General features: G+C 33.0%; 1 pseudogene; it reads left to right on the forward strand.

Annotated features, from left to right (window-relative positions):
• The first annotated feature begins 40,978 nt into the window (after positions 1 to 40,978).
• LOC149577586 (vacuolar-processing enzyme-like) lies at positions 40,979 to 42,351 on the forward strand (annotated as a pseudogene).
• The last annotated feature ends 29,738 nt before the right edge of the window (positions 42,352 to 72,089 follow it).

Consider the following 72,089-nt stretch of genomic DNA (forward strand, 5'->3'; position numbering starts at 1 on the left):
TGTGAAATTTAATGATTCCTTTATGATGAGATTATGCCAAGAATTGCAAGGCTTCCTCGAGCAAATATTTTCACCTAAAGCTATTTTAGATATAGGCCAGTTAGGATTCCCTTTCATCCAATTCATGACCTTCTCCTACCTGAGGATTGGTGCATTTGATGGGTTTCCCAAAAGGCTCCCTAGATATCTCGGGGACAAGGTTGTTCTTTTTGAATTATATCAAGAAATATTAGAAGTTAAAACCTTGTGTTCCAATATAAAGAAGATAGCCAAGATTCCCTTCCCAATAGTGGTTGGACCTTACTCCTGTACTTCTAGATCTGATGCCCAGAATCTAGTTAAAAGTTTTGAGAGAAAAATAAAACTAGTTGATTATGAAGTGATTAGGCCTCAGTATGACCCAGTAAACTTCGTGAGAGATCATTTGAAGCTGGGATACCTTCATAAACATGTTTTAGACATTGAAGACTATTGCGCCAGATGCTATGATGAATACCAAACAAGGGAGCAATGATGGCTCCTACATGCATCCCTCATCATACAAGCAAATCAATAAGACTCCCATTGTGTCAAATATTCCTAAAGGTCCTATCATCAACACAATGTAGGTCCTAATGTATGGGATCATCAAAAGGATGGATAAGTGGGTGGAATGGACTACAGAAAGGAAGAAAATACTAGGAATCATAGGCTCTACCAATGGAGTATCTTCTAGAACTACTCAGTCAACTACAACTATGTCTATGACTACTACTACCTCAACATCAGTGTGTCCAACACAATCTATCAGTGGAGGGGGCGATCAAACTCTTGAAATGAATGTCCAAATTACTCCAACCTATGGAGGAGGATCTCTGCCAAATATAGGAAAGGTTGGGGATAAGGAGAAGAACAAAGAGAAGGAGCATGAAAAGTCAATGGCAAACCTTCCTCCCCTATTCAAGTCATCAAAATTGATGGTGACAATAGTCCCCTGGATGGTGAAGAGAAAGATGTATCTCAACAAGGTGATACCCTAGACCTCTTTGTTACTAAGGTGACCACTTTCCCCACTACCACTCAGAGCAAGGAAATAACCCTAGTGGCAAGGAAGCTCTTCAATCCCATGACCCTTCAGTCAGAAATCAATGTCATTTCAATCGAGTCATGGTTGGAAGAGACCATTGATCAGAAGGAGTGAAGATGTAAGGAAGCTACCCCATCCAAAGACCTCATCATGTAGGCAACTTTGTCTCAACCACAATAAAAGAAGATGAAGAAGTAGAAGACTATAGCAACATTGGTAACTAATTCCTCTACTAGTCATATGCTGATGGAGCTAGCAAAACCTTAGAAGGAGGTAAAGTTTCTTTAGCTCTCTACCTATGATTTCTAGATTATAATAGTTGAAATCAATATTCCCTTGCATGATTCCATGTTTAACATATGGAAATCAATCAATGAGAAGATCAAAGATATACTAGTAGATTTAAGGGAAGAGAAAGAGGTACTCAAGGCCTAGAACAAGGAATTGATGGATTATATCATAGCTTCACTTAGAAGCACCTCCACAAGTATATTCAATCCAAGTGTAGAGGAGAACATGAATATGCTATTGAAGCTACAATAGGAGAGGTAGTTCAATTAGATTATCCATAGATGGGTTGATTAAATGAAGGACCAAAGTACCACTCTCATTCAAAACCTATTGTTAGATACTAACAGGGAGGCAGTGTCCATTCATCAGAATACAATGCACAAAGCATCAAAGAACTTGACAAAGTAATTGTCCTTGTTGTAGGAGGTAATTGATAGGAAGACCACAATTTCCATGACCCATGGGATTATCAAAATAGGTCAAGAACCATTTCTTTATTAGAAGAAATCATTAGAGTTAATAGTGGAAAACTTAGTAAGATCTAAAAATGAGTCTAAGGATGTGCATGATTTAGTGCAAAAAGTCATGGAAAATATATTTGAATATCTAAAGTGTTGCATACAAAATTATATGTCACCAATATTGGTCAATTGGTGGACATTGAGTGAATGAAATAAAAATTTGTAGCATTTATAGAATAAGCCATCAACACATCCAACTTCCAGGTGTTAGTGAAAGATTCCATCCTAAGGCATGCATTAGAAAAACTTCAATCAAAGATCGATAGAGTTGAAGAGATGATAGAAATGTATGATTACTGGATGATTCAAGCTAATACCATCATGATCCCAGATGTCAACAAACAAAATAATGTAACTAATGCAATGAAAGCATACAGAGGTAAGGTTGTGAATCCAACGAAAGTTTGATGTACTCTATGACAAGTGTCACCTTTTTTTCTTTCTCAAATTCTTCTATTGTAGCCATTTCTAACATTTTCCTTGTCAGCTTAGACTTTGTAATGGATGATGACCTAGTCAAATGCTATTTTTAGCATCCATCTATTCAGAGATTCTCTACAATGTAATCATTGAATGTAACTAGCCATCTCTAAGAGGCCTATATATGTAACCTTTTGAGAAATTAATAAGATAGACAAATTAATTTATGGGAAAACCCCTGTAGCTGGGACTACTATGTGAGACTCTGAGTTTACATTTTATTTTTTCTATTCATTTAATCTCTACATGGTACTTGGGATGAAATATGTTGTAAATGAAAACTAAAAGATTGCAAATAAACTTGGTTATGTTTCTTTCATTTCAGTAGATTATAAGCTTTACTTTCTTCACTTCAGCATTACTTTATTCCCCTTTTTGTACATATTAGTTCATATCCATTCCATTGTTGTATGAGAAGTTCAAGATTTGATTAATGAAGAAACTAAATAGGAAACAATTTGGGTATTGTTAAATCTCAGTCACTATAGCAATCTGGGCATTTCTGAATTCATCATTTTTTTCCCCCTCTCATGCTATGGTAGATAGCCTTGCATTATTTCAATCTTGCATCGAAGGGTAAAATAGATTTCATGCTAGGTGTTAGATTTGAAAATCACATAGGTTGTTTGAAGTATTAGGCAATTTGGTTATACCTCTTCTGCTCTCTAGTTAAGAGTATACCCCAAATCTAAAACAAATTCATTGAAAATTTGTGCATTGTAAGGGAGTTGTACCTTTCAATTCAGAGGTCTCTAATAGATCACTATATTGACCCATTATGTCATAAATGATTTTTTTCTCCACCACTATTGGGCACATTAAGAGTCAAGGTACAAACCAAGAAATTAAGGAAGAAAAATTGTTAACCAACATAGTGTCCTACACACCACATATAGTTGTGCAAGTCATCTTTTCTAACTATACAATGTCAAGACAACTAAGAGAAATGCAAAATGTAAATGTTGGTAGGCAATGTATAGGAAAACCACTCCAATTTACTGATGGAATTGAATTATTTGGTAGAAGAGCGGGGTATTGCTACTATGTATCTCAATGATGTGTCTAATATTGGGTGGTTTTTTCATTCTTGAATGAAAACATTCAAGAAATTTTTATTTTTTTTATACATTTATATCAATTGCATCTTTCTTGAAGTCAACCTAGATAACCAAGTTTCATCAAAGATAATAGATGTATCAAAATAGGTATAATTATGCAAATAGAGAATAATAATTTTGAATCCTTTTGAATTTGATAATTATCTCTTGCTTTTAAATTTCCTTGAATATTAATAAAAGGGAAACTATTTAATAAAGGGGTAGACATAAAGTGGAAGTGAGATATGAAGAAAACCACTAAGAACATGATGAAGACTATAGAGAAAGTGTAGAAGATTGCAGGAAAATCAAAATCAACCTATCATAGTGGACAATAGGGAGAAGTGGTATGGAAAGAGAAAATGTTGCAAGCTAGATTTGAAGGGTTGTGTGAGGAAATGGGAGGGCTAAACGTGAACTCATAAAAGGTGAAGGGACTATAAAATGAAGAGGCATAGGGTATTATGGTAAGTTCTATAATAGTGTTCATTCCTATGGAGTCTAAGATAGATAAAATAATAGAACTAAAAAAGAAGATCATCATTTTTTGGTAGATAGGTTCTAAGATGTTAGACTTTGTGTGAAGTTAAGGTATTGAGAGGTATTTCTTCTTAAATTTGTGGTTGTATATTTAAGAGAATACAAGTATTGATTTATTTATTTCAATTTTAGATTCAATCCCTTTGATTGGGATATTTTTGATGAAGTAGAAAAAGTTCTATCTTGATTTAATCTTATGATTTTTTGATCATATAAGTAGATTGAAAGGAAGGTTTCACAATACAAAAATTCAAAGTCTATTTTTTAGGATGGTTAGATATATACTACTATAGTAGGTTCTTGATGATAAATTTAATAAAAAAATCCCTCAAATTAGAATCTACCTAGTAGAGAAAAGATAAGATTTAATGAAGAACAATAATATAGGTGCAAGAGAAATAGGTTTTCTTTTAATAAAAGGAAAATTTATCTTAATGTAAGAACCTACCTTCAATGAATGGAAGATAAAAATGAAGGAAAAATGTGGACAACATAGATCCCATAAGGTTGGTTGAGGAACATGGATAGAATTCTCGTTCACTACTATAAAAACTAACACACCAAACTAGTAAATTTAAAATTCCATTAAAGAATCCATACTTAGACCTTTAAAGATACAAGCCTCTAAAATAAAGAGAAAATACATCAACCTCTTAGAAGTGAGAAATAGGTCTCCAAAAAATCATACATTATGTTATTAATAGGATATATGAACTAAATATTTCTTATACCTTATCTAGTTGTCCCACCCATTTTCTTGGCCTTTTTTGTGCTACTTATTCAACTAGTTCTGTAATTCATCTTCCAAACTACTAAACAAATGTTTGAGTATAAATCATTACTTCATTTAATTCTCAAAGTAATTTGGTCTAGAAGCATAATCTAAAAATCCCCAAACATAGTCGACTTGTAAATAGAAATTTGTGATCTCTACAAAAGTGTACTAATATTTAAGAGTATTATTGAGAAATAGCTAATGTAATTTTAATAAAAGAAAAAAAAATACAACTCATGCATTTGTTAAGATATACTCAATCCACCATGGAAACTTAGTGCCAAATGCTAGTTGTGAATTTTAAACCATTAGAACTCAACCTTTTAGTAACCACAATGAAGATGTAGTGTGTATCATTATTAAAACATAAATCAAGGTTAGGGATGAGAATCCCTAACATTCAAGAGGTAAATTACAAAACAAATAGAAAAATCTAAAACACTCCTTGCACACATCTATGCATATGAATAAGATAGATAGATTCACAATGACATCTTATTTAAAAGAACCATCTAGCATAGTGAAAGGACATGCTTAATTCATCTTAAGCATAAAATATTTAAACCTTGTATGATATGATGCAAAGGTTGAAGCAATATATCTATGAAATGAATTATTTATGTTTAATCCAACAAAATATGATATATTTTACCATGTAATGAATGATCCTATCTAGTGGACTCGAGTCATTTAAATTAGTGATAGAATTACTTTTCCATGGTCTTCCATGGAAGAGATGGTTGAACCAATAGTAATGATGTTCCACTCCAAGTATTTCATACAACCATGAATAAGAAAATTTATTCTTAAAAGAATCAAAAGTGAACTAGTACATTATAGAATGAATATCACCAACCAATATCTTTGTCTTTATATTATGAGTGGAAAAGAATATAGATATTTTTATAATTTCTTATATAGGGTGATCTAACATTGAATCTAATATTTTTTTAAATAATTTATAGTAATATGAGACTCCTCCATATCATTTAGTATCAATGAGTGGTTAGGTAATACATGATCATGTTGTTGAGGCCAACAATAACCTATCTTGATTTTGGGAGTTCTAGGTTCATTTTGATTTGGCATCCCTTTCTTGCTTGATGCCAAAATTTGTAGTATTACTCAATTTAAATGAGCAAGATTAGATATATTTCAAATTATTTATCCTAGGATCAAATTATCTTCTCTGTTAGCTCTAACTAGTTGGGTAATTACTAGTGTCAACCTCATTTCATCCATAGAGTCCCTTGAATGTTCTCAAGTACACTAAATGGAAGCATCCCTAAAGGCCACTAAGAAACATTGGGCATCAATATTTGATTAGGAATATATTAGAGATAGTGTGAGGTACTAATGAATGGTTAGGTGCTACAAGATTGCATTATTGATGCCTACAATAACCTATCTTAGGTTTGAGAGATTTAGCTTCATTTTCATTGAGAATCCCTTTCTTGCTTGATGAGAAAAGGTTATGATGTTCCTCATTCAAATGAGAAAGTTTGGATATCATTCAAAACATTCACCCTAGGATCAAATAATATTCCCAATTAGCTCCATTTGGTTGGGTAGACACTAATACCAACCTTTTTTTTGACACAAAGTCGCTCAAACATTCTTGAGCACACTAGAAAAAAGTATTCCTAATGGCCAATAAAGGTCTATTTGTATATTTTTTTAATAATTTGACACAAATACAAAAAAATATTACAAATTTTTACTTTGCATGTCTTATTACATCAAATAAGTCACAAATGATTTTGATTACATTATCCCTTCCAAAAAGACTTTGATAAAAAAGTTACATTTTTTATATTAAATAATGAACATTCATATGTTTGATTAATTACAAAAAAAGTAAGATGAAGTACAACTTTGAATGCACACAATGAAAAAGTTGGATGCAAATTCAAGTTTAATCTATATCAACATGGACAATATCATGCCATATCAATAATATAGTTACAAAAATATTCCATCTCATAGGTCAATGTTGATATGTATCTGCATGAGCTATGAGATATTCCTAAACAATGATCATTATCAAATGTTGCTAAGTGAACTTTGGAGACATGCATGTCTAGTGTGCTAGAGAATGTTCAAGGGACTTTGTGTCCAAAACAAGTTTGGTATCAACATTTACCTAGCCAGTAAAAGCTAATGGATGAGATGATTCAATCATAGGATGAATCATTTGAAATATATCCAACCTTGTTCATTTGAACTGAGAAACATTGTAACTTTTGGCATTAAGTGAGAAAGGGATACCAAATAAAAATGAATTTTAATCTCCCAAAACTAATAGTGGTTAATGTAGGCCTAAACAACAATCCTACAACATTGAATTTTCATCGATACATCAGATGAGCTTTGACATATGTCCTCTCAAAGATCATTTCCCAATGTTTCTTAGTGACCCTTAGGTCCAATGTGCTCAAGAACATTCACGAGACTCCATGGCTGAAAAAAGGTTGATATAATTTTTTTTTAGGAAACTAGGGATAACAAAGAAGACAATTTGATTCCAAGATAAATGATTTAGAAGATATCCATCCTTGCTCATTTGAATTGAGAAACATTACAACTTTTGGCATTAGGAGAGAAACGAATGCCAGATCAAAATGAAGCTAAATCTCCCAAAAATAAGTAGATTATTGTAGGCCTTTATAATTAGATATTGTAGCACCTAATAATTTATCAACACCTTACATGACCTCTGAGATATACCCAATGTTTCTTAGTGACCCTTTGGGAAACTTCCATCCAGTGTGCTTGAGAATGTTTAAGGTACTCTTTGGCCAAAAGGAGGTTGGTATCAATGCTTGCCTAGCCAACTAGAGACAATAGAGAATAAAATTCAATCCCAAGATGAAAAATTTTAAATATATCCAACTTTTTTCATTTGAATTGAGCAACAGTGTAACTTTTGGCATTAAGATAGAAAGATATGCCAAATCAAAGAAAAGATAGATCTCCCAAAACTAAGATAGGCTAATATTGTAGGCCTCAACAATATGATGTTGTAAAACTAATCATTCTTTGATATATGACATGAGCTCTAAGATATTCCTACTCAAATATCTTTGCCCAATGTTTCTTAGTGACCCTTACAGACACTTCTGTTCAATTTGCTCAAGATTGTTCAAGGGACTTTGTGGATAAAATGAGGTTGGAACAAGTGTTTAACCATCTAATTGGTACTGATGGAGAACCCAATTTGATCCTAGGATGAGCAATTAAAAATATATCCAACTTTGAATTGAGAAACATTGTAACTTTTGGCAATAAGAAAGAAAGAGATTTCAATTTAAAACAAATTCAAATTTATCAAGATTGATATAGGTTATTGTAGGCGTAAAAAATGTAATCATGTTTCGCCTTTTCCATTCATTGATACTTTACATGAGCTATGAGATATTTTGATTTGTAACCCTTAGTAAATAGTGACCAACAAAGTCATTTCATGTTCTTGTCATTGTAGACATGAACAACCACTATCACCATGTTCAATTGGGAAGGTTTACCCTAGGCATGTTCCCTCTTTTCCTATGGCCACCATTAAATGCTCACTAACATACACTATCGACAATGTCCCTTATGTTCTCTAAGGGAAAAAGATTTCCAAACTTTAGAATACTATTTGTTTTAATTTGGGGGCCCCATACATGATCTATTTGAACCTATGGGGTAATTTTATCCCCTCTACAATATCATATCTCAAATTTTGAATAATAGAAGTCATTTTTATAGGGAATTTTTTTTTTCTATTGATACAAAACTTGTTAGATGAATTTAGTAAACAATGGCCAGATAAGCCATTTCACTTTCTTCTCATTAGAGGAAGCCTTAGAATGCTCATTGACATTCCCTATGTTGGAATCTGATTGAAAAGACCACTATTGAAGAACAAAGATTGTTTGCAAAGAGGGAGATTTTTGATAAAGAATGTTTTCAATCATTGTTTTTTCACTGATGTCAAACCTTCTATTTGTTGGAATGACAATTTCTTATAAGATCCAAGTACTATCACTTAGTTGATTGATGAAGAGGATTTAATCAACAAGATGTAACAAAAGAACCTAAGAGAAAGGTTGAGTTATGGTTTTGAAATGAAGTATAAGGATCAATTAAGAAATTTGTAAAATGATGTATTGATAATACACTTGAAGATACAGAGGTTGGTCACACTTAGAAACTCTAGAAGGATAAGCTATAACAAAGCTTGATTAAGTTCATTAGTGTATATTGAGCAAGCTAGTTCATGCTGAGCAAGTTTTTAGTAAGTGCTAAGAAAATGAAAAATCTAGTGTGTGTTGAGTGATACAAAAGGAGCCGAGTGTGTTTAGGTGCCGACAAAAATAATAGGTGTTGAGCATTAGAAAAACTTAGTTGATGCTGAGTGAATCCATAGTAGGTGTCAAGCATCAATAAAATGTAGTTGGTGCCGAGTAACATAATGTGTGCCAAGCACCATAATTTCAATAATGCTGAGCTGATGCATTATTTGAAAAGTTAAAGATTTTCTAGATCTAAGCTGACAAATTTTTTACCTTGAATTTTGTGAACTAGATGGAGGATAAGGATGATAAGTTGGTGGCACAAAAGTTTAGGTAAACCATTTTTGGGTGAATTTAGGAGGATTCTTCATGATGTTTCTAGAAGGAACAAGATATGGGTTAGATTCATTGAATCCTACCTAATCCATTTGAACTAAAATTAAAGGAGGGAAGAGTCAAGTGAGAAAAGCATTCTAGACTTCTATTTAAGGAATAACAGGACAAGAAGCTAGAGTTGTTGGGTTGCCAAATTGAAAAAGTGGTTGAAGGGTGTTAAGAAGAAGGCATTGAGAGGAAGGAAAGAATAGAGTATAGAGACTCTACTTTGATAAGTAGCCATATAGGAGATTTCACTGGTATATCAAGCATGAAGACTCAAGGATACAAAGCTTGAAAGAAGGACAAGTTGTCAGAGCTGTAGAGACTGAAAGCCAGGCAGCTAAAATCTATAAGTTAAGTTGTGAGTTGTATCAAGTCAAAAGGCCTTGTTGTTACTCTCTAATGATTATGTCAGTTAGGGTAAAATCCTATGGACTCAAGTTGGTTTAACAACCATTTGTAAATCTTTAATCATGGCATTCCAAGTGAATGTTCTAAAGTCAACTAACTAGGCCCACTTTTAACAAAGTGGTTAAATCCTTTAACTAGGTCACATTTAGCAACATGTTGTAGCCTTTAATAGGTAGGCCTTTCACAAGGCATCACTTTAGAAGAGTGAGAATTGAGTAGCATGTTACTGGTGGTTTTTTCCAAATTGGGTTTCTACGTAAATCACTATGTTATGTGTTGATTCTTCATATGTTATTCTTGCATGTTGATTTTTAGTAACTTGCTAAGTAGGAAAGTTTAAGCTTGGATGCTTGAACAGTTTAATGTGCTCACTTTACTTGGTAAAAAAGTTTTATTAGGAAATTTGGACCTTGAATAACTGATTCACCCCCCTTTCAGTTATTCTAAAGCATTTCTAACACCTTATTGATAAATTGGGGTAGCTATACATGATTTGTTTGAATCTTATCACAAAGATTTAAAAAAATTGCACTATTGGTGCAAGAGTAGCTAGGAAGTTGATTGAAGACACAAAGGATCAGGGAATAACGAAAGATTTTGAAGGAATCTCAGAAAATTAGTTGGCATATTTTGTGGTATATAGTGGTAAATTATAATAATGTAATGGGAAAATGTCCTAATTGTAAGGACCCTAGGACCAAAATATTTTAATAAGGGTCAATAAAAGCATAAGAGGCCAAAATTATGATGTAATATCCAAATTGTACTTAATGGACCCTACGAGACCTAAGATTTACAAGTTGATAGGTTAGAGTCTTTAGAGATTAATAAAATAAAGAGTTTCTAATTCAAAACTTTTAATTCCAACAATCAAGAGTATTTAGGTAGGAAACTTGGTTTAGAAGTATAAATAAATTTGTGAAGATTTCCAAATGATTTGAATCTATTGGATTATAATTAACATGTATAATATGAATCTGATATAAAATATGTAGAAGAAAAGTAAATGTAGGTGATCACCAAGTAATTTGGAAGAGAGACTCATACAATGGGTTGCATGGTTATTGAAGTAGAAGATGTACTTGAATGATAAAAAAATTTATATTTGAACTTTTCAAGATATGTCTATTACTCCTATAAACATTCATGTTAATAGTTAGTGACAAAAGATAGTGAATGAGAAGAGAATGAGTTGGTCAATGAACACTTTCACTAAGTAACTATTATTTCTCAAGAAATAAAGGAGGAGATGTGTGAATTTATATTTATACTTGACCTCAATACTTAGCAAATAATTCTATATTCATTGAGTGTACAGATTACTGAGGAATTTAGGTATAACTAAGTAGAGACATTACCTAGAGACAACATTTCTACCAAGCAGAGATATTATATTTGTTGAGTGGAATAGAGGTCACTTGAATATTTGAATTAGCACAAAATACTATGTGGAATTATCATACCAAGAGGGAAACAAGATTCCCATAAATTGAGGAATATATTTCAAAAAAATTATTGTTAAGAGTGCATTGACAATTGTATGATTTCAAGGTGGAAAAAGCCAATTAAAATGTAGAAAGGAAAAGTATGAAACACATACTATTCTAGATTTTTGATTAGTGATACATTATAGAGAGTTCTGAAAACCTTAATTAGGTCATAGATCAAAGAGAGAAAAGAAAACTATAAAAGGACCTATAATGAAATATTTGAAGGTTTTGTTGAAGTAAGAAAGAGGGGTATTGTTGCACTATTGTTGAAGAGTTCTTTTATGGTAGAAGAGTAAAGTTTGAAGCATATCAAATATCAAAGATTTAAGAAGTGATAAGAGGAATTGAGGATCAGTCATTGCAAGGTGATAAATAGTTGTGTAGAAGAGAGATCTAATTGGAAAAGTAAGTTACACTATTCATATCAGTTTACTACTATTTTTAATCATTATAGCAGACTAAATCCTTTCACAAGATAGACTTAAGAGTCCTAATGTAAAATCTCTTAATTGAGTACACACTTAGCATATTATTGTAAAATATTTGAAGAAGGTAGATCCTAGTAGATCCGATTGTATACTCTTAACAAAGTAAGTCACCAGAAGTGACAAAAACATTGTAGCCCTAACAAGGAACCCTCTTACTACAGTAGTGATGGATTTTTGGATACCATATCCACTATATATTTCCCTCTAACAAAGGGTTTTTGTGTGACCAAATACTTGTGTTATGTGCTATGAGTTTATGTTTATGGTTAATGAAATTTAGAATAGATAAAGTTATTTTCATCTACAAGAATCATGATTAGTGATATCTAATTACCAAGTTGTGAAAAGTATAAGGACATTGCTGAATTTATTTAATGTCAAAGTTTTAGAGGATAATAATTCACCTACCCCACTCTTGGTATCCTAACTTTCCTATAATTCCAATAAATGGTATCAAAGGATAGTACTCTTATTAAAGGTTTTACCGTCTAAGAGAAAATATCCAAAATATAGAGAGGTACAAGATTGGAAAAACCATTAAGAATATAAAACTAGAGTTATGGATGGAAATGAATCAAACCAATGAGATGAAAGACAAAATGAAGCTATCACTAAATAGAAAGAAGGAAAATTCCCAACAAATGAATGAAACAACATATCAAGAAGAAGTGATTTGTTGGCGAAAAATCAATCTTACCAAGAAAAAGAAATTAGTAAAAAGAGTACAAGATTTGAAATCTACTAGGATGCATGAAGTGCTAGAAAAAAAGAGACAAGATGAGGATGAGAAAAGAATCATTAAAGAAGACAAGAGAAAAATCACTACAAGAATGGATATCAACGATGAAGAAATCTCAAGGTTGACTTGGAACCATTGTGATATTGTAAATTAGCTACTCAGTGTAAATAATGAGACTAGTAGAAAGATGGAAGATATTATGGAACTAAGAAAAAAGAATGAAGAGATAAAATATGAATTGGCATCAGAGAAGAAAACCAATAAAATACTAAAGAGATTAGCGAAAAGCATAATACTATTGGATGAAAAACGTAGAGGATAGAGACAAACAAGAGATAGATCTAGACTAGGCTATAATGAGAATTCTAGTCCTAAGAAAGGATAATCACATAAGAAAGATGAGAAAAGAAATGTCTTTACAAATCCCAAGCCCAATAAGCCTACATGCTATCACTATGGAAATTCTGGATACACCAAAAATATTTGCAGGATAAAAACTAGTAAGTCCAATGTTACTCCTAAATTTGATGGTTATTGTTACAATTGTAATAAGTATGGATATCAAGCATATGAATATCATGAAGGGTGCTCCCATTAATACCACGAACACATAAGAAAAACACAAAAATAACAATAATTTGTGAGAATACAATATGGGCTTTTTATTATCACCACAAATGTGGAATTACAATTTTTTAAATACAACATGAAAACCCACATGAGTGCCTTCCTTATAGTAATTTTCAACTTAGAACTACAAACTATCACCTAGAGTTGTCCTAAACAATGTACTATCATTCCTTATATAGCTATTTTTACACTACGTGAGAAGTTTCTAGAAATCATTCCCTAACCCTTGAAACTGTTTAACCCTAAAATTACATATAGAGTCGGCCCAATACACCTTTGACTCTTATTTTGGAAATTTTGGTTGGCCTAACTTTGGATGACAATAAATTTTGAACTGTTGCTCTGATTAGCTATTATAACCCTTTTAAAAATACTCACCTTCTAATCTATAGGGCTTGGCTTGCACAAGATATAGTCAACCCAAATTTGAAGCCTATCTAGGGCCTCTAAGGCTATCAAAACTAAGCCTAAAGGTTTTTAATACCAAAATTACACAACAAAAATATGAAATAACTTCATGAATACTCATGGTAGGGAAATGAGCCTCAACCAACAAGCTGATATATCCAAGATTAACCTCCAACTCTAAAATTAGGACATTCTGAGCTTGTATGACCAACTTACTAAGTAGAAAGCCTCCAAAAAAAACAACTCTACACTAAGCCAACCCTTATTCAAGAAACAAAAAGAAAATATTTTTGGATGATGCAAGATTTCTCTTAGACCTAGGATTCTCATCAATTAGATTGTAGATCCAAGTTTAATCAGTCCTATAAGAAGTATTCAATTTTTACTATCATACTTGCAACAAATTTGGACATAAGTCTCAAGACTATAGATCATGGAAGAAGTTTAACTAGTCATCAAGAAATAAAGGTAATATAATCAATTGGGACTATAATAAATTATATGGAAAATATGGTCACATTGTAGCTAATTATATGAGATTACATTTTGGAGGAAGATCTATAAATTGGAGAAATCCAGCAATGAAATGTTATCATTGTCACAAGGGTGGTCACTTGAGAAAGAACTATAGGTACTGAGTATCAACACCTAAAGAGGAAGATCAAAAAGGAAAAGGGAAAGTCAATGTGGATGAAGTTCATGAATAGATGAACAAGAAGTGGGTAAGGAAGACAAAAGAGAATGAGACATCAAATGCAAAAAATAGTGGCACCTCATCCAATGGTTAGATGAAACCTCTACTTCCAAATAAACCTTATATGAAGGTATGAGACTATACTACGATTGATATATTTTACATATGTTCCTAATCACAATGGAAGGAAGTCCATATCTACATAATGAATAATGTACAAGGATAAATCACAAGGTTTGTAAGTTAGCATAGTTGATAAGTCACACCCATATGGTCAATAGCTAAGGGCATAGTGTTAACTAAGTAAGTAAAGTTTTTGATAGAGTTGGTGTGTTAATTGTGCTTCAATGAGACTACACAGATAATTGAGTAGGTGATGGAAATGAATCAGTATGATTGAGTTCTCTATGGTAACTAAGTACAAGGTACAAAAAATTTAATATGACCTAATGAGCATTAAAAGAAAGTTTTTTATATTAAATAGGGAAAATATTTTTCATTTGGTTACCCTAAATTCTCAAGAGTAAAAGAATGAATTTGAGCAATTTGTTTGAGTGGTTGAATTCAAAAGATTTTCAGTGAAAATTTGTTTGAGATTCTTAGTGCAAAGGTGAGTTTGGAGTGAACCAAGAGAAGTGTGAACATTTTATTATCAAAACCTTAACCTGCAATAATGACATCAAGTTCTATAGCAATAAAGAGAAATACCAAGGTGAACACTCTAAGATTGCTTCAAAATGAAGATTGCAAAGAGAAATAATACAAGATGCATCCTGCAGTGGCTATGCAATTATACACAATGGGTACATTATTATCTATTCCACCTAGGGTTTTGTTGATAACTGACATCCTTTCATTTTATCATTGTAAAATTGGTGAGGTTGAGGATCATGATTTACAAGAGGAATATGATAAATCATACATTAATGGGAAATTGAAATAAGAATACAAACATCTAGAGATGAAATTTATCACCCATGCCCTTTAATTCTTGGAAGTTTTTAAGGTAGACTAGATTCATATTGTGTTGTGAAGAGTCCACAACATACAAATGTGGCTAGAGGAACTAGATAAAATTACAAAGGACATAATTCATATGGTCATAGGTTACCCTATTAATGAGAAAGTAAAATCCATTTGTATGTATTTGAAGAATGAGATTGAAAACAACACTAAAGCTTAATGGGATGGATGTGGTTTAAAGAATTCCCCAATAGAATACTTGGAAACACAATTTGGAGTTTATGTCATTGCATACAAAATCTTCCAATCGAGAAAGCATAATAGTGTGTGAAGTATAGAAGTTGATTTGGTTTATAAATTTATGAAGAAAGGTCATAAATATGACTTAACCAAGTCACAAGTGAGACAACTTTCCTAAACCTGAGGAAAATCAGGGTTGCAAGGACAAATACATGTAAATTTGACTCATTATTGGCATGCATTTTCATTTACATACAAAAATTCTTCCCCTCAATTGGTCAAGTAAATTGGAAAACAAATACACCTATTATTTGTCAGATCAACAAGTTTATTCAAAGATTTGGTAACAATATTGAAAGTGTTATGACTACATACTTTGACAATTTTAAGGAGAGAATGAATCAAAGATACATAATTTCACCCCAATTAGTTGAGAAGTATCATGATGATATTTATTTTCTAGTTAATATGAACACCACATGTGTGCAAGTAGTAAATCCAAGGGTTGTATGTCTTGGATTCATGGAGTATGAGATAAATATTGATTAGGCTACTAAGGCAATAAAAACATTACTTAATAAACTTGTGAACAAGATATCCAAACCATTTGGCACATATGAACAAGCCAAAGAAAGGATTACAAATAGATATTTTCACACCCAAAGTGCATAAGAAAACCAAAAATATGATTGACACATTGGATAGTGCACTTGTTGCAAGAAAAGAGAAACAACCTTTGATGATTGCTAAAGGAAAGGGTGAAGATATTGTTGGAGAAGAAACTAACGGTTAAAAAATTGTAGTTGTACAACCATAGAAGAAGAAAGGAAAGAAAAAACCATTAGCTTCCCCAAAAAGTCTTAAGAATACTATGTCAAGAAAATAAGAAGCTCAAAAGATTAATCCACTTTTAAAGAAAGGAACTGCAAAAATAATTATTTCCACATTTGAGTGGATTTCTTCACAACATCTTCAATGTTATTCTAATGAATGTTTAATGCCCTATATTTTGGTGCAAACCTTCCACCACATTTCTTGTTTTCTTTGACAATCTTTCCTTTAGTTAGCTCTGGCATTACCTAGGCTAATGTGGATTCTCTAATTTGTTTTTCTGGGTTTAAGTAATAATGCCACTTATTTTCAGCAACATCATATAATTCCTTTGGCATAGTATTATCTAATTCAAGTGGAGTGTTCTTGAATTTAGACATCATTGCATATATTGACTCTTTTACTTGGTTCTTCTCCTCTCTTCAAGTTTTTCAAAGTCAATACTTCTGAAACCAATCAAATTTGCAATATTTCTAACATTGTGACAAATATTTTTAAGATCATATTTTGGTGGATGACTTACCACTCTAAATTGACTTGTATCCTTTGATTCTATTCTCTCATCATTATTTTTTGGTTGTGCAATGTATTTCCTACTTTGTTTCTTTTGCACTAGGCCTTTTTATTCTATAGCCTTTGTGTTCTCTTTGGATTTATCCTTGGCATTTTGCGTGGTGGCTTGTGTGCTTTCCCTAGTTGCTGGTGTTGTTGGCTTTTTTGGGCTTGTCTTAGCAATATTCTTTGCCTTTTTTTTTACCATAGGTTGTGCCTTGGCCTTTCTCTTCCTTAGTTCTGCTTATGCTAGTACTTCTTTAGTTTCCTCTTCCTTGGCACCTTCTTCTTCTTCCTTGTCCTCACCCATGCCTTGGGTCAATGTAAGAGGTTCTTGGGCTTGTTCCTATTCTTCCTCTTCATCTTCTTCATCATCTTCTTCTTCTTCACTAACACCTCCACCAAATTTGGCTTTTAATTTCCTCACCAATTTGTCTTTCTTCTTTAGTGTGGAGGTTGTCTTTAACTCCATTTGTATTTTGAACTTCATGACATCATAATTTCCAAATATTTTGGCTATTTTATCAACTTCTTCAACAAGAAGTGAAGTGATCGCAGCTGAGGCTTCATCAACATTAATCTCATATCCTAAGGATCTTATCCATATTACCCTAGGTATGGAAGCTTGTACATATGTGTAATCAATATCAATAAGAAAGAATATATCATTTTAGTATTGTTCAACCAAAGAAATAGGTATCCTCATCCTCTACTTCATAGACCTCTAGAAGCCTTCAAAATAATTAGTCATAACAGTTTCAAAGTTCTTTCCCATTTGCTTAATATATTCATTGATTTTTACATCCACTGATTAGTTTGTTTTCCAACCAACTATACCAAAGGATGGGAATGTGTTTTGAACATAGAAAAATATGCAAACAAGTATTGATCCAAACTTACACTATGCACTCTTGGTTTTTCTGACTGCTCCAAGGTTCTCCATTATTTTCTACAATTGAAGTTCAACTAGATCATAGGTATGATCTTTCTTTACAATTTTATATCCCACATCTACTATAATACAGGGTACGTTGTTCAATCTTCTTGAATGATAAAACTTACGAGAAATAACCCTTGCAGCAAAGTTTATTAATGGATCTATGATGTTGTCTATTGTCATTCCACACTTATTCCACTTTGCACCTGTGTTCTTTTCTATTACTTCTTTTGAATCACTTTACAGAGTCTTTGGTTGATCTAGGGTTGGAAAACTAGTCACCCTATGAATTATTCTTTTTTAAATCTTTGTTAGTCCTCCTTCTAACCATAAGAATCCATTGCATATTCTTCTCAACACTATCTTAATCCATTCCATTTTGAATGTCGTGACAAATTTTAGGGCATGGTCAAACCCTTCCTTTCAACAATTGTAGTGCCTGCCCCTAGTTCACATTTTGTTATTGTTGCTAAACTCTTTTAGAACTAGTTTTATATTGTTGGTTAGCAACATTCTTTTGAGATTATCATATATTGTGCTATGGATTCAGTTTATTATGTGATGAGATTACTTAGACTCTACATTTCATGTATGTATTATGATTATTTTTAGTGTTCACAATTATTGATGATGATTATTACATTGCTTTCAATTATTAATGATGATTAGTAAGATGATTTATTATCATATGTGCTTTCTTATGGATACTTACCCCATACTTGCATGTGTATGGTGTGCGTGTTTTCCTTGCGTGTTTGCTTTTGTATGGCGTGTCTAATGTGGTTAAGGAAGGGAGTCATAGTCACCTGCTAGTCGGGATCTACACGATGCACCACTTCTTACCATTGTCTTTTTAATTTAGTATATATTGTGTTTGTACATGCATGGTTTTTATGCAAGCTGCAGGTACCGGGTATCGACTTCCCTGAATTGCCAAGATGAGCGTACCCTATCACATTATCTCAATGATAAGAGAGGGGAGATAAATTCTCAAGTCCAAATCCCAACCCTTTGAGCCATTTGTCCTAATTGGAAAATTAGGACAAGTATCTGAGTTGAATACCCACCAAATGTGTCGGATGACATATTTCATAATTTTTAATCCTTTAGATTTATTTTGTATGATTTGTTCTATGATGAGTTTTCATATTTTATCTTGGAGGTCTATGGTGAAATTTTCATTAATTAAGTCTTAATAAATAGATTTAATTAATAAATTATTTATTTAAGAAAATTAATAAAATATCATGATCTTTGATTTTTTGATTATAATTAATTAAATGTGAATTATTGGGGAAAAGAAATTAAATAAAAGAAAACTAGAAATTAAAATTAATAATAATTATAAAATAATAATAAAGTAATAAATAAAATAATAATAATAAAAGTTATAAAATTTAAAATGAAAGTTATAAAATTTAAATAGAGATTATTTCAAAAGTAAATTGGAGTTATAAGCTTGGATGAGAATTAATATGTGTCAACAACACGGGGGTTAGTGCATCAATTAAGCACAAGGTGTCTACAATTCTATGACTCATCAAAAAGAATTGGAAAAGACCCATGCTTAGTTGGTGACACCTTCCAGCTATTTCAAAAAGCATTCCAAAAGTTTTTTGAGAGCTCTTGATATTCAGGCATTCATAGAAGCTTAAATGAAAAGCTTAATGGAAGCTACAAGCTTAATGGAAGCCTCGAGCTACAAGCTAAAAAAAAAAAAAAAAAACTTCAAGCTTACATGCATGGGAGAAGATTCATATGCTCATATATTTTTTACTTGCTTCTATGCTCCTTCTAGCTCTTTTAATCACTTGGAGGATTTGATCAACTTGGGTTCTTGGAAGAATTGTGAATGATGGAGAAGGAAAGAATTTTCTATGGACTTCTGAGGCATGACAAATTAGCATTAGTGTCCAAGTGCACTCATGATATTCTCATATTCCCTTTGCACTCTTTCTCTTCTTGTCTTCATCATATCTGTTTTATGTATCTGAATACTCTCTATATTTGAAATTGGAATCTAGATATTTTATTTGGATGGGAAAAAAATAATAGAAAAATCCTAGATCTAATTAAGGAGAAATAATTAGATCTTAATCGGGTTTGGGTTCGAATTTATATTGTGAAATTAGATAGACAAGATTTGAAATTAAAATAGAAATTTTAAGTTGAAAATTTGTATGATTAGATGTAATCTTTCTATCAAATTATATTTTCAGATGCGTATAGACAAACCTATTAGATGGATGAATGGATAAATTTAAAGAACAATTACATTTTAAGAATAAATTCTTAATTCATCACAGATTGTCCTATCATTGCCCCTTGGATAGACCCGAATTCAGTCATTCATAACTTTTTATCGTGATCGAATTTATTCAATTGCTCTAGTCAGAATTGGCGCAACTTGACCCTCTCCAAAATATTTAAATTTCAGCCCGATCCAATGGTTCATTAGGGAGATATGGCCATCGTACTGGTACTGTTTTATTCAAGAACAGATATTTCTCCATTTCTCATAACCAAGAGTTCTTTATCCTTAAACTTCACAAAAATAATATATCAAAGCATGAAATGAATTAAAAATATTATTGAAATCTTTTCTTATTAGACTCTTATTAATATGCATTAGTTTTATATGGTTTATTATCTAATCTAATTAAATCAAATTTAATTAAGATTAATTAATAGTAGAAGAAGTGTAATTAATTATTAGTCAATCTAAGTAAATGGATGAGAGAAAATTAAAATAAAAGAGATACTAATGATTTAGTTGTTATTCATTGATTGGTTCGAATATCAATCATTATAATTGAATATTGAAATTATTAATGAGTTATTATTTATTAATAATTGTTAAGTTTAACAAATTATTAATGAAAGATAGTATATATAAGTTTATATAATTATTAATTGAATCAATTAAGTTCAATATAATTGAGATTAGTTAATAATTGAAGTATAGTATAAAGAATTTAGTTGAGATCAAATTAAGGGGGGAAAATACAATGGAAATGAATTCATGTTATCATGAATGAAATTGTGATTAATGAAGTTGGTGATCATTATACTTAGAATCATCAAAAATTATTTTGGACAAATGATTACCTATTGATTGTTGGTAAATCTTATCCGAGGAATGATTCTTAAGGAAGTTATATTTAATTTACTAGTGACATCATTGTTAGCAAAAATAATAAAGAATCTGTTATCGTAGATTTATTTTAACTTGTTATTAGTTATTAAACTATTACTAATCCTAATGTTAATGAAATAGAATATAGTTGATTGATAATTAGTTGAATCAAATGAGGTTTAACTAAATGATTATCAATAATACGGATTTGTCAAAGAAAAGTTAGTTTTCATTGATAGAATGGCGAAGGTGGTCATTATAGATTTATTAATAAGATTTCTAACATAGCTTGTTATTAACAAGTTATTGAACTATTAATATGAATATTTGGATTGTAGATGACTTTTTACATACAAACTATTGTTAGTTATTAGTCAACTAGATTTGTAACTATTAATTGAATTAATTAGAGTTAATTAGATTTAATTAATAATCAAGTTATATAATAGTGTTTTAATTGATATGATAATATCGATTCCTCTAGCAAAGTTGTGAAGTATTTACATCGAAGTTGATAAGTCGTACTCTCATGACTTGAATAACGACCTTAGATATTTTAATGGTGAGACTTAGTATTATTGAAATGGCAACTATTAGATGTTAATAGGTCATGGATGGTGTACCTATGTTAATTATTTGATTTAATTGATCATTTTAATAAAGTTATAACTCTTCTTAGTTTGATAATTGGTTCTTTTATAAATGAATAATGATCTTTGATTTATGAAGGAGAGTTAATCAATTAGAATATGGATCTTAGTTAAATAAAGAAAGCAATTTAATTAAAAGTCAGTGATGACCAGTTTAATGAGTAAATAATTATCCTTAAGTTATTCTTAGGATAATGTTATTGAAAAAATAATTGGGTTGACTTGTAGGTCAAATGATGAAACTTAAGACACTTGAAAGTATACTTGCAAACAGAAAACTGAAAACCCCTACACATTATTCAACTATGTGAATTTAGTAAACCAAAACATGTGTTTGCATCGTGTATTCTATATGCTTCTTGTTTTGAGTTTTGGGTTGACTAGTATTGACCAGTCCTAGGATGTTACCAGAGGCTCGGGGGTTATGAAATGTGATGGCATGTTGATTTTATTTGATCTCGATCTTTATAAGCTCGACCATGGTAATGTGATTGTATGCTCTATGAAATGTTTGTATTCACTGATTGTTATTGTTCATCAGTCTTCATGTGTGAAGCTGAGAGGTATGTGTATGAGACACTTGAGCTAACCATATTTTTGAGTCATCGATCAGTTATCCTTGGATTATTTTCTAGTCACCATGATTGGACTAAAATATAGATTTATTTCTTGATGATGTCATGTTGTGACATGTTTGACTCAACCATTTTGGAGTCTTCGATCAGTATGATTTTGAGATATTCTTGGTTGCTTGTGGAGAACCATTTATCTTGAGATATATTTTGATTATTGAGAACCAATTGATACTTATGATTATCAGTGATGCCTTCAGTTTCCAATAGAGAACTGTTGTGGTCATGATTTTCTATGGATGCTTTACGGATGCTCATGGAGATTTGATGATTCTTATTTTGGAAATTTGATGATTCCTATTATGGATATTTGATGCTTTTATGCATATTTGATGATTTTATTATGGATTATCTTTTATGATTTTGAGATTTTTTATTCCATGAGTTTAGGGTAGGTAATCTACTTGTAGTGTCAAAAAGTGGCTTGCAATGGGGGCCGGAGCCGTAAGTGGTTGCTAGAGTAACTCATTGTAAGTTTGGTTAATAAGTGATAACATTTACACACTAAATGAGGATTAAATAAACCTAAAAAGATAATTGTTTATGTTCTCGCCCATGCCTTGAGTGCTTGTATAGGCTAGGATTGGAGTAGTGAGAACGCATGGTTACGACTGTACATTCCGTAGTATGCCTCATTAGTATGAGAGGATACTAGTGGCCACATGAGATCAGTATGGAACCATGGATTTTAGCTAACTATCAAGGTAACTTGTACGTGATAATTGCGATGACACTTTCTCGCTTGCAGAGTTGGTTTCCTACATGTCTTTGTGTGCTTCTGAGAATTAGATGTCGGTTTTGTGTGATGAAACCTTTGAGTTAGTATACTTTTAGGATTCTTGGACTTATAGAGATTTGTGATATGTATATTGATATCATGTTTGAGACTTGAGATTATCTCTTCAGCACGGTGGGAGTGGACCACTTAGGTTCTACGTGGTCGGGTGGTAGTGTATTTTCACTCTTATCATTTGAGATCCATTTGAGACACCATGGCTAGAGTATCATTGGTTGGTATTTATTCTTCATTATGTTTTTGGAGCATTATGATAGATAATATACCTTATGATGGATGTATTTACTGGTATGTTTCTTATATTGATGATTTGCTTTATTTTGCATATGTTAGTTGATGATTTATTATGTTTTACTTCGCATGTTAGTAGGATGTTTTAGGAGTGACATTCCTACTATGTTTATAGTCGATGATCTCTTTGGTGCTTTGGAATGTTAGGCATGGAGGGATGGCTAGGATCCACGATGGTCTAATGATGCTATTTACAGTTGGGAGGAACTGTGCACTTAGTTATTTATGTTTGTGATATATGGTTATCTTTTGTGATGGATGTTTATATCTTTTGTGATGATGTATCATGTATGATATGTGGTTTCATTTATGTTATTGCATCATGGATTAATATTAGATGATAATGATGTACTTTATTTACTTAGATGTTTATTCTTTTAAGCTTTTTATACCTTGTGATATGTACAGTGGATGATTGAGCTAAATTAAAATATAATTACAAAAGGACACTTGTATATTGTTTAAGTACATTGGATGTATCATTGTTATTTCATAAGGATGGGATGTTAGATGAATAGTTAATTTAGATGTGATACAATGTTAAGAGATCTTTAAAGAATATAGCCTGTTATGTATATATGTTATGTTTATTTTCATTTGAATTGTTGCTATTGCTTCCGCAAATGTTATGAATGGTTTTATCTTTCATGTTTAAAAAAAAATAAAATTGTTTGGCAAAATTAGTAAAAATTTTTGGATCCTTTGGCGAGGCATTACATTTGGTATCAGAGCTCAAGTTTCAACATTGGGAGCTCTGGGTATATTGGAATTCTGCTAGTTATTAACTAGTTGAATAAAACGAAAACTTAAAACTATCATGTGTATCTTTTTCAAACTGAAAATTTGAAACTAGGTGAACTGAAACAAAACTTAAAGTTGTTACTTGCATATTTTTTTTATAATTCAACACTTAGCTTTCAAAACTAAAAATTTTACTGAAAATATAAACGTAGGCAAAACTGAAAAATTAAAACTCATTCTAGCTGCAAAACATGTATCTTTTATCTATGTTGTAAGGTAGTAAACATCTGTTTATCTTTGCAATCATTAAATTGCTCTTGTTTAGAATGAATTAAGGGATCTATTTTAGTAGTTGTTAAAGGAATGAATGTTGGATCGATATGGTTTTTGGTTTACCATTAAATTAAAATCATATTGCTCTAAGTGTGTTATAATATCCTTAGTGGAATCATGTTTCCCTACAGAGAGAAAAGGGTTCAATGAGACCCGCAAAGTGAGTATCTTAGTTTTTCATTCTTGTAGGCTTCCAGAAAAAAGCCTAATCCTAGGGGGGGTGGATGTAGTGTCTGCCCCTAGCTCACATTTTGTTATCATTGCTGAACTCTTTTAGAACTAGTTTTATGTTGTTGGTTAGCAGCATTCTTTTGAGATTATCAGATATTGTGCTATGGATTCAGTTTATTATGTGATGAAATTACTTAGACTCTATATTTTATGTATGTATAATGATTATTTTTAGTGTTCACAATTATTGATGATGATTATCACATTGCTTTTAATTATTAATGATGATTAGTAAAATGATTTATTATCATATGTGCTTTCTTATGGATACTTACCCCATACTTGCATGTGCATGGTGTGCGTGTTTGACTTGCATGTTTGCTTTTGTATGGCATGTCTCATGTGGTTAAGGAAGGGAGTCGTAGTCACATGCTAGTCGGGATCTACACGATGCACCACTTTCTACCATTGTTTGTTTAGTTTAATATATATTGTGTTTGTACATGCATGATTTTTATGTAAGTTGTAGGTACCGGGTATTGACTTTCCTGAATTGCCAAGATGAGCGTACCCTATCACATTATCTCAACGATAAGAGAGGAGAGATAAATTCTCAAGTCCAAATTCCAACCCTTTGAGCCATTTGTCCTAATTGGAAAATTAGGACAAGTATCTAAGTTGAATACCCACCGAATGTATCGGATGACATATTTTGTAATTTTTACCCTTTTAGATTTATTTTGTATGATTTGTTCAATGATGAGTTTTCATATTTTATCTTGGAGGTCTATGGTAAATTTTTTATTAATTAAGTCTTAATAAATAGATTTAATTAATTATTTATTTATTCGAAAAAATTAATAAAATATCATGATCTTTGATATTTTGATTGTAATTAATTAAATGCGAATTATTGGAAAAAAAGAATTAAATTAAAAAAAACTAGAAATTAAAATTAATAATAATTATAAAATAATAATAAAGTAATAAATAAAATAATAATAATAAAAGTTATAAAAATTAAAATGAAAGTTATAAAATTTAAATAGAGATTATTTAAAAAGTAAATTGGAGTTATAAGCTTGCATGGGAATTAACATATGTCAACAACACGGGGGTTAGTGCATCAATTAAGCACAAGGTGTCTACAATTCTATGACTCATCAAAAAGAATTGGAAAAGACCGATGCTTAGTTGGTGACACCTTCCAACTGTTTCAAGAAGCATTCCAAAGGTTTCTTGAGAGCTCTTGATATTCAGGCATTCATAGAATCTTAAATGAAAAACTTAATAGAAGCTACAAACTTAATGGAAGCTACAAGCTTAATGGAAGCCTCGAGCTACAAGCTAAAAAAAAAAAAATAGAAACTTCAAACTTACATGCATGGGAGAAGATTCATATGCTCATATATTTTCTACTTGCTTCTATGCTCCTTCTAGCTCTTCTAATCACTTGGAGGATTCGATCGGCTTGGATTTTTGAAAGAATTGTGAATGATAGAGAAGGAAAGAATTTTCTATAGACTTCTGAGGCATGAAAAATTAGCATCAGTGTCCAGGTGCACTCGTGATATTCTCATATTCCCTTTGCATTTTTTCTCTTCCTGTCTTCATCATATTTGTTTTATGTATCTAAATACTCTCTGTATTTGAAATTGGAATTTAGATATTTTATTTGGATGAGAAGAAAACAATAGAAAAATCTTAGATCCAATTAAGGAGAAATAATTAGATCTTAATCGGGTTTGAGTTCGAATTTATATTGTGAAATTAGATAGAAAAGATTTGAAATTAAAATAGAAATTCTAAGTTGAAAATTCGTATGATTAGATGTAATCTTTCTATCAAATTATATTTTCAGATGCGTATGGACAAACCTATTAGATGGATGAATGGGTAAATTTAGAGAACAATTACATTTTAAGAAGAAATTCTTAATTCATCACAGATTGTCCTGTCGTTGCCCCTTGGATAGACCCAAATTCAGTCATTCATAACTTTTTATCGTGATCGAATTTATTCGATCACTCCGGTCTGAATTGGCACAACTTGACCCTCTCTAACATATTTAAATTTCAGCCCAATCCAATGGTTCATTAGAGAGATATGGCCATCGTATTGGGACTGTTTTATTCAAGGACATATATTTCTCCATTTCCCATAACCAAGAGTTCTTTATCCTTTAACTTCACAAAAATAATATATCAAAGCATGGAATGAATTAAAGATATTATTGAAATTTTTTTTTATTAGAATATTATTAATATGCATTATTTTTATATGGTTTATTATCTAATCTAATTAAATCAAATTTAATTAAGATTAATTAATAGTAGAAGTGTAATTAATTATTAGTCAATCTAAGTAAATGGATGAGAGAAAATTAAAATAAAAGAGATACTAATGATTTAGTTGTTATTCATTGATTGGTTCGAATATCAATCATTATAATTAAATATTGAAATTATTAGTGAGTTATTATTTATTAATAATTGTTAAGTTTAACAAATTATTAATGAAAGATAGTATATATAAGTTTATATAATTATTAATTGATTCAATTAAGTTCAATCTAATTGAGATTATTTAATAATTGAAGTATAGTATTAAGAATTTAGTTGAGATCAAATTAAGGAAGAAAAAATACAATGGAAATGAATTCATGTTATCATGAATGAAATTGTGATTAATGAAGTTGGTGATCATTATACTTAGAATTATCAAAGATTATTTTGGACAAATGATTACCTATTGACTATTGGTAAATCTTATCCGGAGAACGATTCTTAAGGAAGTTATATTTAATTTACTAGTGACATCATTGTTAGCAAAAATAATAAAGAATCTGTTATTGTAGATTTATTTTAACTTGTTATTAGTTATTAAACTATTACTAATCCTAATATTAATGAAATGGAATATAGTTGATTGATAATTAGTTGAATCAAATGAGGTTTAACTAAATGATTATCAATAATACGAATTTGTCAAAGAAAAGTTAGTTTTCATTGATAGAATAGCGAAGGTGGTCATTATAGATTTATTAATAAGATTTCTAACATAGCTTGTTATTAACAAGTTATTGAACTATTAATATGAATATTTGGATTATAGATGACTTTTTACATACAAACTATTGTTAGTTATTAGTCAACTAGATTTGTAACTATTAATTGAATTAATTAGAGTTAATTAGATTTAATTAATAATCAAGTTATATAATAGTGTTTTAATTGATATGCTAATATCGATTCCTCTAGCAAAGTTGTGAAGTATTTACATCGAAGTTGATAAGTCGTACTCTCATGACTTGAATAATGACCTTAGATGTTTTAATGGTGAGACTTAGTATTATTTAATTGGAAACTATTAGATGTTAATAGGTCATGGATGGTGTACCTATGTTAATTGTTTGATTTAATTGATCATTTTAATAAAGTTATAATTTTTCTTAGTTTGATAATTGGTTCTTTTATAAATGAATAATGATCCTTGATTTATAAAGGAGAGTTAATCAATTAGAATATGGATCTTAGTTAAATAAAGAAAGCAATTTAATTAAAGGTCAGTGATGATCAGTTTAATGAGTAAATAATTATTCTTAAATTATTCTTAGGATAATGTTATCGGAGAAACAATTAGGTTGACTTGTAGGTCAAATGATGAAACTTAAGACAGTTGAAATTATACTCTCAAACAGAAAACTGAAAACCCCTACACATTATTCAACTATGTGAATTTAGTAAACCAAAACATGTGTTTGCATCGTGTATTCTATATGCTTCTTGTTTTGGATTTTGGGTTGACTAGTGTTGACCAGTCCTAGGATGTTACCAGAGGCTCGGGGGTTATGAAATGTGATGGCATGTTGATTTTATTTGGTCTCGATCTTTATAAGCTCAACCATGGTAATGTGATTGTATGCTCTATGAAATGTTTGTATTCATTGATTGTTATTGTTCATCAGTCTTCATGTGTGAAGCTGAGAGGTATGTGTATGAGACACTTGAGCTAACCATATTTTTGAGTCATCAATCAGTTATTCTTGGATTATTTTCTAGTCGCCATGATGGGACTGAAATATGGATTTATTTCTTGATGATGTCATGTTGTGACATGTTTGACTCAACCATTTTGGAGTCTTTGATCTGTATGATTTTGAGATATTCATGGTTGCTTGTGGAGAACCATTTATCTTGAGATATATTTTGGTTATTGAAAACCAATTGATACTTATGATTATTAGTGATGCCTTCAGTTGCCAATAGAGAACTTTTGTGGTCATGATTTTTTATGGATGCTTTTCGGATGCTCATGGAGATTTGATGATTCTTATCTTGGAGATTTGATGATTCTTATTATGGATATTTGATGCTTTTATGCATATTTGATTATTTTATTATGGATTATCTTTTATGATTTTGAGATTTATGATTCCATGAACTTAGGGTAGGTAATCTACTTGTAGTGTCGAAAAGTGGCTTGCAATGGGGGTCGGGGCCCTAAGGGGCTGCCAAGGTAACTCATTGTAAGTTTGGTTAATAAGTGATAACATTTACATACTAAATTGGGATTAAATGAACCTAAAAAGATAATTGTTTATGTTTTCACCCATGCTTTGAGTGCTTGTATAGGCTAGGATGGGAGTAGTGAGAACGCATGGTTGCAACCGTGCATTTCGTAGTATGCCTTGTCAATATGTGAGGATACTAGTGGCCATATGAGATCAGTATGGACCCGTGGAGTTTAGCTAACTACCAGGGTAACTTGTACATGATAATTGCGATGACACTTTCTCACTTGTAGGGTAGGTTTCCTACATGTCTTTGTGTGCCTCTGAGAATTAGATGTCGGTTTTGTGTGATGGAACCTTTGAGTTAGTATACTTTTAGGATTCCTAGACCTATAGAGATTTGTGCTATGTGTATTGATATTCTATTTGAGACTTGAGATTATCTTTTCAGCATGGTGAGAGTGGACCACTTAGGTTCCACGCGGTCGCATGGTAGTGTATTTTCACTCTTATCATTTGAGATCTGTCTGAGACACCATGGCTGGAGTATCCTTGGTTGGTATTTATTCTTCATTATGTTCTTGGAGCATTATGATAGATAATATACCTTATGATGGATGTATTTACTGGTATGTTTCTTATATTGATGATTTGTTTTACTTTGCATATGTTAGTTGATGATTTATTATGTTTTACTTTGCATGTTAGTAGGATGTTTCAGGAGTGACATTCCTACTATGTTTATAGTCGATGATCTCTTTGGTGCTTTGGAATATTATGCACGGAGAGATGGCTAGGATCCACGATGGTCTAATGATGCTATTTATGGTTGGGAGGAACCGTGCACTTAGTTATTTATGTTTGTGATATATGGTTATCTTTTGTGATGGATGTTTATATCTTTTGTGATGATGTATCATGTATGATATATGGTTTCATTTATGTTATTGCATCATGGATTAATATTAGATAATGATGATGTACTTTATTTACTTGGATGTTTATTCTTTTAAGCTTTTTATACCCTATGATATGTACAATGGATGATTGAGCTAAACTAAAATATAATTACAAAAGGACACTTGTATATTATTTAAGTACATTGGATGTATCATTGTTATTTCATAAGGATGGGATGTTAGATGAATAGTTAATTTAGATGTAATACAACATTAAGGGATCTTTAAAGAATGTAGCCTGTTATGTATATATGTTATGTTTATTTTCATTTGAATTGTTGCTATTGCTTCTACAAATTTTATGAATGGTTTTATCTTTCATGTTTTAAAAAAAAAAAAATGTTTGGCAAACTTAGTAAAATTCTTTGGATCCCTTGGCGGGGCATTACAACAATTTTGAACTCTTCTTTCAGCATGCCATTTTCACATAACTTATTGTATGCTTCCCATATTTGCATATCACCAATTCCACCTATCTTGTAGTTATTACATTTTCTAACATCCTAAACCATAATAACTTTAGGGGGAATCATGGATAGCTCACCTAATGGGTCTTGTTGATAAGAAACATCTAGAATTTCTTTGAAATCTAGTTGCTTTACCTCATTTCTAACTAATTGAACATTTAAAACCTCTTTCTCTTTTTCATTCTTTGAACTGGATGCCATTTTGTAAACTAGGGTTTGACAAATTTTAAATTGCATAACTTGGATTGTAAAGAATACCTTGGAGATTCAAATAACTGGTGAGTAATTATTTCTATGATCTTTCTAAATGTCTTGTATAGATTTCTTAATCACCTTTTTTCTCTACTTGCTCTTTCTTGAATTCATTATGACAAATTATGAGTGAAAATTATCCTTATACCCTTCAAAACTTTGCATTTAATGCTTCTATAACTGTAAACTTAGAATCAATGTGATTTCTAGTTTAATCAACATCTACAAATATTATCCTCACTTGGAAGCTACTACGAACTTGACAACAACTAACTTTGACTGGTAGCTCAGTACTAACTTGCATTTCACTCAACATCTATAGAAGATTTTCCATACTCGGCAACAACGTGAAAATTTGAAGATTTAAACTTAAACTTTTCTCATCATCTTGCATGTTGATTCATGCTAATTTATTCTATTCAATGTTATGTCCTTTTGGAATTGTTTTATGATATAATACTTTGACTATCAATCTCTCATACCTCTTATTTACTTAGTTTGATGAGGTGTGACCACATGACCTATTAGGTGAAGTGATCCCTCCATTTGATGTGTTGCATTTGTCTCTCTTTGTCTGTGTCTTGTTCATCTCTCCTCTAATGTGTTCAACATTTGTTTTTCCTTTTCCTTTATCAAATTTAGAATTGGGTGCCTTTGACTTTGTTCGATAATTTTTTCTGATGCGACTACTCTTTAAACAACTAAAGCATGTAGTTTGACTTAACCATCTATTATAGTTACCATTGGAGTGTGTCCTAATGCAATTCTTAGGGATATGTCCATAGTCTTGACAATAATGATAGCTTTGTCTTGTGTTGTAATCCCAATTACAAAAGTGTCAATGGCTTCTTTCTCTTGTTGACTTATATGGTGACCACATGGATTTGGATCTGCATTTAGAGGCTCTATGTCCATATTTCTAACAAATGTAACAATAACCTTCAAATCTTGGTTCATACATGGTTCTATTTCTACATTCATGTGTCTAATAACCTTGCTTATTGCATTTATGATAGTGAGTCATGTCACTAGTACATTTGACCCCATTTTTAGACCAAACTTTTTTACCATCTATTAAAATGTTTTAGATTGGTTAGAATATGGAAGGAAAAATATCTTTTTTTTTAATCCATGCCCATGTTGGTCAAAATTTTGACCAACATAAGATCAACATGTTAAAATGAAAAAAGGGCAAGTTGGGGTTTATTGTTATGTTTCATGGAGCGCATGCAGGAGCTATACAAGCATTCCATTTGGAGCATGGGAGCTGCAGGAGCACCTAGCAACTTATATCTATTCATAAAATATTTTAGTATCTTGTTCAAGGCATGCACAATATGAAAATATCCATTGGCATAAGGTGGGACCATCGTGAAGAGTAAAAATATTCCCTATGTTCTTGTCTGCAACCCTATTTAATATATGTTTCTCATCCCATAGCTTCTCTATTTTTGGTTCACATACTATTGAATTGGCTTTGAGTGTGAAGCTTGTTGGAGGTAAGTTTTTTTTACATGTTTAACCCTATTGGCATGATAATGTTCTCATGCAATGTACCCTTACAAAGATTAAAAAAATGGCTTCAAACATAATGTCTAAACGTTCTATATATAGTCCAAGTTACACTATTTATGGCTCAGAAATCTCAACCCAACATAAAATATTTGTATCTCTAGTAGAATTTAGGGCATATTGAGGTTGAATCACTAGACTATGTGTTTTTTTCGATGCCTATTGTCCTATTAGGAGCTGCAATAGTCTTTCTTGTGAAAATTATATAGCTTTAGCATAAGGTGAAACATCGTGATCCACAATACAATTGACAAAATTAGCACAATTTCTATCTTTCCACTTGCTCAATAGAATCTTTAAAGAAAATATGATGAGGTATATAAATTAAGAATCTCCAAGCATTCGTTCAAAAAATATGATGAGCTATAGAAATTAAAAATCTCCAAGCATCATTTAGCAAATATGATGAGTCTGAGGATAAATAACCATGTGCAAGAATTTTGTATTTCAAATAGATGTTCTTGATTCATGGAAGAATAAAATGAGGCAAAATTTGATCTGTGAACTAATTTCAATCATTGAGAAGTTTACAATAGGGTGGTTGAATTGGGTTTTCATTTGCTATCAACTATATATGAAAATTTCAATTGTGACCTAGAAAGACAATTTGCAACTTTGATTTAGCTCCCAAAACTGTAAAACTTAAAAAATGAAGATATCAACAAATAAATTGTACCTAATTTGGTTGATAATCTTAGTAGAATAGATCAACCCCAACTTTGAACTCATGTTGCTCTCATATTAAGATATCTAGGAAAGAAAAAGATATTTGTTTTGATTGAATGTGAAGTAACCCCTGAGGTTGTGAAGCATTTGGAATCTCCCTATGAATATCTACAATAGTAGGAAATTTGGGCATTACCCCATCTTGTAGACACTAAATTATTGTGCTCAGATGGAATCTCTTTCAATGAAATTCAACCATCAATCTACAAATTTATTGCTAGCATCACCAAAAAGCTTAATTTCCCTTCTTTCAAGATGTCATGTTTCTAATGTTAAATTTCACAGCAGGAGCCATTTACAAGATAATTAAGTTTCTTGAAAGCCTAAAACCTATTCTTGAAATATAAGATGATGAGGAAATGCTAAAATAGGTTTGCATGGTTTTTTTTTCATTCTCTAAGAGAGAGAATGAGCATAAAGTAGCAATTGCCAAAATTGATGTACTACAATTCTACTGAAAAGCCTTGGAAATTATAGAATTTGTCTCCCTTCTGGCCCTAGGGCTATTCCTATGATTGGAAACCTTCATCTTCTCAAAGATAAAATTAGGCCAATTCATTAGATTCTACACTCAGTTTCATCGATCTATGGCCCTATTATGCATCTCAAATTTAGTAGCCACCCTGTTTTAGTGGTAAGTTCTCTAGACATGGCTAGAGAATGTCTCAAGGTAAATGATAAATCCTTTGCTCCCTGCCCTAAGATTACAAAAGCTGAGAATTTGGGGTACAATTATTCTATTCTAGGTTGGAATCCTTAAATTTTCAATGATATTTTAAAAAATGCCAATGGTATCAAAGCTTCCATTGACATCTAGTTTGTTATTATCAAAAAATGTAGACAGGGTTGGATTATTGTGAGATTTCTATAGGTTCATTGCTAGACACACTTTAAGCCTTCTTGTTTAGGGAAAGATGTTATTGACTTAGGATTTATTGGTTTAGTGAGTTGTGTTGGACTTTATGGAGTGAACTTTCTTTATGGATGAGAGAAGCACTTTAATTGAACTCTACGAAGCACTTTGCAAAATTGACGAGGGTTTGTTTATTGTGAATGGCCTAGGTTTGGTATTTATTTTGGAAACTCTGAAGAAGTATTTTTTCCATTAGAGTCCCCAAATTACAACTCAAAGATTTCAAAAATTCTCCAAGCTGAGCACATCAAGAACAATTAAAGGTTCAACGAGAGAAGTATCTTAGAAATGACAAACTAGATTATTTTCAACAAATACAATCTACATAATTACAAAATCCAAACTGAGTATCATGGGCATGTCAATAGCATCCCACCATCCAAAGCTCTTTTTTTGACACAAGAAGCAATAATACTAGCAAAGGTTTTGTGATTTAGCTTTATACCTGCCAATTGCATTTTTTTGAATATAAACACACATTTTATATATGTGTTTAAACATATATACCTATATGTACATATCTACATATGTGTGTGTGTGTGTGTGTGTGTGTGTGTGTGTGTGTGTGTGTGTGTGTGTGTGTGTGTGTATACCTTGAGATGTTTTATGCAATGCTGGCATGACAGAAACCTTCTCTCCAAATGAAAGAGTTGAGCAAGACCTATCAAAAACTAAAACAAGAAATGGGTATTGTTTTTTGCAACAAATAGATGCATTGCCAAATCACTTGAAATTGGGGTTGGATGTAGAGTTCTATTTAAGAAAAACTAGCAAAGAAGAAAGTACAAGGCTAGAAGAAGCAGCCTTAAATCAACAATGTTGACCAAGTTGAGATTAGAAACCCAATCAGTTATATATATAGGTGTAGGTGTGTGTGTGTGTGTGTGTGTGTGTGTGTGTGTGTGTGTGTGTGTGTGTATATATATATATATATATATATATATATATTTACAATTGTATTTATGTAGATATATATGTTTAAATGTGTATTTCCATATATGTATATATGTATGTATGTCTATATATATATATATATATATATATATATATATATATATATATATATATATATATATATATATATATATATATATATATATATATATATATATATATATATATATATATATATATATATATATATACAAACTATCTCCCATAAGTATATATACCTATATATGTATACATATGTAGATTATTAGTATAGCAAGTGTCTTTAACAAGCCTACTATAATCAAAGGTATGAAATATACTCAATTGATCTATATACATATCTATGTGTATATATGTATGCATATACATATATGCATACATATACATACATAGGTATGTATACGTGAGTCAAATAATTACTTTGACAGATGCTAAAATTCAACAACAACAAAATCACATGCTCCAACTCCTTCACACGCTCCGTGAAAACCAAACAATGAATAAGAGAATGTCATAAGTGTTCTAGAATGTGACATTAGAAAAAAATCAATACCAATGATTGATAGAAGTAAGGAGGTCATAGATGCTTGATGTATATATACCTGTATATGTATACATATGCAGATCTGAATCATTCATACTCTCTCCTCTGTATCTGTAAATTTCTATTTGTGACCAAGCCTAGAAGTGTAAGGTGCTAAATAGTTTTACAAATTCCTATTTTGAGAATAGGTGGCTTGTCAAATATTTATTTTAGGGGGGTAAGACCTATTAACCCCTTACCCCCTTCTTTTCATTTCCATGGAATATATTTTTTTTTATTGTAGGTTATTCAAGGATTGCAACATTTACCTCCAGTGTCCACCATTTCTTTAACCAAGCCAAAGATCTCCTCAAAATTTTGTCACTCCAATTTACTCCAACATTAATATTTGTAACCCTCTTAGCTACTGTTATTTATAACCCCCAATATGTTAGGAAGGGAATCTAGCTAAGATGAATTTTGATCCAACCTTGTATTTTTTTTGGAGGTTCTTCTATCAGAAATCCTCCCCTTGTATAAAAGGAGGTATGCCTCCTTGTATACAAGACTCTAGTCTTGGGCTATATCGGGGGTTTTCTTTGCCTTGTTCTTTTCCCCTGGGTGCCTACAGTTGAACATGGAAAAACTTTTGTAAAATCTTCTGATAATATAATACAAAGTCTTGATTGCTATTGTGTATTAATGAATGTTAAGTGATTGTATTGATTGAATATTATACTTCATAAATGGATGAATGAAATGAATGAAGTATGTAATTAGATGTTAATGTGGAATTTAGATTGATATTAGGGGGAGGGGGGTGAGGCCAGATGAGTTTCCACCTTCATGTGGTTGGCCTTGTTAAGTAGAGAATATTATAGTATTCTTGAAACCAAGTGAAGCTCAAACTAACATACCAAGGAATCGCAAAACCTAAATCCATCTACCTCTCATCTTCTCATCCCAATAAGTCATCTTTTATGCCACTTTTATTTGGAAGGGTCTAAAGCTTGATCAATTCATCATCTACGTATCCTAAAATCATAATGCTCCAAAGAAAAGAATGATGTGCTTGAACAATGCACACTATTTCTTTCACCCACTTTATTTGGACATCAATTACTTGCATCACCAAGTTGAGGTAGTGTAACTTGTAAGCTGCCCAAAATATGTGCTCATATCTCACCTCAACTGATGCAAATTCTACAACCTTAATCCACCAAAATCTTCTTAAGTGCCTAGTAGCACCCAACCCACTGCAAGATGCCAAGCAAGGTTACCAGCCTTTACCCAAAGCTGACCTCTGTCTATCCAAGTGGACTCCACTTCTCTAAGGGCTTACCCCATTTCTAGGGCTCTTAGCAAACTTGGGTCAAATTAAGGCTTTAGGGACAATAGCCCTCAATTAGGCCAAATATGGAAAATTAGGTAAAATGCTTTCAAGTATTCAAACAAAGATTAGTTTTGTCATTCCTAGTCCTATATACTTTAGTTTTTATTAAATACAAATATAAGAACTCCACCACTTAACCTATGATTCAAACATGACCCCATTTTCCAATAAGATTATCTAATATGAATCCTTCAATCTCTTCCAATGATAGTGGTTAGCTTTGACATGATTTCTACTAAGTTCATTTTTTTGTATACAGGTTAGAATGGAGCATTGGGCTCGCTAGGTTCACCAAAAATTTTGGCATGGTGCTTTCTGGAATATCCATGAGGTATGAAATTAATGCTATTGTAGTTTGAGCTAAAGTGGACTCATTATTTTCTATTATGTATGACATTGGTAAATAGAGTGGAAGTGAATATATAAGTTTCAATTTTGAATTTTTTTAATGTAATCAAGGAAGCTAGGGTTCACAAAGAAACAAGTGGATCTATTTTTCCCAGTAGATTTTGCTAATGATTTTCTAGTATCAATGCAGACAAAATGATTTTCTAATCACCATGCTATAGGGATTATTTGAGATATTGGTCTCCTAATGCAATTCTTTAATATTAACAAATATCACATAAGTATAGTCTAATATATGTAATTACAAAGCTACGACTTTTATTTGTTTTACGATTTGGAAACATCAACATAAATTTATAGGAATAGGATTAGTCTAGATCCAATCTTTTTAACATCTAAAAAAATAGTAGTTGGTGGATTCTTTGCTATTAGTTGAAGAGGGAAAGTTTTTCTTGCAACTGTCAATGAAGCTACAATTGTGCCTTTTGTTAGTGGATAGGTGGTTTTTTGATATATGGTATTTTGACTAAAGCTAGCCTTCCATTTAATGCTCTCCATATATTAACTGATGTATGTGTTGCATTTCTCTAGCTCAACAACCTTGAGCTTGTTGTGAATCTTGCTAAAAGAGGAAACCTTTCAGGGGCCAAAAATCTGGTAAGTGTTGATAACAATGATGTTGCATATTTCAATTTCTTCAATTCAACTACTTTTGAATCTTTAGAGAGATAAATTATGCTCAATTTATGTTTCAATTTTTGAAATTCCATCTTTTTTGAATGTTCAGAGACACTTTGGACTTGATGAAATGATATTATATATCATGCATCAATTCTTAGATTAACTAATTGGGTGGCCTGGGCAGAAGAATCATGTAGAGGACTCAGCCAAGCCTCAAGAAATTCAAATCATGTTCTTCCTAATAGTATAATACCAATCCATTCCAGAATACATCTTTAAAGACCATAGGTGGTTTTCTAGCAACTCATCCTTCAAAGGATGACTTCAGCAGGTCAAGCTTGGAAGACTATTGTTGTCTTACTTGAAATTGATGTGTTTCACAAAAAGGTGCAGCCTTTTGATAAGAGTATGATGGCTTGTACCACATAGTAAATGTAGATTTGCACATGTGGTTATTTGGCCTTTATTTTCATGGGATACTAACAAAATTTTCCCATTCATTTAGACCATTGTTTGGTCAATTTTTGGAGACTATTGGGCAACTCTGGTTGGTGGAATTCTTATGAAGAGGGGTGGAAAATCTGTAGTTCTGTGGTATTCCCAAAGGTCTCTTTTATTATGCCTATAAATTTGGATTGTGACTTAGGCATATGTCATTGGTAAGTTTCTCTTGTAACATCTATGATGTTTGTAATTGAAAAATAATTGAAACTTCTCAATGAATGGTTGGAAATCTATAATGTGCTTCCACTTTCCTATAATGTGCTGACATCCCAACATTGACAATTGCATGTGCTCACTATAGCATGCCTTGCAAGGCATAGAGAACTAAACTAAGATACAAAATTTATTAGCTTGCAAGGAGGAATGTCACACCAAATGGCATGCAATGTTACTCCTTGCTTTATTGCAAGCCTGATAATATATAATTTTAAGTATTTACAAGATTATGATGTTCTGCTAACTAGTATCCCAATCGAGGAATTGTCATTTGCCAATATTAGGAAAGAGAAAGAGGCTACTAATATTATCTAGATTATAAAATCCTCGATGTACTGGCAGCAATAAAAATGGTTTAGTTTCTTCATAGCTAGTTGTCAATTAGATAAATACTATTCTCCAATAATTCTAGTATCTAAATGTTTGATATACCATTCTAGCTATCTGCTATTGAAAAGAACACATAGCTTGAGAAAATGCAATGGAGTGTTTCATTCAGTGTTAGCCTTGAAAGGTGTAGCTAGGGTGATAGTATCTTACAAGATGGATTGAAAATGTTTAAAAGGTTTGGTAGACTATGGAGACCATAAGGAAACTTCTTTTTAACTTACTATACTTTTGTTTCCAATTTAAATCTATATACAGCGTAATATGATCCATGAGCAACATTGTTTTTGTTGGATGTTTTGAAGCCTAATTTTCCAAAACATGTGCATCTTCAAACTAAGGCAAGTTGTTAATATGATCATGAATCAACTAGCTTTTAAACCTAGTTTAAAAGTACACTAATGTGCAAAGTTTGGAAAGAGTGAAAATGTAACTATTTATACATTGTTGATTGTAGAAATTATTGTGGTTTTGTCTTTTATAATTTTATTTTCCTTGTAGGTTCTTGAGATTAATTTGGTCATTTTACCTAATGTTGCTAATGCTATCTTGGCAAATGGAATTTTTAGTCACTATGACCGTCCTCATATAGCATAGTTGTGTGAGAAAGCTGGTTTATATATGCATGCACTTCAGGTAGGTGATTCATTGGGAGTACACTTGAGCTTTAATATAGATTGAATATTTTGTATGAAATATTGTCTATATGAATTTTTGTCGAAATATTTTTTAGGTTTACTCTATTTTTCCTTATGTCAAATAGTTTCTTAGGAAATATTTATGCATCACTAATATTGTAAGTTTGATTACAACACTATATAGAGTTCCCTAATATCAAACATGTCATTGTTAACACCCACGTTATTGAGCCACAGGTCTGTGAAACATCCTATGCTCTTGAAATTGCATAGAAACTATCAATTCCCTTACTGATTCTAGAACTTTTTAGGCCCTTGTCAAGTTCTTTGGGACCCTTTCTAGAGAGTGGGCATTGGAGTGCATGAAAGATCTCCTCCTTGGTAAAGTGGTGGACATTGGCCCCAATTACTTTGACCATGGAGGACCTGGAGTACTTGGTGAGTAACTATATTTTTTTAAAATTTGAATTGCTACCTTTAATTGTCTCTAGTGGAATTTCCAAATTGTCAATGAATACTCAAACTAAAGAGAATCTAAAAGCTTAACATTTTTGCATTATTTTTTAGAATAGATTTCCTAACTGCTCTAGGTTGTATAACCCTCCATATACTAAATTGGATTGTTATTTAAAGAATTTTTGAATGACATTGTCCCATTTATGATAGAGACATATCCCATTGTTTCTAAAATTGTCGCAATAGTGAATTTTACCTCACTTTTTATAGATTCTCTACTGGACTGATCAGATTTATTGGGCTTGTTTCTAGAAAAATAGTATTCCTACACTAAAATAATCTATGCATATTCTTGATAGTACTCTAATATGTTCCTCCATATGCTTTTGTAGTCATTTGGAATAGCTCAAAACTAATGCAAGAATGGAATCAAGCTTAACTCATTCCATGTCACTTGTTTAGTAGGCTTAATATGGTCGATCATTCATTTATTGTCTTTTGTAGAACAAGATGCATTTTCAACCATCTTAGATAGGGAAAACTATGCATATTCCCTCCCAATGCCCTAATGTGTCCACTCATATGCATTTTTAGATATTTGCTACATGTTAGTCATAAAAGAATGGAATTGGTCATAAGCCATTCCATGTCACATCCTTTGTCAACTTAATATGTGTAATCATTTAGGCTTTGATTCATGGTCCATTAGATTGATCTCATGGATGTCATTAAAAATCTTCATTCATTCATTCATTTATTGTTTTTTGTCTACAACTATAGCTTTTTACTAGAAATCTTTAACATTTTCCACTTGAAGTCTCCATCATTTGCGGCAAATACAGTTCTCATGTTTTTCTAATCATTTGTTAGAAGAAATCAGTATGACTTATGCAACTATGATACATAGAGGTGATGATGATGTTAGTTGTGATTGCAGGTATGCCCACCCTTCCTTATCTATTTGAAAATGATTTCATTGAAGTCCCAAAGAAAAAACATGTTTTTGGCACATTTAAAGAAATGGTGAGGAAATACAACCATTGAAGAAATGTAGGACTATTGTTTTTTCCTCATTTTTGAAGAATTAGCAATGCACTTTAAGTCCATGTTTAGTTTTCTTTCTTTGGTGGCTCATTGATTTAACCATTTGCATCATTAGCTCATTTATATTGAGGCATGTGAAAGAAGAAGTATTTGTGAAGGTCTTCTACCAAAAGATCTGAATATCTACTCTACAATAGTTGCCAGTGCAAAAGAAAATAGCTGGGGAACTTACCATCTCAGAGTGTCCCCGTCACCCCCTCAAGAGTATTTCACATGCCTTGGAGATTTGTACAGTGTTGCATGGATGGAAGACAGGTTAATATTTTCTCTTTCAAATAGCAACAATTAGTCTAATAAAATTCATTTTATGGGTAGTCTTGAGCACACAACTCTTTACTAATTTAATGTGAATGGTAGTGAGATGCACAATTTGGAGTTAGAAACAATAAAGTAGCAGTACCAAATGGTAAGCAACTTCAAAAAGATAGGAAGCTTCCCTTGAGTTGGATAATCTATGCATATAATATAAGTGATAACATTTCATGGCCCTAATTTATGTTAAATGCTATAGAAATATGTTTCTCAAGTCTTAGTCAGGGGATTAACTCAATGAAACTAATGAGGACATTTAATGGGGTTTGAATAAGAAAAACACCAGTTAGACTGTACTTTCCTTCTAGCTTTAAGACATGTCACACTTACTTCATGGGTTTTAATATTTAAGTTTTCTTTTTGTATTCATCACATTCATGTGCAAGTTCTAATTTTCACTTTCTGGATTTTATAAGGGTTATGGTGCTAGTACTACCATTAATAGTTCAAATTTTTATTGAAATTAATAAATATATTAGAAAACCAACTTCATTTGATCCTATTTTTGATAAAGTGGAACTAGAAGGAACTTGCTATTTCTAAAGTGTATATATTGATACAAAAAATATTAGCAGGTTAAAATGAGGACATCAGATCATAACACATACAAGACTGGATCCCACATAATGCAATACAATGACATCCCTATTAGCAGAGAGCATTTGTTTCTATACATGGGAAGTGACCCTAAAAATGCTAATGCTATGTTCACCTTTGACAATAGGATTGAACAAGTTTTTGATGAAAAGGAAGCAAGGGCTATAAATTAGTGGGATGCAAACCTTCTTTACCTATGGAAAAAGGTGGTCAAGAAACTGACCATTGACTACAACAATAGCATTTCTAGGAATTGTCCATGGGGTTGTAGTCTAGATAGCCAAACCCAAACTAGGTAGAAGTCCTTTGAGAAAATTAGTAGCTATATCTACTAAATTAACCACATTGAAAATAGCATAAACACTTTTTGATATGTGTCCCTCTAGATACTCCAGCTCAACCTTAGTCAAAGTCATGCCAAATGAGGGACTCCAATGAATCAATTTCCAGCCTCTATAAATGTGGTTATGAAAAACCATTTTCTCAAATACTTCAATCTGTGTAGCTTCATACTCTAGAGCAAGTGTCAGCTAGGGATTGTCCCACTCTCCCCATATTATGTATCTCCTAAATGATTTCCTTTTAGCATATAACCTTTTGTGCATAGTTTTTGAGTTTGCTTATTGTTTTGGGCATATTAGTGAAGAAGCATATTAGTTACTATTAGTGTTTAAGACAATTTGATTAGTTATAGTTGGTGTTTTCAAGAATTTTATAAAACAATTTCTTTTGGATTTTATTGTGTGTGTTTTTAGCATCATTCTTTTAGATCACTCTCTATAATCCATCATCAGCCAAATGAGAGAGTGTAGGATGCATGAAAAATGTCAAATCATACGCAAGGCATGTGAACTATTTTATAGAATGTCTGAAAAAAATTTACACCTAGGCATTGGTCAAAATTTTGACCAGTGCTTGGTAGTTCTACGAGCATTGGTCAAAATTTTGACCACTACCTGGTAGAACTTGCACCATGGCTCTAGAAGGTTTTTGAGCACTAGATTGGTCAAAATTTTGATGTGAAAATTTTTGACCAATTTTTTGGTCCAAATTTTGATCAACCTGGGTCAAAATATCAACCAATAATGGTCAAAAGATGAGCTCAAATGTACTAGTGTGTTCTTAGGTTTGACATGATGATTTTCAATCTTGCTCCTACACAAATTAACAATATTTCCTTTCTTACCACAATAATAACAAGTGGATTTGGAGTTCTTACCTTTGTTATTACTTTCTTCAGGAACTTTGGATGATTCTCCTTCTTCAGTGCTTGTGTACCCTAGTCCCAATGTATCATTGTTGGATCTAGGGGATTTTAGTAATTTCTCAAAGTACCTAATGGGTTCATTTGGCTTGTTGAAACTTTTAGTGATCTCTCTTTCTCTTCTTAGGTCATTTTCCAATTGTTCATTCTACAACTTCAATGTAGTTATCTCAATGTCTTTGACATTCAACTCAGGATGAGCATTCATCATCTAGCTTAGGGTATCCAATTGCATGTTGGAGATTTTGGTAAGATCTATTGACTTCTCTTCTAGTCTATTTTTTAGAGTTCTCTTGTCTTATTCAATCATGGCCTTGCTTATATATATTTCTTCTTCTATTTAGTTACCTCACATAGCATTATGGCTTAAGATTCTTGTTCTAGCTTGAGATTTTTGATCTTCTTAGCTTGTACTCTATTCTTTTCCATTAGATCTACAATTGCTACATCAAATTCATTTGAGTCTCCATTTGCAAATAGATTGGTGGTGTTGATATCTTTGTATTGTGTTTCATTCTTTTTAATGGCTCTCTATTTCCTTCTCTTTAAGGATTTCCTTAACTCCTCTCTGGCCTCATCTAGTGAATGTAGAATGAGATGTATCTCAATTCCTTAGTTCTCAATAATCTTTCCTAGTTTGTGAACTTCCATTTCAAGATCTTTTCTCTAGTCTAGAAAGCTTCTCCTTTTGAGAAATTAGCTATGATACCAATTGTTGGAATTACAAATGGGAAACATATACTTCTGAGGGGGGTGAATTAGAAGTTCAAACTTCAACAATTAAAATTTTCACCATTCATTAGATGTATTCAATGAATAAACTAAAATAAAAATCATCTAAAAAATGCAATCACAAATACACACTTGACACCAAATATGATTACCCAAACAGCCTCCAAATAAGAAGGTAAAACTGGGGTGGGGATGACACCAACAAATCTTTACTCCTGCAGCAATAAAGTATAGCCAATTAAGGTTACAATAAGTTGACCATGAAACATGATCTGCTAAAGGTTTACAAAGACTGTTAAGTCTCACCTTGTTAGAGGATTTTAACACCTTGTTAGAAGTGTTCCTAGTTAAAGGACTTTAGATCATTCACTTGGAATGTCACCCTATTAAAGGATTTGGCTCAATCTATTAGGACTACTCCACCTAGGAGATTTTACTGAAATCACCTGTTAAAATGTCTCAGCATAAATCTTATGAATGGCACTAGATTGCTTGATCAAAGATCAAATATGTATAATTTCCTTCTTGTTCTTCTCTAATCTAATATAATAATGTTGCGTGCTCTACCTTCTGTTCTACACTTAACAAATTCTATAATTGTTTCTCACTACTAAATCACCTTGAATATTCTCTGAAAAATTTGATCATTCACCCCTTTGATATCTTCCTTCTATCACTACTCTCTCTTAATACCAAATGTTTAGGGCATCATCTTCCTCATAAAGACTTTGGTGGCTTAGGGTTACGTATGAATCTATGGCTAAGATTCATCCATATTTCCACTTAACTCTTCCTATTTTCTAATTGGTTGCATGTAATTGCATAGGGAATTCAAATAGATTTGTCCTTATCTCCAAAATATTGAGATCTATCCATAAGTTGGTATAAAAAATGGTTTACATAGTTGTTTGTGCCATTACAAAAAACTATGTCCAATCTATGTTACTCAGCACTTGAAGTTAATGATGCTTGGTACTTACTATAACTCTACTTTTGGCTTGGCACCTAAACTACTTGACATTAATTGTCTTACTTAGCACTTGAATCACTCAACATGGTCTAACTACTTGACACTTGAGTGACTCAGCATAGGAGTGACTCTACTCATCATGTATTACTAGTTTGGCATGAAGTGAGTAAATGATTAAGTATGTTGACACTCAATTGTCAAAACCAATCTAAGATCAGCATTTATGTTCCCTAAAGTCTACACATATTCTAATTTCTCCACTCTTCTTCCTAATAGGGAAAGGATTTTCTACCCATGATGAGTGCTGATAGGAAAGATAATGTTAGCCTCAATCAACTTAGATAGCTCCTTTCTCATTAATGGTTCAATCTTGGGATTCATTGACCTCAATTTTTGTCTAATAGGTTTGACATTATCACTTAAATCTATGGTATGTTGAAATAGGCTTGGTCCAAAACCCTTTAAGTCATGATATGTCCATGCAAATGCATCACTGAATTCTTGACACAGATGACTGAAATTTTCTTATTCAATTTCAGTACATACCTTTCCCTGTTTAGAGTCTTTCCATTAGTAACCATGACTAGTGTGTAATCATCCTTACTTGCAAAAAAGTTCATACCTCTATCTCTTGCTTGATCATCAAGAGTGAAACCACTTTCTAAGGTAATTAGAGCTTTGGGAAGCTTGTTGGAATTAAGATTAATGATTTGATCCCCATACTAGTCTTGTAATCTTGATTGATTCCTATTCAAGATATTTTATTCATTCTACAAGAAACTGAGAATTTGTGCATCAGATTCAAACACTTTCCAATTGACATTATTATTAAGTATAGTAGGCCTAACTACTGCTCTAATATTCTCCTTCTTCTCACCTTCAAGGCTCCTTATCACATCATAAGATGCACCCACTACTGCAAGTCTTTCAACATGTCTATTTTCTTTCCTAGGAATGTTTTGAATATTAAATGCATTGAAACCTTCAAGAAAATCTCATACTCTATGTTTATAAGATTTGAGAAAATTATTCTTAGTGACATTTTAATTTCTCACTTGATTTGCAATCAACTTACTATCTCCATATACACTTATGGCTTGAATTCCTCTCTTTTGAGCAAGTAGGAGACCTTGAATCAATGCCTCATACTTTTCCATATTACTAGTACAATTGAATTAAAGCCTAAATGAGAAGTAGTACCTTTCTAGTGTAGAAGAAGCCAAAAGCACACCAACCCTGAATCCATTTTTATTTCATGACCCATCAAAGTACATACTTCATATCCCACTTGTATCTTCTTTGGTCTTCATAAGGTTAGGGATAAGAGCATCCTTTTCTAATATAAAATAAGTACCAAGGCTTATCTCTAGGGTTTCTAATATAGGATCAAACTAGTATGTATTAGCCCACTCATCTAAGAGAGAATTGGTTATTCCTATCAAGGAAGTGGCAGGCTCTTGCACTATATCATTTTCATTTATCTCTAGGTAGTGCAATTCATATTGATGAAATTAGGAGTGTAGGGCTCAATATAATTGAGGGCTAAGGGCTCTGCTCTAATTGAATTTTTATTCCTATATCTTGTTCTAAAAAACATTTATGACCAATTAGAGGATATCTAGCCACCTATTTGGGTAGTGAAATCTCTTGAGAGATAGATGGAAAAGTGTGGCTTAACTTTAGAAACTAATATATCTTGAACTATAGTACAACCAAGACATGCATGGAGGGCCATTTCAACATTCCTAAGGATTCCTATAGTCTTGATAATACTACCATCCAACTAGAATAAATCCCTAACAATGGGCTCGTATTTCATTCCTAGAACATTATCTACACACTTAGGCATCACTGAACTACTAGCCCCTGAATCAATCATGTAATTTTGGACTAGTTTATCCCTTATGATCAAAGAAAAATAGAAAGGGTGGGGGGAGTCTAACCTTTTTACTTGTTTCTACCTCCTTTGATGGCTACACAAGACTTGCAACACTTCCTCTCTTCATAACTGATCATTTGGTTCAATTCTCTCCAATGCACAATGTATCAACTTCTTTTGCATAGGTATAGTAACAACAGTATCCCACATGGAAATATTCACATTTTTTTTCTTCATCTATTCTAGCATACTAAATGATGCATTAGGTGCTTTGGTAGGAATCTTGGGAGCTACATGTATAGGAGGTTGAGATGGAATAACTTGAGGACCATTCACATCCCTTCTTCTATCATTTTTCCTTTTCTACTAAGGAGCATTTAATTGGTCATTTACTACTTATACATGAGGTATTACATTTGACATTAAGGCCTGATTAGTAGGAGGAGGGGTAGCATATCCAATAGCTTTTCTTTTTCTCATAGTCTTGTGAGCAATAGAATCTTGATTCACATGACAATGTTCCTTTACTTGATGATTCGTGGAGGAGAAATCACCTTGTTGTTGTAAATGTGGGGCATCTTTGGGTTGGCTTACTTTTTATGATTGTCCTACTGTAGGTTCTTGAGTGGTCAAAGTTAAATAAGATTTAGCCTTTTGATGCATACAATAAGCATAGGAGTAATTGTAGGAGGGACAAAAATCTTTATCTTGAGCCATATTATTTTTAGGGACTAGGGCCCTACTTTGATTTGCATTTGAAGTAGAATCATGACTATTCTACTTACTCTGATCAAAAGAATCATTTACTTGATTATGGTTTGGAGACCTACCAGTCAAAGGATTTTGATATTGCAGTTGAGGAGCTTTATTACCTTGAGCTTTTTGCCTCTCAAGTGTCACTGCCTTATTGCTCACCTTCCAAATCATAGAGAAGCTATCATTCAACTTATTATCTTGAATTTGCAACTTTTTCCCAATATCTTACATTAGAGCCTTCAACTCTCCTAGCTCACTAAATGATGTAGAAGCTTGAGGGGCTAAAGCAAGGGATTGTGATGTGGATGTTGTGGGAATAGGGGCTACTATTGATTGGTGATTTGGTATATCAGGAAAGAAGGGCATAGGAGGCCTTGGAGCTAACTTACCTCTTTTTATTATAATACTCTCTGCCCTTATTGCTACCTCATAAGCATCAAGTAATGTATCTCCTCTCATAGATTGTAGGGTGGTAGCAATATCACTATTAAATACTTTGATGTAATAGAAGAAAGCATTACCAGTGGTAGGGTTCACTGTAGTGGGTATTCTATCAAATGTTTTTTGGAATCTATAATTAAAATCTCATTGTTAATGTCTCTTTTTTTGGGATTCCCTCCTCTATCCTCTTCCTCCTTCTGTCTAGGGTGTTCTCAAGTCATGATTTAGTGCCAATTACCTTAGATGTAGTCCTAAGTGTATCTATATTGAATATTTTCCTCCTAACTAGAGTTAAAGTATTTCAAGCTAAAGAGACAGGATTCTTCAAAACCTTGGAAATAGGTTCTAGAGCTTCAAGCCCTTTCTCCACTTCTATATTCTTATTTGTTTCTTCATTACACTCTATAGATTCATTCTCACTACTCCCCCATCTCCAAGGTCAACCACTTGTATTTGGAGGCTACTTGGTAGGAGTAATGGGGCACTTATGGGTGGAATAGGACTATTTCTAGGTGAGAGAGTCATCGTGACTAAACTATCTTTCATCTCCTTTGCCTTCCTCTTTTTGGCTTCTATTTCCATTTTGATCACTAGCATTGAACCATCCTGACAATTTTTTCAAGTGGGATTCTTTTTTCAGGAGGTTGGTCACCTCCACCAGCTGGTTGAGTGGGTCCTTGAGTGAGATGTGGGATTGTACATGAAGCTCCACTATGAGAAGATGAAGTTGCACGTACATTTGGGGAGGACTAGGTTGATGTACCTTTACTCTTGCTTCATCATGTTGTGGTCCACTCAACCCAATTTTTGGTTCTCTTGTAGATTCTAGCCATCATTATGTCAATATCTTCTGTAGTATCTTTGAAAGGTTTTGAACTTATGGGAGTTTTCCTCATCTTGTTCAAATAAGTATTGCTATACATATTTTCAACATCATCTTCAATTCCATCTACATCTATTCACCTTATACATTTTTACTTGATCAACTATTAATCTAGCGAAGGTTCCATCATGGCTCTCAAACTTGTCTTTGCAATCAGCCCAATAATCTTCAATCATGATAACATGATTTATCATGCTCTCAATTTGTAGAATATCTCTAGCACACATATTTTGGCCAAACATAGGCCTCAGGACTTCATACATGTTTAGCTTATATTTATTGTTTAACACCTTCATCATGTTCTTAGCATCGGACTAGGTGTCACAACTGAATGCTCCAACCTTCATAAGGAAATTCTATCCCTTCTTCTTTAGGCTTCTACTCAAGATGTTCACTTGCAAAGGTTGTCATATAATCTTGATCAACACAATCATGTCACTTTTATAGATTAGTAGCTTCAAGGGAAACCATCAAATACTATAAGACACAAATAAGAAAATGATGAGAACTGAATAAAGTAACACCCAAACTGACTGATGGTGGCCATGGCTTTGGGGCTAAATCTTCTCTTCAAACATCCTTGTAGTTCCCTATAAATCCTCATGGTAAATGTGTCATTTACCTTAACATAATCTATATAAGTATTCTATAATTGGATACTTGGGTTAAACTCATAAGATTTAACATCACTAAGGAAATTCTCTAATCTTAGAAGGTGGAACCATAATTGCAATGAATAGCATATAAATCAAGAAGGAAGACATGTAGAATGTATTGTAAAACTTGCCCACCTGGAGAGCTTTGGATAGAATCTCACTTACCTCTTGTGCCCAATCAATGTACTATGTGTCAACACATATAACTTGAACCAAAAAGAAATATTGTTCAACAAAATTTAGGGCTTCTACTTCACCTATCAATATATATAGAAGAACCAAAATTTCAATTATTCTAGCTTAAGATTGGTTCCAAACAACATTTTAGGGACTTCTCTCTTATCACTCCATGGCTTTTGGAACCAATTTCTCATAATCTTTTTCCTCCAAATCATGTTCTTCACTAAGAACTCTAAAATGGATCCTCTAAAGGTTAAGTAAGAGAACTCATTCCACTCTAGCATATGAAGGTAGTTTACCACTCTTTTCCTATCGACTGAAATTAATACTTTATCATTAGACAGAATAATTTGTTTGGTGTCTAGATTGTAGTAATGAATGCATTCATAAATCAGCTCTAAGGCTTGGACTGCAATAGGAAAACTAGTGGCCTCAACAAAACCACTTCCTCAAAGCTTCTCTATGATAGGATGAATCTATTCAAATTTGACCCACCTTTGAAAATCATCCATGTCATAGAAGCGAAGGGATGTGTCTATGAATTTCTACAATTCAAACTTGATCCCAGTCAAACCATCAAAACATGCAAACTTGATTTTCATAAGCTTGTGCACAAGATTTTGAATCAAAAAGGTGAATGAAATGACAAATATAATAGTTAGAGGCTTTTAAAATGTTGTGTATTGATAGAATGAGGAATCAATAAATGAGGTAACTCTTTTAACTACTTGTGTGCCTTTAAATGAGAGGCTTGATATCCATTATTTTTTAGAATTTGCACCACATGAATGAGTTTTAAGGAAATATCCATTGGATAGTAAATACAAAAGCTCAATGAAAATTTAGGGGTCGTTTGACCATTCCATTGAGTGCAATGGTAACTTTCTATAGGCTCATTACTTACTTTTTCATTTCCCTTTAAGTTTTAAAAACTTACCATTGGCATACTTCATTGATGAAAAATCAGTCGTGTGAAATTCAGACTACATCCTCTTTCCATAATAGTTTGATCCATTCTACTATCATTCTGACATGCTCTAAATCTAGTATGAAGAAAAAATTCACTTGTTAGCTCGATCTTTCTTGTATAAGCAGAAAATCACCTACATGGGTTGAGAACCCACCATGGAAAAGACAATTTTTTCTTTTCCACTAACACTTCCTTATGGGTTAAATATTCTACAACTACATTTTGGCTATTAAGGACACTTAATCAAGGCATGTGGATCTATTTGGATAACATTTAACACCTAATTTTTTACCTTTAGTTGCTTTGCAGGAAACCATCTTCATTGGTCAAAAACCTGCCATGGAGAAGACATTTTTTAGGTTTTTTATCAAGGCTTAATGTTTGAGTAATGATGAATCCAATTCATGTTTAGGAGTCTCATTTTAGCTTCAATCCTCAATTTACTTTAAAATGCATCTTCTCTGAATCTTTTTAAGCTAAACATGCCTCCAAGTGAGCCTTTGCAGAAACTTGCTTTCATGGGTTGGAAACCTGCTAAGGAGAAAGAAATATGAAATTTTCCGCTGATGCTTATTTCTTAAATCATTAACATGACATGAAAAAATAGTGAACATACTTCATCTTTTATTAGTAAAAATTGATCTCTATCAAATTGGATACGAACTTACCTAACAAACTACAAGATAAAATAACCAACTGCCTGATTATGGAGAAAGAGAAGGCATATTGGGAAAATACAATAGAGATCACCTAGCCTTAAAGAATCCAGACCTAGACTCAAACATTTTAGGAAAGAGATTGAAATCAGCTAAAACATGGAGCTTGCTTTTGACCAAAAGACTAGGAAACAAAAGTGGGGTAACAACTAGATCTATCTAGGGAATTGGACATTCCATGTCCAAGCAAGGAATCCAAACTCTCTAGTTTTGCAAAATGAAAATGGGCTACACAAAAAAAATAAAGTGGAAAGAACATAGGAACCTAGCTAGGGAAAAAAAAAAAAACCAAAAATAGGAACTAAATGTAACTATAATAAAATACAAGGGTTTCTTGTTTTCAATTTGAAATTTGATACAACTTCAAGTCCTAACAGTTGTAGGTCAGAGGTAGTACTTCACCATCAGGACATACCAATTTAAGTGAATGTTTTTCAAACACTTGATGGATGATGAATGGCCCCCTCCATCATGTCTCAAACTTCTCATGCATCCCTTTTGGTGCTCTTCATTTGTTCCACAATAGTACAGTGTCTTCTACCATAAAATTTCATGGTTTGGTTTTCTTACTGAACAAGTTCTTTACACACATTTGATGTTGTCTAATATGATCCACAAATTCTTCCCTTTCTTCCTTGAGCTTGCTTAAATACAAGATCCTCTTCCCCAACCCATCTTTATAAATGTCATTCTCGATCACTATCCTTAATCTACTAGTAGCCAATTCTAGGGGTAGGGGAAGACTAGATTTTATTTCATAGACCAATTCGAAGGGGGGAATCCTGAGTTCTCTCTTTGAGGTCACCCTGTATACCCAAAGTGCTTCATGAATCCTTTGTGCCAAGTCCTCTTATTATTTGATACCATCTTTTTTATTATGTTTACCAAGTTCTTGTTGATAGAATTAGCTTGACTATTCCCTTGTGGAAAACAGTTAGACGAGTGACTGACTATTATAATATAATCAAAACAAAACATAGTCATATCAACTAAAGAAAAATATGTTGCATTTTCCATTACAATCTTGATAGGCACGCCAAACCTAACCAATATGTTTTCTTTTATGAATTCGCAAACTACATCGAAAGAAGTTTTCTTGGTTGCCTTAGCCTGCACCCATTTTGTGAAGTAATTGATTATAGTGATGATGTAAGTGTGACTAGCACTAGATGCAGGATTGATAGGACCAATGAAATCAAGGCCCCATTGTTGGAGAGGACCTTCAATTACAAAATGCTTGAGGGATAACATGGCTATTTGAGGTTTTCCTGTGATCATTTTCCATTTCTCACATTTCAACACCTAGTGGTAGGTATGTTCAAACATTCTGAGCCAATAGTAACATTATCACAATATCTTAAAAGTAGTGGTTAAGGATGAGAAATGTCCACCACATGCTTCGTCATGGAATGTTTTCAATAATCTTTCTCCTTTTTTTTTATCTACACATCTGAGGAAAGTTTCATCTATAGATCTTTTGAATAGTTTATCATCCTAGCTCACATACTTGGCAGCTTTCAACCTAAGATCTCTTCTTCTTTTTGTTGTCAATCCTTTAGCACATTCACCATATTTTAAGAGGTATGTAATATTTTTTAACCAAGGGTTCATGTAGACTCACTGCCAAAACTAATTGTTTTTCATCTGGTTCTTTAGTGCTTTCATTTTATGCTATGGATTTGCACAAGGTGTTACCTCTTACTAGCTTTGTAGGCTTAATTTCAATGTCATAATCTTATGTTTTAGCTACCCACATCCCTCTAGTATTGCACCCTACATTTTTTTGAGTCAACACGCTTTTCACTGCCATGTCAAGTACATGAATCACGGAATAAGAATTTAGAATATAAAATCTAAAAAATTTCAAGGCTTTCACCATGGCGAAGGCATGTTTTTCAATCTAAGAGTATTTCATTTCATGACTCTTCAGGGGGATACTCATGAAGGAAATAGGGGCTTGTACTCCTTCATTATCTTGCATGAGAATAGCTGACAAGGTGTGTTTGAAAGCATAACAATTGATTATAAAGTCTAGTTTATAATTAAGATGACATAGGATTGAATCATTGGCAATAGAAGTCTTTATATTCTAGAAGGCTTGTTTTTTGGCATCATTCCATTTTAAAATTGAATCCCCTATCATCATATCTATAATACATCTACTGGTTTTGGAAAAAAAAATTATGAACCTTTTGAGGAAATTCATCTGACCGAAAAAGGACTTGACTCCTATCATGATCACAAGTAGACTAGTCTTTAGATAGCTTCAACTCTTTCAAGGTCAATTTTGATGCCTTCTTGTGATACTAGATGGCTGATTAACTTTCCTTCTATCACACAAAATACAAATTTCTTGTGATTTAGTGAAATTCTCTGCTCATGGCATCTTTGCAACACTTTCCTCAAATATTCTATGTGATTTTTCCTCTTCTTCAAGAATAAAATGAGGTCATCAAGGTATATGATGATGAATCTATCTTTCATTTCAGAAAAAAATTTATTCATACTTCTTTGAAAAGTGGCACTAGTGTTGATAAGGCCAAATGGAATTCTATGATATGTGAATGTACCTCAAAGAGTGGTAAAATCTTTTTTGTGTTGATCTTTCTCTTCCACCTCTATCTAGTTGTACCCTAGGAAGTCATCAAGCATGGAAATCATCTCAACTCCTTCCACTATTTCTAATAGATGACCCATGTTTGGGAGTGTGTATTTATCCTTCAGAGATGCCTAGTTCAAGTTTTTAAAATTTATGCAAAATCCTTATTTCTTCATTTTTTTTCATGACTAGCACTATGTTTGCTATCCAAGTAGAACGATGAATAGAATAAATGATTCTTGCCTTCAACATCTTGTCAGCTTCTTGGAATATGGTGTCAACTACTTTTAAATTGTAATTTCTCTACTTTTGTCAGCAAGGAACTACATTAGGTTTTAAGGAAATCTAATGTTTCATTTTCCTATCTCTATAGTTTTTCAAATCCTTGTAACTCTGTGAATACATCTTGATATTCTACAAAAAAATTTCTAGCAGATTCCTTTTCTTCAGGAATGCAACATTTTTTGATGTTGATCATTTTGGGACTTTGCATGCTTATAATATTTACCCCCTCACACTCACTATTAGTAGGCCCTTTTTATCCTATTTTCCTTAATGTAAGTGTCATGGTTGTTAAACAACTTTTCTAGAGATACAAAGTATGGAGGAATGATATTACCTTGTGGTTGAATTTCATTAGTTCCATTCTCTTTTTTCTTCTTACGAGGATCTTCTTGAATAGGTTCATCAAAATGGTCTTCAAAATAGTTTTTGCATTTACCAAAAATAACTACAAACTCTTGTCATCTTTGAACACTTACTAGGCTTCTATATTATTGAGAATAGAAGATTTGTATAAAAATTTTACTTGATACTTCTTGTCTTTGAATTTTGGGTAGGGAAGTAGTAAGGAAGCAAAACCTACCAATGAATCTTCTTTAGAGTTCATCTCTCTAGTTATTGATTCAATTGAGAATGCATCTAGCCCTTTGATCTCATCCCATACCCTATTTTTGTAATTTTTCAACTTATAGTTTTATATAGAGTATTTCCCTTTAATATGTCACATGATGAGTTATGCATCACCCTGAGCTTTCAAGACCTTTATTCCTTTTCCTTTGGCCACTATTATCTTGAGTAATAGGGCTTCAATATTCGATTGTGTTATTTTTGTTTCCAAATTTTAACTTTAATGTCATAGGTTTAGGTTCTCCTTTAGGTGATATTAGCACTACCCCCACACTGGACCTAGATGAGGAACAACTCCCATCAAATTCCAATGTCCAAACCAACAATGTTTCTTTTTCTTCCATTAGATTTTGGCTTTTCTTTTCTTTGACATCTTGATCATCCATGAAACCTTTGGTAAATAACATGTAATTACCAAATTCTAATTCTTGGTAAAGGATTTGGTCCTTAGGGTCATCTAACTTTAGAACTATAAGCTTGGCCTTTTCTTTAGGTTCCAATTTCACTTTCTTGCTTCTTATAGGTATCACTTCTTGAGACCAATCTAATTTTATTTCTCCTCCTAGGTCTCTGCAAAAGATTATACTCAACAACACACCATAGCTAGCTAGAATGTTTGCAACTAGGATAGTTAGCAATAGTTTCTTTTTAGGATGGTAGGGTAGTGCTACTTCTGTGTCTTCGATTTGTCCAAGTAGTGGAACTTTTTTGGCATCCATGGACTAACATCTACAATGAACTTGAACTTTAGTAAGATTGAGACCTAGAGCCTTAGCTATAGGGCAACACATCACATTTTCTAAAGCTCTTGAATCAATTATACAATTTCTTAACTTGCATCCATTTATATATAGTGACACATAAATGGGTCTAGTTTCTCCCTTGGAAAGGTTTCCAAAACTATGGATTCTTCTTGATCAAAAAGATTAGATGTTAAGAATTTATTCTCTTCTTTAGTTGTAACATTATGATTCAAGTTTATTCCATCCCCTTAGCAATGATCTACTAGTATTTTTAATTTAGAGGGATGGTATTTTAGGTAGTCTATAGGAGAAATTTGGATTTTGGAATCTTTACAAAATTGAACAAAATCAAAAGGGTTTTTCTCCTTACCTAAATGAAGAATTTTGGTTCCTTGATCATCATGGTTAGCACTTGAGGGGGCAGCATCATTATCTCTAGGATTTTAGTTTTTTATTCTCTAGCTTTTGGTCAGTACCATGTATGAGTTTCCATCAATAGTAGCATAACATTTACCTTAGCCCTCTAAATTTGACTCATAATCTAAAAATAAATTTCCATAGTTGTCATTCAAGTACAAATCTAACTCGAGAGAAAAAGTTGTAGAGTTCAACTAGTTAGTAGACTAATTGCATCATACAGGTCATCTTAGGATAGTTCTCATTATCATGGTCTATGGTTAAATGAAAGACACATATTCCCCCTTTTGGGTGTGGCTTCAATAGCCAATATTTGTTGTGGATAAGTAAGCTGTAAAATTTTCCCATCAATATTCCTCCTGGGTTGGTTCTAAAAGTTTCAATGGTAAGATTTGTTGAATCTAGGGAGTTTCCTTTTCATGGAAACTAGTTCATTTGATAGTTTCTACAACATTTCATCAAAAGAGGTAGTGTTTCTAGTACTCTTTCTAGTACTCACCTTTGTTTGAAACTCTCATTTCCACTTTCTAGTAGAAATCATGTTTTTTTCTAGCTCAATTTATTTCCTTTGGGCATCTCCCAAATCTATGGGATGAGATCTTCTTAAATCACAATTGATGTCTGGTGGCATCACACTTATGAAGAATTTTTTTTAATTACCTATAGTAGGTCTGTTAGCAATAGGGATTCTATTAGTGACCTTTTTAAGTTAGTAACAAAATCCCTCATGCTTATGAAGGCTGGCTTTTTGATAGAAGTCAACTATTCTAGGAGAGCATGTTCATCTTCTATGGTTTTGAATCTTGTTTCAAAAGTAGTTCTCATCATAGCCCAATCTGTTATTGAGGCATCATCTAAATGATAAAACCAATCTATTGCGTTCTCTATTAGAGTTTCCACAAATAGTCTTACAACTATGTCTTCATGTGCCACCCCTAAGATATGGGTCACTGCAAAAAAAGCCTATGATTTCTTCATCAGTAGTGACCTTCCCATCACCTAAAAACTTGGGGAAATTATTTCTTGAACCAGACAAGAGGGGGTAGTATGCTACAAGTTGTAACAGACCAATCATTGTAGCCTGGGGAGTAGCCATAATTGTTCTAGCAAGGTATGATAGAGAGTTGATAACTAGAGGAGCAACTACTCTATATAAAGCTAATACCTGACAAGTAGTGTGTGATGGGGTTTGATTTCTTGGAGGAGAAGGTGGTCTTCTTCTACTCTTCTTGTCACCTTTTTGTCAAGGTGCTTCTAGGATGGGAAAACCAAGTTCTACAAGTTTTTTGAAAATAGAATCTCATCCACTTTGGTCTTTAGTACTCCCAAGGAACCTTTCTTGCTCCAAGGTTCTAAATTTCTCTTATCTTTGAGCTTTCCTCTCTACTTTTCTTTGTTCTCTTTGAAGCTCTCTCCTCTTAATAGCTCTTATCATAGCCTCTAATTTAGGTTCTTCTTCTTCTAGTACTTGGCTGGCATTTTGTTAGTGTTCTATGTTCCTCCTATACCTCCAAACAAATGTATTTAGGGATGAAATGATATTTTCTTGGTCATCTTGAAATCCAAGGTTAGGTTGCACTATAGGAAACACATTCTCATGAGGTAGCCCCATTTTTCCTCATGACATACTTCTTCTAGTGAAGCCACTATTCATCTCCCTAGAAGACTTGCCAAAAATCTATTGGTAAAAAAATTGTTCACTTCACTTTAATTCTTTGAAACCCCAATATTTCTTAACAATAGCTTATTACAAGAGTTGAGAAATTGTAGCTAAACCACTAATTTCCCTCTAAATTTATAGGTACAACTACCTTATGGTTATGATTTGCAATGAATATTTTTGTTCATATTTCTAAGATGAGGTTTGTTCTTGACTAGAGAATAGGAGAGGAAAGCCAAGTTAGGCCTAGATAGGAACTAACTTAGGCAAGAATTTGGGTCAAAACACTAACCAAATCCATGAACCCATGCATCTTATGAACTAGCAGATTTAGTAATGCAAATAATGAATCATATTAGAATACTAAGATGTTAAACAAGGACTTTTAACTTCTAAAAAGAAAGAAACTAATCTAAGAAATGACTTAAAGGGCCTCCCTTTACCTCAAATAGTGCTATGATTATCTTTAGTTTATTGTACTAAAATAGGGGAATAAAGCTTTGTTCATTCCCTAGTTCAATTCAACTTTGAGATATGCTTAAACTAAATCACATAATGGAACATTAAATAATTGACACAAAACACATTCAATTTGTCTTTGCAATTTGAAATATTTCACACCAAAAATTAGTTGACCTTTCATTAATGTTTCAATTGGGTGCAAATAGGATTTTGAGATGATCATTACAAAAAGGAAACCAAATGGTTCATCTCTTTAAAAATGACAAGTGGCAAGAGGAAAATTATTAGTTACTATTTAAATGCAAAAAGGTGGGATAAAAATCACTTTTCCTTCTTTCCATCTTTCAAATTTTCCTTGTAGGCCTTGGCAATGACAATGATCATAATAAGCTCTTTATGTCTTTGAACATGAACATTGGTGTATCTCAAGAGAAACTTGGAGTTTTCTTTAGCCAAGTCTTTAATTTTATCCAATCATTCTTATGTTTCCTCCGTCGCAACATGTATACACCCATTGAGTTGTTGGAGATCTAACACTTTGTTCTGATGAGTGATAGATTTATGTGTTAGACTATCTAGATAACTAGAGAAATTTTTTTGCATAAGAGTGATTCCTACTACTTCCTTCCCCTACCCACTTGTTTGGGAGTCAATGTGCAATCCTTTTAGTAACTCATAATTCTTGTAATGTTCTTCCTTAACTTTGATCTATGTCTCCTTCAGTCCCTATTCTGCAGAAGAGATCATTTTAGCTTTGAATTGCATGCTTTATGCCATTCAAATAAGGGTTCACCACCTTTCTGTAAGATCTTGGCTTTGACCACTTCTTTAGTCTTCATTTGGATGACCAAATTCAAGAGGGAGATGCAATCTTCACTCTCTTACCTTTTTGTTGACAGAGTAGCTCGATTGGCCAAGATGTTATCCTTTTCTATTTCAAGCCTCAATACTACATAATCGGTTTTCTCTATGACTGCAAGTCCTTTGGGCTTGAGTTTCCCACTACACTCTCTACCAATTTTCCCAAAGTATTTGTCTTCTTGCAGCTAGGAAATTATAGCTTGGATATCTATGGTTGTAGGATCACCCATAGGGGGAACCCCCAAAATACTTGCCAGTGGATCAATTAGCTACCTAATGAAGTGATTGAGTGCATGGATCTCCACCTTCATCCTAACTTTGGAAAGCTTGAGCCCTTCAAGATCATCCTCTATCACTTCATTTGTTGACTTCCATAGGCCCACTTTGGTATCGGGCCTAACTTCTCCAAGGTCCACAGACTATAATGAAGTCATCTATAGTTAGGTCTTCAATTCTCCTCTCCTTGGTGGGCTTAGAAAACTCCATAGTTAAGTGTCTTGTATCAGGGTCTTGATTGAGAATTAACAGAGTCTAATGCTTATTAACTTTACTCAATGCCAACCAAGAACAAATAACTAGAGACAACATCTATTTATTTTAGGTTCCCTCCTCTATCCTCTTCTTCTTTCTATCGAGGGTGTTCTCGAGCCATCATTTAGTGCCAATTACCTTAGACATAGTCCTGAGTGTATACACATTGAACATTTTCCTCTTAACTAGAGTTAATGTCTTTGAAGCTAAAAAGAAAGGATTCATTGGAGCTTGGGAAATAAGTTTTGAAGCTTCGAGCCATTTCTCTACTTTTTTGTCTTCTTTGTTTCTTCATTAGACTCTATAGATTCACTCTCACTACTCCCCCCATCTCCAAGGTCAACCATTTGCATTTAGGGGCTACTTGGTAGGAGTAATGGGCACTTATGGCTAGAATAGGATTTTTTTCAAGTGAGAGAGTCATCATGACTATAGTATCTTTGATCTCCTCTACCTTCTTCTTTTCAACTTCTACTTTTGTTTCAATTATTGGCACTGAACCATCTTGAAAAATTTTATCAAGTGGGATGCTTTTGTCAGGAGGTTGGTCACCTCCACTAGATGGTTGAGTGGGTCCTTGAGTGAGGAGTAGGATTGTACTTGAAGCATCGCTGTGAAAAGATGAAGTTGCAACTACATTTGGGGAGGACTAGGTTGACACACCTTTACTCCTACTTCTCTGTGTTGTGGTCCAATTGACCGACTTTCTAGTTCTCTTGTAGATTCCAGCCATCATTATGTCCAAATCTTCTATAGCATCTTTGAAAGGTTCTAAACTTATTGGAGAGTTCCTCAACTTGGTCAAATAAGTATTGCTATACATATTTTAACCATCATCTTCAATTCCATCTACATCTATATTCACCTTATAGATTTTTACTTGATCAACTATTAATCTGGCGAAGGCTCAATCACAACTCTTGAACTCATCTTTTCAATTTTCCCAATAATCTTCGATCATCGTAACATGCTTGATTACACTCTTGATTTGGAAAACATCTCTAAAGTACCCATTTGGGTCAAACATAGACCTCATGACTTCATGCGTGTCTAGCTTATATTTCTTCTCAAACACCTTCATCATGTTCTTGGCATCAAACTAGGTGTCATAACTAAAGGCTCCAACCTTCATAGGGAATTTGTATACCTTCTTCAGGCTTCCACTCAAGATGTTCACTTTTAAAGCTTGTTGTATAATCTTGATCAACATGATTATGTCACTTGGATGCCTTAGTAGCTTCAAGGGAAACCCATCAAATGTTGCAAGTTACAAATAAAAAAATGATGAGAACTAAATAAAGTAACACCCAAACTGACTGATGGAAGACATGGCTTCAGGGTTGAATCTTCTCTCCATGCATCCTTGTAGTTCCCTACAAATATTCATGGTAAATGTGTCATTCACCTTAACATAATCTACATAACTATTTTTAAATTGGAGACATGGGTAAAACTCATAAGATTTAACATGATCAGGGAAATTCTCTAATCTTCTAAGGTTGGGCCATAATTGTAATGAAGCTAGCATTTAAATCAAGAAGGAAGACATGTAGAATGTATTGTAAAACTTGGCTTCCTAGAAAACATTGGATAGAATCTCACTTATCTATTGTGCCCAATTAATATACTGTGTATTAGAGCATATAACTTGAACTAAAAAGAAATATTGCTCAACAAAATTTAGGGCTTCTACTTCATCTCTCAATCTATGTAGAAGAACAAAAATGTCAATTATTTCTAGCTTAAGATTGGTTCTGTACAACATTTTAGGGACTTTTCTCTTTTCACTCTGTGGCTTCTAGAACCAAGTTCTCATAATATCTATCCTCCTGATCATCTTCTTTGCCAAGAATTCTAAGATAGGTCCTCCAAAGGTTAAGTCAGAGAACTCCTCTCACTCTAGAACATTAAGGCAATTTGACATTTTTTTCCTGTCAATTGAAATTAATATTATATCATTAGGCAGAACAATTTTCCTGGTGTCTAGATTGTAGTGATGAATTCATTCATAAATAAGCTTTGGGGCTTGGAATGTACCAAAAACTAGCAACCTTGACTAAACCATATCCTCGAAGCTTCTCTATGATAGGATGAATCCATTTAGATTTGACCCTCCTTTGAAAATCTACCATGTCATAGAAGAAGAGGGATGTATCTGTGAATTTTTACAATTTAGAATTGATCCAATTCAAACCATCAAAACCCACAAACTTGGCTTCCATAAGCTTGTGAACAAGATTTTGAAATGAAAAGGTGGATGGAATGATAAATACAATAGTCACAGGCTTTCAAAAAGCTGTGTATTGATAGAATAAGGAATTGAAGAAATGAGGTAACTCTTAACTGCTCATGTTCCTTTTTTGGTGTAAATAAGTATTTACTATTTACACTTTACTTAAGTTTACTTAGGTTAATACATTAGCATATTAGTTGTCATGTAGATACCTAGGAGTTTGCATATTCATCTGAATTGTCATGTAGATAGCATAGTTGTTTGCACTCTAATTAAGCACATGATTTCTACTACATCTCTTTACAAGATACACCTTGGTATGCTTATCCTCTCATTGTTGCATGTACATTCATGCACAATGGAGGATAATCCACTCTTGGTGGACATGTGCTTAGTTGTCATGTTTATCTCTTTGCTGACTCCTAATCAGTCTACTTGCCTTTATATATATCCACTTCTAATGTTTATTCATCTAATATCCATTAATATTTTGATCGTTATTGAGATTCTCATTTGATCATCATCAGTCTCTCTTGTGTTATCTAATGAGCTTCTTGATCTTGGTATTGAATTATTGCCTTCAGCAAATTCTTACATGGTATTAGAGCCATAGGAGATCTCTTCACATAGACATTGGAGACCATTTTTGCTTCACCTCTCGAAGGGCCACAATTTAGATCTAGAGTATCCACAAAAATTGGGAGCGTTTTGAGCAAGATCTAATGTCACCATTGCATCTAGAGGATCGATTTGGAGAATTTTGACTATAAATTTTCCTACCCTAGGCTATAGTCAAATCTAAGGCAAAAAAAATTTGTAAATTGAAACTCGAAGACCCAATTTGTGAAATTGGTATGATCTCTTTAGATCTATGCAATTAATTTTTAGATCTAAATTTATTTTTTAAATCTTTGCATTTGTTTGTTTTCAGATTTACAAGTTTCTTCTAGATTTTCCTATCAATTGTGGATTTTTTTCAAAAAAAGAGAGCAATTTTATTACAAGAAGGAAAGGTGGTCAAATCCTAGCCCCCTATGGCTGGCATTAACATATGGTACACTGCAAGAAAATTAGGCATCAAACACCGCAACCGTTAATGACTTGTATAAACTATCGGCAATCATCAAACCACAGACCAAATTGCAAATTATAGTTATAACTATGAACAGCAAAATACAACCCCAAATCAATGGCTTCTTTGTCGATTAAATGTCTACAAGTTTGGCTATTTAAATAAACTAAACACAAACCATACACTGACGAGCCACTTGCTACCATTTAGTGCCAACATAGCCCCATGCCACCATGTTGCTTAGCTTAGTGCCAACACATCACCACCAATGTAGCACCCCACTCTTCCAATGTGCCACTTCCTTCCTTAGCTCCGCTTTAGCCCACTGCCACCCACGCAACCAACTTCTACCACATGGCCTCCAAACCTCTGCCAAACACGTGGTGATACTAGATTTACCAATAGATAACATGTCAGCACCCAGTCAAGTAACATGTGGTTTTCCACATCATGGGACATACAAACATCCTTTTGTTTGCCACGTCATTAGTCTATATGACATGTTGCGTGGTTGTGTTGACATGTCATTATACGAACTACCACAATTTAAAAATAGTGTGAATTAATGAATGAAGAAGTTTCTCAATATGTAGATGGATCTCTTCCCAAACCCACAAGTGATAAAGTAACTCAAACTGATATCTGTACTTGGGAATCAGTAGATAGAAAAGCCCTAGGAATCCTTAGGTTAGGGGTTGATGACAAGATCCTTTATCAAATCATAAAATATGATACATCCAAGGAAACTTGGGATGCCCTTAAAAATATATATGGGAAAGTGACTAAGGAGGATGTCTACAAGATTGAAGATGAAATTATCTCCCTAGATCCTAAGAATGTTGATTCCATCTAGGATTTTATCATTAAGGTGAATGAGTTGAGAACAAAACTTAATGATTGTGGTAGTCCCATTAAGGATGACAGGTTGATTTATCTAATTCATAATAAGCTACCATCAGACTACTCCACATTTGTCTCTTCTTTCAACATCAAAGGCTACCTTAGGGGCTTCTTATCAGAAACTCACTTTTGATGAATATTTCTAGTTGTTAGAGGATGAACAAGCTAAGTTGATAACAATGGGGATTCTTAAGTCTTCAAAGTCTAAGGCATTGGTGGCTAACAATGAGAGCTCTAAAAATCCAATTGGTGAAAGTTCAAACAAAGGCAAGGAGAAAAAGAAGAAGAGGAAAGATAACAAACAAGGGGACACAGAAAAGTCACCACCTAAATCAAACCAACAACAAGGAAATTCTTCTCCTAATACCAACAAAAAGGGGGACAATAATCAAGAAAAGAAGAAGTGTTCCTATTGTAAAACAATTGGTCATGATGAACATCAATGATATCACAAGTAGGTTGATAAATAGAAAAACATTATGAAAAATCACAATGTTCCATTGCCTAATGCTCATAAGGAAAAGGGGTCTTCATCTTTAGATTTTAATATCAAGGGAGAGCATTACTCACACAAATTTTCAATCAGGGGGAATGGATTATTGACTTAGGTGCTACACATCACATGGGGGCTTCAAAGAGAGATTTTTCTTCAATGACACCTTCAGAGGTACCTCACATCTTTATAGGGGATGATACTAAAGTAGAAGTTGCAAGAAAAAGGTGAAGTTGAGATGGAAAGGGAGCATTCACGAATGTTCTCTATGTTCCTAATCTTACCTCCAACCTTCTTTTAGTCTACCAAATCACTCACTAAGAAGGTGGAAACAAGGTTGAATTTCTTCCAAATTTAGTTTTTGTGAAAAGCATCAAAGATGATTCTATGGTTGCAATAGGTGAAGCTAAACATGATTCAAGGCTTTACATTTTATCTTCCTTTGTGCCTAAATCTAGTGCACAAGCCTTGTTAATTCATTTGAATACAAAAAGCAAACTGTGGCATGAGAGGTTTGGACATCTCAACTATAGGTATCTTCAACAACTTAGTAGCAAGAACATGGTTCATGGTCTACCTCAAGTCCAGTTCTTAGATGGTTTTTGTTCAGGTTGCACACTTGGGAAGCATCCAAAAAAAAAAAATTACAAGGAGAAGTCTTGGAGAGCACAAAGTTTTCTTGAACTAGTTCATAGTGATGTGTTGGGCCCATTTCTAGTGCCATCATTTGGAAAGTCTTACTATGCACTCACCTTCATTGATGACTATTCTCGCTATACTTGGGTATTCTTCATGGCTCATAAGAGTGAAGTGTTTGTATGATTTCTCACCTTCAAAGCTCAAGTAGAAAAGCAATTAGAGAAATCCATCAAGGTTCTTCAAATAGCTAATGGAAGGAAGTATGTGAGCTCAAGACTTATAGAATTTTGTACTCAAGAGGGAATTGACCTTCAGCATTTAGTACCATATACTCCACAGAAAAATGGTGTTGTAGAAAGGAAGAATAGAACCCTCAAGGAGATGACCTCTTGCATGCTACTACATAAGTCTCTTGATCAAGTTTTTTGGGTTGAAGCAATAAATTGTGAAAATTACATCCAAAATAGGAGTCCTCATAAAGCTTTGGATGGTTTAACTCCTTTTGAAGCTTGGAATGGAAGAAAACCTACTATAGAGCACTTTAGAGTCTTTGGTTGTCTCCATAGAAATGCAAGGCATTGGAACCTCAAAGTAAACCTGGCATCTTTGTTGGTAATGTGGACTCTCATAAATCCTACAAATTGATGGATCTAGAGACACATGAAATTTTCAATGAGAGGAGTGTACACTTGGAAGAAAGTTTTCCAAGCTTTACTTCTTCAACTCCTCCTTCTTCCTCCTTTATTGAAGAGAGTGGCAGTGATGACAGTGACTTGGAAGATGTATGTCCACAATCCAGACAGAGGTAGTAGATAGATGATGTTGAGGAAATCCATTCTACTTCTACATCTTCTTCCACTAAACCTAAATGGGCTCAGCAGACATTAGATGCAATAGAACCATTGGTAGGGAATAATTTAGATACTAGGAGGATAAGATCACAACTCAATTTAGTCCCTCATGCTTATATTGCAGTTGCTTCTGATCATCAATCATTCAAAGAAGCTTTAGTAATTCTAGAATGGGATAAAGCAATGGAGGAAGAATACAATTCTCTTATGAGGAACAACACATGGGACTTAGTCTCTCTTCCTAAGGGAAGAAAATTGGTTTGGTGTAAGTGGATCTATCAGACCAAATATGTAGTAGATGGAAGTGTGGATAAGTATAAGGCAAGACTTGTTGCAAAAGGTTTCTCTCAAGTGTCTAGTATTCACTATATTGAGACCTTTGCGCTGGTAGCTAAAATAAAATCCATTTATTTGATACTAGTGATAGCTGTATATGAGCAATGTTAGTATGCTAATAGAAACCAAATTTAAATAAAGCTTCTACAAACTAAACAAAATACATAAACTTCAAGATAGACTAAGATGAACTCTCAATTGAGAATATGAGCCATTAATGGACTCTCTCAATGAGAAGCTATCTTGTTGAGTGGCTTTGTCCAAATAGATAGGATGTATGATCAAGCTTATGCTTCAAAAAGGGCTTCAAATGGAGTTGGAATTTGGGTGTTGAGTGTATGGTTTTGATGTAAAATGGCTTCTTAACATGGCATTATGACTTTACTTCATGGATTGTGTTAAAATGGCTTGGGAGAGGATTCCTTAAATAGGCAAAGGGTTTGAGGGATCAAGGGCTAGGATGCAAGGATGGGAAAAAGCTTATGGAAGGCTCAGATTGCATGAGAGGAGAGCACATGGATTGTGCTTCCTTACAGCCAATCAGGGAGTGACACATGTCACAGGGTGAGAGGATGGAGGAAAGGGGAAGGATGAGTCAAAAAAGGAGGCTCAAGGGATAAAATCTTCATAAAGACCCTCATAATGGCTTGTAAGAGCAATAAAAGGGCTTGGAAGAGTCATTTATGGCCTAGTGGGCTTGATAAAGTTTTATGGTTGAGATATTTTGAGGGAGATGAGAGCAATTTCGACTTGGGCTTGATTAGGAGGGTTTTAAGCTTGCTTAGGATTGTGCAAATGATTAGAGGATGGATTAGGATGGTTTAGGATTAGCTTAGGGATAGGCAAGTGGATGGCATTTAATGAGGGTGGGTGAAGGAGGAGATATTTGTTAACTTTGGTTTGGGTTAGTAAGTCTTAACCCATGTTTAGGGAATGTGACAAGGTTAGGAGGGGATTAGGATTAGGTTTAAAGACATCTTCTAGAAGAGTCTAGACTTTGGATGATGATAAAGACTTTTTAGAATAGTCTAGAATTTCCTAGGATGAGGATGAAGACTTTCTAGAAGAGCCTAGAACTTCTTAGGATGAGGATAAATTAGATTTTTAGGAAATAAATAAAGTTTTATTTATTTCAAGGGTTTGGGTTGAGGAGATATTTATTAAATTTTTTTTAATAAACATGAGGATTAATATTCAATCTTAATTAAATATTTTGAGTTGGGATTAGGGGTAGGAAATGATGGGATTAGCCTCTAATCAAAATTAAAGAAGGATTAGAAGATTTTGGAAGCGGTTAGTGGTCTTAAGGAAATTGGCCAAGTTTTGGGTAAAAAATAATTTTTTAAATTTATTTTGGGTTTTTTGGTCAATTTATTAATTAAATAATTAATAAATAGGGAAATAATGTTTAAATAAGATTTAAACATTTTTGGGAGGGATTCTTTAATTAAATATTTTTAATTAAGATAAAGGGATTTAATGGCATAAAAATAAATAAATTAATTAAATAATTAATTAATTAATAAATGATGATGTCATCAAGAATTTTTCAGAAAATAAAAATACTTTATTTTCTGAAGGTTTTTAGGTGTCTACAATAGCTGCAGCTCATAAATGGGTTGTTCATCAGATGGATGTGAAGACTGCATTCTTGAATGGTGATCTTTATGAGGAGATTTATATGGAGCAGCCATAGGGTTTCATTTAGGATTCTACTTTGGTTTGCAAGTTAAAAAAGTCTATCTATGGACTAAAACAAGCTCCAAGAGCTTAGTATGCCAAGATGGATTCTTTCCTTCTCTCAGTAGGGTTCACCAAATTTCAATTAGATTTGAATGTCTACATTCTTCACCAGTATGATTCTCGCTTGCTACTTGTCCTTTATGTTGATGACTTGATCATTACAGGGAGTACGACATCCATCATTGATAGTGTCAAATATACTTTGCAAGATAGATTTTCCATGATAGACTTGGGTCTACTTCATTATTTCCTTGGTATTGAGATACAATAGTCTTCATTAGGGATCACATTATCACAACCCAAGTATGCTCTTGATCTACTTTCTTGATTTCACATGAGTGACAACAAGCTTGCATCTACTCCATTTTTTGCAAGTTTTAAGTTAGAAGAAAAGTGTTCTACTCCATTTGTTGATGCCACTTTGTATAGAAAATTGTTTGGAAGTCTCATCTACTTGACACATACATGCCCTGACATATCCTTTTCAGTTGGCATGGTTTCTCACTTCATGCAAGAGCCACATGAACTTCACTAGAAGGCATCCAAATGCATCTTACACTATATCTAGGGTATACATACATATGAGATATGCTATGCAACTAGTATTGGACTATAGTTAGTGTGTCATATAGAATTAGACTATGTAGGGGATCTTGATTCTTGCAAATACACCTTAGGATACATGTTTCATCTTGGTTCCAAACCCATTTTTTGGTAAAGTAAAAAGTAGAACACTATTTCTCTTTCATCTACTGAGGCTGAGTATCAAGGACTTGGCACTGCAGCCACTGAAAGAATTTGGTTATAACATATTTTGAAGGAGTTTGGTTTTGACATACCTAGATCCATAGTCATACATTGTGATAATCAAAGTGCCATTGAAATCTCAAAACACCTTGTGCAACATCAACACACAAAACATATGAAGGTTCATATGCACTACATCAGAGAGTTGATTCATGAGTAGGTCATTGCATTGCAGTATTGTCCTATAGAGTAGTAGATTGTAGATATCTTCACCAAGCCCTTCACTAAGGTCAAGTATCTTCATTTGCGAGATCTCTTAGGGGTGTTGGATTTTTCACTAGGGGGGGTCACATGAATCTTATCTTTTTTATTGTACTTATCCCTCTTTTTGGAGGAGATTTTATCCATGAGATTTTCCCTCTTTCTCCATTCTTAGAGATATTGCATTGCATTATATGTAGAGCATTGCATTTGTACATGAGTATCTAACATGGCCTAGTAGCCAGGACCCAACATGTATTTTCATCTAGCTTTTGTAAGATTAAGTGCATACCCCTAAGTTGCACTTAAGGGGGGGTGTTGATGTAAATAAGTATTTACTATTTACATTTTACTTAAGTTTACTTAGGTTAATTCATTAGCATATTAGTTGTCATGTAGTCATCTAGGAGTTTGCATATTTATCTTAGTTGTCATGTAGATAGCACATTTTTTACACTCCAATTAAGCACATGTTGTCTACTACATCTCTTTATGAGATACACCTTGGTATGATTATTCTCTCATTGTTGCACATACATTCATGCACAATGGAGGATAATCCACTCTTGGTGGACATGTGCTTAGTTGTGATGTTTATCACTTTGTGATATTGCTATTAGGATTTAACTATGTTATTTTGAGTCAAACTCATTGAACCATGTTACATGAGTAGTGATTCAACATGAATCCATCTCTCATGAGAATAAATGGAACACTTAACACTCATTGGATCTAGGTGATGCTCACAGGGGTAAAGCACCAGAACTTCCCAGGAGGTCACCCATCCCAATACTACTCCAGCCTAAGCATGCTTAACTATGAAGTTTCCTCCATGGTTAAACCCAAAGCTTGCAACCCCACTTTCAAAACCTTCACCACTCATGTAACATGGGTCAATGAGTTTGACTTAAAATAACACAATTGAATCCTAATAGCAATATCAAAATTTGACTTGCTATGGAAATTATCTCCTACTTATCAATCAATGAGCTTAAGGGACTTTCTAATGAATGGTTCATAAGGCACAACACTTGGTGAAGGTTTTGCAAATGGGGTTTCAAGCTTTGGGTTTAACCATGGAGGAAACTCTGTAGTTAAGCGTGCTCAGGCTACAGTAGTATTAGGATGGGTGACCTCCCAAGAAGTCCTGGTGCTTCACCCTTGTGAGCATCACCTAGATCCAATGAGTGTTAAGTGTTCCATTTATTCTCATGAGAGATGGATTCATGTTTAATCACTACTCATGTAACATGGTTCAATGAGTTTGACTCAAAATAACATAGTTAAATCTTGATAGCAATATCACAGTTTGACTTGTTGTGGAAATTATCTCCTACTTATCAATCGATGAGCTTAAGGGACTTTCTAATGAATGGTTCATAAGGCACAACAGTTGGTGAAGGTTTTGCGAATGGGGTTGCAATCTTTGGGTTTAACCATGGAGGAAACTCCATAGTTAAGCGTGCTCAAGCTGGAGCAATACTAGGATGGGTGACCTCCTGGGAAGTCCCGGTGCTTCACCCCTGTGAGCATCACCTAGATCCAATGAGTGTTAAGTGTTCCATTTATTCTCATGAGATATGGATTCATGTTGAATCACTATTCATGTAACATGAATCAATGAGTTTGATTCAAAATAACATAGTTAAATCCTAATAGCAATATCACAGTTTGACTTGTTGTGGAAATTATCTCCTATTTATCACTTTACTAACTCCTAGTCATTCTAGTTGCCTTTATATATAGGCACTTCTAGTGTTTATTCATCTAATATCCATTTTTATTTTGATCATTATTGAGATTCTCATTTGATCATCATTAGTCTCTCTTGTGCTATCTATTGAGCTTCTTGATCTTGGTGTTGAATTGTTGCCTTAGGAAAATTCTTACACCTTTAAACGAGAGTCTTGATTCATCTGTTATTTTTCAAAATTCATGCCACAAGAATGAGATTTAAGGAAATACCCATTGGATAGTAAATGCAAAATCTCAATGGAAATTTAGGGTTGTTTTCACTATTTTTTTTAGCATAATGGTAACTTTCTATAGGCCCATTACTTACTTTTCCATTTTCCTTTAAGTTTTAGAAAGTTACCGTTGGGGTACTCCATTGATGAAAATCCGTCACAAGAGATTCTGACTATATCCTCTTTCCATAATGGTTCGATCCATTCTACTATCATTATAAAATTCTCTAAATCTAGTGTAGAGAACAAATTCACTTATTATTTTAATCTTCCTTGTATAAGCAGAAAATTGCCTGTATGGGTTAGGAACCCATCGTGGAGAAGGCAATTTCTACTTTTTTGCTAACACTTCCTTATGGGTTGAATCTTTGATAATGAAATTTTTGGTTGTTAAGGATTCTTAATCAAGGATTATTGATCTATTTGATAACATTCAACATCCTTTTTTTCACCTTTAGCTTCTTTGTGGGAAACCATCTTCATGGGTCAAAAACCTATCGTGAAGAAGACATTTTTAGGTTTTCCACCAAGGCTTAATGTTTGAATGATGATGAATCCAAATCATGTTTAGGAGTCTCATTTTATCTTTAAACATCGATTTACTTTATAAATGTATCTTCTCTAAATCTTTTTAAGCTGAACAAGCCTCCAAGTGAGCCTTCACAGAAACTTGCTTTCATGGGTTGGAAACCTGATGAGGAGAAAGTGATATGAATTTTTTTTTTATGCTTATTTCTTCAACCATTAACATGTTGTGAACAAATAGTGAACGTGCTTCATCTATAAGAGCAAAAGATGATCTCTATCCAATTGGATACTAAGTTACCTAACAAAATACTAGATAAAACAACCACCCACCTAGTTATGGAGAAAAAGGAGGTGTACTGGGAAAATATGATAGAGATAACTTAGCCTTAAATAATCTATTCCTAGACTCAAACATTTCATGAAAGATACTAAACTCATCTAAAACATAGAACTCACTTTTGACCAAAATACCAAGAAAAAAAAGTGGGGCAATAATTCAGTAGTCATTATTTACTTGGTTGATTACAAGTTGAGAATCTTCATAGATATGAAATTCTATTATCCTCCATTCCAAAGCTGGTTTGACTCCATTATGTAGAACTTCATATTTTGCTATATTTTTTGTGTATAGAAATAGT

Source organism: Cupressus sempervirens, chromosome 1 (assembly GCF_028749045.1).
Source record: "Cupressus sempervirens isolate cs-2001-9-10 chromosome 1, ASM2874904v1, whole genome shotgun sequence".
NCBI classification, from domain to species: domain Eukaryota; kingdom Viridiplantae; phylum Streptophyta; class Pinopsida; order Cupressales; family Cupressaceae; genus Cupressus; species Cupressus sempervirens.